This window comes from Triticum dicoccoides, chromosome 4B (assembly GCF_002162155.2).
Source record: "Triticum dicoccoides isolate Atlit2015 ecotype Zavitan chromosome 4B, WEW_v2.0, whole genome shotgun sequence".
Classification (NCBI taxonomy): Eukaryota; Viridiplantae; Streptophyta; class Magnoliopsida; order Poales; family Poaceae; genus Triticum; species Triticum dicoccoides.
This window is the reverse complement of record NC_041387.1, coordinates 423,140,514-423,212,602: the sequence shown is the minus strand read 5'-3', so window position 1 is coordinate 423,212,602 and position 72,089 is coordinate 423,140,514. Positions and strand designations below refer to the sequence as shown.

Below are 72,089 nucleotides of genomic sequence, written 5' to 3'. Positions count from 1 at the left end.
CCGGATTGAGAGATATGAAGTCTCCAATAAGTTCTATAGCTGTAAGATGGAGGAGAACAGTTCTGTCAGTGAACACATACTCAAAATGGCTGGGTATAATAATCACTTGATTCAACTGGGAGTTAATCTTCCTGATGATAGTGTCATTGACAGAATTCTTCAATCACTGCCACCAAGCTACAAGAGCTTCGTGATGAACTATAATATGCAAGGGATGGACAAGACTATTCCCGAGCTCTTCGCAATGCCAAAGGCTGTGGAGGTAGAAATCAAGAAGGAGCATCAAGTGTTGATGGTCAACAAGACCACCAGTTTCAAGAAAAAGGGCAAAGGGAAGAAGAAGGGGAACTTCAAGAAGAACAGCAAACAAGTTGTTGCTCAAGAGAAGAAACCCAAGTCTGGACCTAAGCCTGAGACTGAGTGCTTCTACTGCAAGCAGACTGGACATTGGAAGCGGAACTGCCCCAAGTATTTGGCGGATAAGAAGGATGGCAAAGTGAACAAAGGTATATGTGATATACATGTTATTGATGTGTACCTTACTAATGCTCGCAGTAGTACTTGGGTATTTGATACTGGTTCTGTTGCTAATATTTTCAACTCGAAACAGGGACTGCAGATTAAGCAAAGATTGGCTAAGGACGAGGTGACGATGCGTGTGGGAAATGGTTCCAAAGTAAATGTGATCGCGGTCGGCACGCTACCTCTACATCTACCATCGGGGTTAGTTTTAGACCTAAATAATTGTTATTTGGTGCCAGGTTGAGCATGAACATTATATCTGGATCTTGTTTGATGCGAGACGGTTATTCATTTAAATCAGAGAATAATGGTTGTTCTATTTATATGAGTAATATCTTTTATGATCATGCACCCTTGAAGAGTGGTCTATTTTTATTGAATCTCGATAGTAGTGATACACATATTCATAATGTTGAAACCAAAAGATGCAGAGTTGATAATGATAGTGCAACTTATTTGTGGCACTGCCGTTTAGGTCATATCGGTGTAAAGCGCATGAAGAAACTCCATACTGATGGACTTTTGGAATCACTTGATTATGAATCACTTGGTACTTGTGAACCGTGCCTCATGGGCAAGATGACTAAAATGCCGTTCTCCGGAACTATGGAGCGAGCAACTTATTTATTGGAAATCATACATACTGATGTATGTGGTCCAATGAATATTGAGGCTCGCGGCGGGTATCGTTATTTTCTCACCTTCACAGATGATTTGAGCAGATATGGGTATATCTACTTGATGAAACACAAGTCTGAAACATTTGAAAAGTTCAAAGAATTTCAGAGTGAAGGGGAAAATCGTCGTAACAAGAAAATAAAATTTCTACAATCTGATCGTGGAGGAGAATATTTGAGTTACGAGTTTGGTTTACATTTGAAACAATGCGGAACAGTTTCGCAACTCACGCCACCCGGAACACCACAACGAAATGGTGTGTCTGAACATCGTAATTGTACTTTACTAGATATGGTGCGATCTATGATGTCTCTTACTGATTTACCGCTATCATTTTGGAGTTATGCTTTAGAGACGAGTGCATTCACGTTAAATAGGGCACCATCAACATCCGTTGAGACGACGCCTTATGAACTGTGGTTTGGCAAGAAACCAAAGTTGTCGTTTCTTAAAGTTTGGGGCTGCGATGCTTATGTGAAGAAACTTCAACCAGATAAGCTCGAACCCAAATCGGAGAAATGCGTCTTCATAGGATACCCAAAAGAGACTATTGGGTACACCTTCTATCACAGATCTGAGGGCAAGATTTTCGTTGCTAAATTCGGATCCTTTCTAGAGAAGGAGTTTCTCTCGAAATAAGTGAGTGGGGGGAAAGTAGAACTTGATGAGGTAACTGTACCTGCTCCCTTATTGGAAAGTAGTTCATCACAAGAACCGATTCCTGTGACAACTACACCAATTAGTGAGGAAGCTAATGATATTGATCATGAAACTTCAGATCAATTTTCTACTGAACCTCGTAGGTCTACCAGAGTAAGATCCGCGCCAGAGTGGTATGGTAATCCTATTCTGTTAGTCATGTTACTTGACCATGACGAACCTACGAACTATGAGGAAGCGATAATGAGCCCAGATTCCGCAAAATGGCTTGAAGCTATGAAATCTGAGATGGGATCCATGTATGAGAACAAAGTATGGACTTTGGTTGACTTGCCCGATGATCGGCAAGCCATTGAGAATAAATGGATCTTCAAGAAGAAGACTGACGCTGATGGTAATGTAACTGTCTACAAAGCTCGACTTGTTGCGAAAGGTTTTCGACAAGTTCAAGGGGTTGACTACGATGAGACTTTCTCACCCGTAGTGTTGCTTAAGTCTGTCCGAATCATGTTAGCAATTGCCGCATTTTATGATTATGAAATTTGGCAAATGGATGTCAAAACTGCATTCCTGAATGGATTTCTGAAGAAGAGTTGTATATTATGCAACCAGAAGGTTTTGTCGATCCAAAAGGTGCTAACAAAGTGTGCAAGCGCCAGCAATCCATTTATGGACTGGTGCAAGCATCTCGGAGTTGGAATAAACGCTTTGATAGTGTGATCAAAGCATATGGTTTTATACAGACTTTTGGAGAAGCCTGTATTTACAAGAAAGTGAGTGGGAGCTCTGTAGCATTTCTGATATTATATGTAGATGACATATTGTTAATTGGAAATGATATAGAATTTCTGGATAGCATAAAGGGATACTTGAATAAAAGTTTTTCAATGAAAGACCTCGGTGAAGCTGCTTACATATTGGGAATCAAGATCTATAGAGATAGATCAAGACGCTTAATTGGACTTTCACAAACCACATACCTTGATAAAGTTTTGAAAAAGTTCAAAATGGATCAGGCAAAGAAAGGGTTCTTGCCTGTATTACAAGGTGTGAAGTTGAGTCAGACTCAATGCCCGACCACAGCAGAAGATAGAGAGAAAATGAAATATGTTCCCTATGCTTCAGCCATAGGCTCTATCATGTATGCAATGTTGTGTACCAGACCTGACGTATGCTTAGCGATAAGCTTAGCAGGTAGGTACCAAAGTAATCCAGGAGTGGATCACTGGACAGCGGTCAAGAACATCCCGAAATACCTGAAAAGGACTAAGGATATGTTTCTCGTTTATGGAGGTGACAAAGAGCTAGTCGTAAATGGTTACGTCGATGCAAGCTTTGACACTGATCCGGATGATTCTAAAGCGCAAACCGGATACGTGTTTTTATTAAACGGTGGAGCTGTAAGTTGGTGCAGTTCTAAACAAAGCGTCGTGGCGGGATCTACATGCGAAGCGGAATATATAGCTGCTTCGGAAGCAGCAAATGAAGGAGTCTGGATGAAGGAGTTCATTTCCGATCTAGGTGTCATACCTAGTGCATCGGGACCAATGAAGATCTTCTGTGACAATACTGGTGCAATTGCCTTGGCAAAGGAATCCAGATTTCACAAGAGGACCAAGCACATCAAGAGACGCTTCAATTCCATCCGGGACCAAGTCCAGGTGGGAGACATAGAGATTTGCAGGATACATACGGATCTAAATGTTGTAGACCTATTGACTAAGCCTCTTGCACGAGCAAAACATGATCAGCACCAAGACTCGATGGGTGTTAGAATCATTACTGTGTAATCTAGATTATTGACTCTAGTGCAAGTGGGAGACTGAAGGAAATATGCCCTAGAGGCAATAATAAAGTTATTATTTATTTCCTCATATCATGATAAATGTTTATTATTCATGCTAGAATTGTATTACCCGGAAACATGATACATGTGTGAATACATAGACAAACATAACGTCACTAGTGTGCCTCTACTTGACTAGCTCAATAATCAAAGATGGTTATGTTTCCTAACCATAGACATGTGTTGTCATTTTATTAACGGGGTCATATCATTAGGAGAATGATGTGATTGACTTGACCCATTCCGTCAGCCTAGCACTTGATCGTTTAGTATGTTGCTATTTCTTTCTTCATGACTTATACAAAGTTCCTATAACTATGAGATTATGCAACTCCCGTTTACCGGAGGAACACTTTGTGTGCTACCAAACGTCACAAGGTAACTGGGTGATTATAAAGGAGTTCTACAGGTGTCTCCGATGGTACATGTTGAGTTGGCGTATTTCGAGATTAGGATTTGTCACTCCGATTGTTGGAGAGGTATCTCTAGGCCCTCTCGGTAATGCACATCACTATAAGCCTTGCAAGCAATGTGGCCAATGAGTTGGTTATGGAATGATGCATTACGTAATGATTAAAGAGACTTGCCAGTAACGAGATTGAACTAGGTATTGGATACCGACGATCGAATCTCGGGCAAGTAACATACCGATGACAAAGGGAACAACGTATGTTGTTATGCGGTTTGACCGATAAAGATCTTCGTAGAATATGTAGGAGCCAATATGAGCATCCAGGTTCCGCTATTGGTTATTGACCGGAAACAGTTCTATGTCATGTCTACATAGTTCTCGAACCCGTAGGGTCCGCACGCTTAACGTTACGATGACAGTTTTATTATGAGTTTATAAGTTTTGATGTACCGAAGGTTGTTCGGAGTCCCGGATGTAATCACGGACATTACAAGGAGTCTCGAAATGGTCGAGACATAAAGATTGATATATTGGACGACTATATTCGGACACCGGAAGTGTTCCGGGTGATTTCGGAGAAAACCAGAGTGCCGGAGGGGTTACCGAAACCCCCCGGGGAAGTATTGGGCCTTAGTGGGCCTGAGGGGAGAGAGAGGGCAGCAGCCCAGGAGGTGGTGCGCCCCTCCCATGGGGAGTCCGAATTGGACTAGGGAAGGGGGGGCGCGGCCCCTCTTTCCCTCTCCCTCTCCCTCTCTTTCCTTCCCCCTTCCTCCTTCCTAGTTGGACTAGGAAAGGGGAGTCCTAAACCCACTAGGAGGAGGACTCCCCCTCCTTGGTGCGCCCCCTAGGGCCGGCCGGCCTCCCCCCTTGCTCCTTTATATACGGGGGCAGGGGGGCACCTCTAGACACACAAGTTGATCTTCGTGATCGTTCCTTAGCCGTGTGCGGTGCCCCCCTCCACCATATTCCACCTCGATCATATTGTTGCGGTGCTTAGGCGAAGCCCTGCGTCGGTAGAACATCATCATCGTCACCACGCCATCGTGCTGACGGAACTCATCCCCGACACCCTGCTGGATCGGAGTCCGGGGATCGTCATCGAGCTGAACCTGCGCTGAACTCGGAGGTGTCGTACGTTCGGTACTCGGATCGGTCGGATCATGAAGACATACGACTACATCAACCGCGTTGTCATAACGCTTCCGCTTACGGTCTACGAGGGTGCGTGGACAACACTCTCCCCTCTCGTTGCTATGCATCACCATGATCTTGCGTGTGCGTAGGAATTTTTTTGAAATTACTACGTTCCCCAACAGTGGCATCCGGGCCAGGTTTTATGCGTAGATGTCATATGCACTAGTAGAACACAAGTGAGTTGTGGGCGATACAAGTCATACTGCTTACCAGCATGTCATACTTTGGTTCAGCGATATTGTGAGATGAAGCGTCCCGGACCGACATTACGCGTACGCTTACGCGAGACTGGTTTCACCGTTACGAGCACTCGTGCTTAAAGGTGACTGGCGGGTGTCTGTCTCTCTCATTTTAGTTGAACCGAGTGTGGCTATGCCCGGTCCTTGCGAAGGTTAAAACAACACTAACTTGACGAACTATCATTGTGGTTTTGATGCGTAGGTAAGAACGGTTCTTGCTCAGCCCGTAGCAGCCACGTAAAATTTGCAACAACAAAGTAGAGGACGTCTAACTTGTTTTTGCAGGGCATGTTGTGATGTGATATTGTCAAGACGTGATGCTATATTTTATTGTATGAGATGATCATGTTTTGTAACCGAAGTTATCGGCAACTGGCAGGAGCCATATGGTTGTCGCTTTATTGTATGAAATGCAAACGCCCTGTAATTGCTTTACTTTATCACTAAGCGGTAGCGATAGACGTAGAAGCAATAGATGGCGTAACGACAGTGATGCTACGATGGAGATCAAGGTGTCGCGCCGGTGACGATGGTGATCACGACGGTGCTTCGGAGATGGAGATCACAAGCACAAGATGATGATGGCCATATCATATCACTTATATTGATTGCATGTGATGTTTATCCTTTATGTATCTTATCTTGCTTTGATTGACGGTAGCATTTTAAGATGACCTCTCACTAAATTATAAAGAAGTGTTCTCCCTGAGTATGCACCGTTGCGAAAGTCCTTCGTGCTGAGACACCACGTGATGATCGGGTGTGATAGGCTCTACGTTCAAATACAACGGGTGCAAAACAGTTGCACACGCAGAATACTCAGGTCAAGTTTGACGAGCCTAGCATATACAGATATGGCCTCGGAACACGGAGACCGAAAGGTCGAACGTGAATCATATAGTAGATATGATCAACATAGAGATGTTCACCATTGAAACTACTCCATCTCACGTGATGATCGGACATGGTTTAGTTGATTTGGATCACGTGATCACTTGGATGACTAGAGAGATGTCTGTCTAAGTGGGAGTTCTTAAGTAATATGATTAATTGAACTTAAATTTATCATGAACTTAGTACCTAATAGTATTTTGCTTGTCTATGTTTGTTGTAGATAGATGGCTCGTGTTGTTGTTTCGTTGAATTTTAATGTGTTCCTTGAGAAAGCTAAGTTGAAAGATGATGGTAGCAATTACACGGACTGGGTCCGTAACCTGAGGATTATCCTCATTGCTGCATAGAAGAATTACATCCTGGAAGCACCGCTAGGTGCCAGGCCTGCTGTAGATGCAACTAACGATGTTAAGAACGTCTGGCAGAGCAAAGCTGATGACTACTCGATAGTTCAGTGTGCCATGCTTTACGGCTTGGAACCGGGTCTTCAACGACGTTTTGAACGTCATGGAAACATATGAAATGTTCCAGGAGTTGAAGCTAATATTTCAAGAAAATGCCCGGATTGAGAGATATGAAGTCTCCAATAAGTTCTATAGTTGTAAGATGGAGGAGCATGTCAGTGAACACATACTCAAAATGTCTGGGTATAATAATCACTCGACTCAACTGGGAGTTAATCTTCCTGATAGTGTCATTGACAAAATTCTTCAATCACTGCCACCAAGCTACAAGAGCTTCGTGATGAACTATAATATGCAAGGGATGGACAAGACTATTCCCGAGCTCTTCGCAATGCTAAAGTCTGCGGAGGTAGAAATCAAGAAGGAGCATCAAGTGTTGATGGTCAACAAGACCACCAGTTTCAAGAAAAAGGGCAAAGGGAAGAAGAAGGGGAACTTCAAGAAGAACAGCAAACAAGTTGCTGCTCAAGAGAAGAAACCCAAGTCTGGACCTAAGCCTGAGACTGAGTGCTTCTACTGCAAGCAGACTGGACATTGGAAGCGGAACTGCCCCAAGTATTTGGCGGATAAGAAGGATGGCAAAGTGAACAAAGGTATATGTGATATACATGTTATTGATGTGTACCTTACTAATGCTCGCAGTAGTACTTGGATATTTGATACTGGTTCTGTTGCTAATATTTGCAACTCGAAACAGGGACTACGGATTAAGCGAAGATTGGCTAAGGACGAGGTGACGATGCGCGTGGGAAATGGTTCCAAAGTCGATGTGATCGTGGTCGGCACGCTACCTCTACATCTACCATCGGGATTAGTTTTAGACCTAAATAATTGTTATTTGGTGCCAGCGTTGAGCATGAACATTATATCTGGATCTTGTTTGATGCGAGACGGTTATTCATTTAAATCAGAGAATAATGGTTGTTCTATTTATATGAGTAATATCTTTTATGATCATGCACCCTTGAAGAGTGGTCTATTCTTATTGAATCTCGATAGTAGTGATACACATATTCATAATATTGAAGCCAAAAGATGCAGAGTTGATAATGATAGTGCAACTTATTTGTGGCATTGCCGTTTAGGTCATATCGGTGTAAAGCGCATGAATAAACTCCATACTGATGGACTTTTGGAATCACTTGATTATGAATCACTTGGTACTTGCGAACCGTGCCTCATGGGCAAGATGACTAAAACGCCGTTCTCCGGCACTATGGAGCGAGCAACTAATTTATTGGAAATCATACATACTGATGTATGTGGTCCAATGAATATTGAGGCTCGCGGCGGGTATCGTTATTTTCTCACCTTCACAGATGATTTGAGCAGATATGGGTATATCTACTTGGTGAAACACAAGTCTGAAACATTTGAAAAGTTCAAAGAATTTCAGAGTGAAGTGGAAAATCGTCGTAACAAGAAAATAAAATTTCTACGATCTGATCGTGGAGGAGAATATTTGAGTTAAGAGTTTGGTTTACATTTGAAACAATGCGGAATAGTTTCACAACTCACGCCACCCGGAACACCACAACGAAATGGTGTGTCCGAATGTCGTAATCGTACTTTACTAGATATGGTGTGATCTGTGATGTCTCTTACTGATTTACCGCTATCATTTTGGGGTTATGCTTTAGAGACGGCTTCATTCACGTTAAATAGGGCACCATCAAAATCCGTTGAGACGACGCCTTATGAACTGTGGTTTGGCAAGAAACCAAAGTTGTCGTTTCTTAAAGTTTGGGGCTGCGATGCTTATGTGAAGAAACTTCAACCAGATAAGCTCAAACCCAAATCGGAGAAATGTGTCTTCATAGGATACCCAAAAGAGACTATTGGCTACACCTTCTATCACTGATCTGAGGGCAAGATTTTCGTTGCTAAATTCGGATCCTTTCTAGAGAAGGAGTTTCTCTCGAAAGAAGTGAGTGGGAGGAAAGTAGAACTTGATGAGGTAACTGTACCTGCTCCCTTATTGGAAAGTAGTTCATCACAAGAACCGGTTCCTGTGACAACTACACTAATTAGTGAGGAAGCTAATGATATTGATCATGAAACTTCAGATCAAGTTTCTACTGAACCTCGTAGGTCTACCAGAGTAAGATCCGTGCCAGAGTGGTACGGTAGTCCTATTCTGGAAGTCATGTTACTTGACCATGACGAACCTACGAACTATGAGGAAGCGAAGATGAGCCCAGATTCCACAAAATGGCTTGAAGCCATGAAATCTGAGATGGGATCCATGTATGAGAACAAAGTATGGACTTTGGTTGACTTGCCCGATGATCGGCAAGCCATTGAGAATAAATGGATCTTCAAGAAGAAGGCTGACGCTGATGGTAATGTAACTGTCTACAAAGCTCGACTTGTTGCGAAAGGTTTTCGACAAGTTCAAGGGTTGACTACGATGAGCCTTTCTCACACGTAGCGATGCTTAAGTCTGTCTGAATCATGTTAGCAATTGCCGCATTTTATGATTATGAAATTTGGCAAATGGATGTCAAAACTGCATTCCTGAATGGATTTCTGGAAGAAGAGTTGTATATGATGCAACCAGAAGGTTTTGTCAATCCAAAAGGTGCTAACAAAGTGTGCAAGCTCCAGCGATCCATTTATGGACTGGTGCAAGCATCTCGGAGTTGGAATAAATGCTTTGATAGTGTGATCAAAGCATATGGTTTTATACAGACTTTTGGAGAAGCCTGTATTTACAAGAAAGTGAGTGGGAGCTCTGTAGCATTTCTGATATTATATGTAGATGACATATTGTTAATTGGAAATGATATAGAATTTCTGGATAGCATAAAGGGATACTTGAATAAAAGTTTTTCAATGAAAGACCTCGGTGAAGCTGCTTACATATTGGGCATCAAGATCTATAGAGATAGATCAAGACGCTTAATTGGACTTTCACAAACCACATACCTTGATAAAGTTTTGAAAAAGTTCAAAATGGATCAGGAAAAGAAAGGGTTCTTGCCTGTATTACAAGGTGTGAAGTTGAGTCAGACTCAATGCCCGACCACAGCAGAAGATAGAGAGAAAATGAAAGATGTTCCCTATGCTTCAGCCATAGGCTCTATCATGTATGCAATGTTGTGTACCAGACCTGATGTATGCTTAGCGATAAGCTTAGCAGGTAGGTACCAAAGTAATCCAGTAGTGGATCACTGGACAGCGGTCAAGAACATCCCGAAATACCTGAAAAGGACTAAGGATATGTTTCTCGTTTATGGAGGTGACAAAGAGCTAGTCGTAAATGGTTACGTCGATGCAAGCTTTGACACTGATCCGGACGATTCTAAATCGCAAACCGGATACGTGTTTTTATTAAACGGTGGAGCTGTAAGTTGGTGCAATTCTAAACAAAGCGTCGTGGCGGGATCTACATGCGAAGCGGAGTATATAGCTGCTTCGGAAGCAGCAAATGAAGGAGTCTGGATGAAGGAGTTCATTTCCGATCTAGGTGTCATACCTAGTGCATCGGGACCAATGAAGATCTTCTGTGACAATATTGGTGCAATTGCCTTGGCAAAGGAATCCAGATTTCAAAAGAGGACCAAGCACATCAAGAGACGCTTCAATTCCATCGGGGACCAAGTCCAGGTGGGAGACATAGAGATTTGCAAGATACATACGGATCTAAATGTTGCAGACCCGTTGATTAAGCCTCTTCCACGAGAAAAACAAGATCAGCACCAAGACTCTATGGGTGTTAGAATCATTACTGTGTAATCTAGATTATTCACTCTAGTGCAAGTGGGAGACTGAAGGAAATATGCCCTAGAGGCAATAATAAGGTTATTATTTATTTCCTCATATCATGATAAATGTTTATTATTCATGCTAGAATTGTATTACTCGGGAACATGATACATATGTGAATACATAGACAAACATAACGTCACTAGTGTGCCACTACTTGACTAGCTCATTAATCAAAGATGGTTATGTTTCCTAACCATAGACATGTGTTGTCATTTGATTAACGGGGTCATATCATTAGGAGAATGATGTGATTGACTTGACCCATTCTGTTAGCCTAGCACTTGATCGTTTAGTATGTTGCTATTGCTTTCTTCATGACTTATACAAAGTTCCTACAACTATGAGATTATGCAACTCCCGTTTACCGGAGGAATACTTTGTGTGCTACCAAACGTCACAACGTAACTGGGTGATTATAAAGGAGTTCTACATGTGTCTCCGAAGGTACATGTTGAGTTGGCGTATTTTGAGATTAGGATTTGTCACTCCGATTGACGGAGAGGTATCTCTGGGCCCTCTCGGTAATGCACATCACTATAAGCCTTGCAAGCAATGTGGCCAATGAGTTGGTTATGGAATGATGCATTACGTAACGAGTAAAGAGACTTGCCGGTAACGAGATTGAACTAGGTATTGGATACCGACGATCGAATCTTGGGCAAGTAACATACCGATGACAAACGGAACAACGTATGTTGTTATGCGGTTTGACCGATAAAGATCTTCATAGAATATGTAGGAGCCAATATGAGCATCCAGGTTCCGCTATTGGTTATTGATGGGAAACAGTTCTACGTCATGTCTACATAGTTCTCGAACCCGTAGGGTCCGCACGCTTAACGTTATGATCACAGTTTTATTATGAGTTTATAAGTTTTGATGTACTGTAGGTTGTTCGGAGTCCCGGATGTGATCACGGACATGACGAGGAGTCTCGAAATGGTCGAGACAAAAATATTGATATATTGGACAACTATATTCGGACACCGGAAGTGTTCCGGGTGATTTCAGAGAAAACCGGAGTGCCGGAGGGGTTACTGGAACCCCCCGGGGAAGTATTGGGCCTTAGTGGGCATGAGGGGAGAGAGAGGGCAGCAGCCCAGGAGGTGGCGCGCCCCCTCCCATGGGGAGTCCGAATTGGACTAGGGGAGGGGGCGCGGCCCCTCTTTCCCTCTCCCTCTCCCTCTCTTTCCTTCCCCCTTCCTCCTTCCTAGTTGGACTAGGAAAGGGGAGTCCTACTCCCACTAGGAGGAGGACTCCCCCCTCCTTGGCGCGCCCCCTAGGGCCGGCCGGCCTCCCCCCTTGCTCCTTTATATACGGGGGCAGGGGGCACCTCTAGACACACAAGTTGATCTTTGTGATCGTTCCTTAGCCGTGTGCAGTGCCCCCCTCCACCATATTCCACCTCGGTCATATCGTTGCGGTGCTTAGGCGAAGCCCTGCGTCGGTAGAACATCATCATCGTCACCACGCCGTCATGCTGACGGAACTCATGCCCGACACCCTGCTGGATCGGAGTCCGGGGATCGTCATCGAGCTGAACGTGTGCTGAACTCGGAGGTGCCGTACGTTTGGTACTCGGATCGGTCGGATCGTGAAGACGTACGACTACATCAACCGCGTTGTCATAACGCTTCCGCTTACGGTCTACGAGGGTACGTGGACAACACTCTCCCCTCTCGTTGCTATGCATCACCATGATCTTGCGTGTGCGTAGGATTTTTTTTTGAAATTACTACGTTCCCTAACACCAGGCCCTTCCTAGCAAGCCTTCCCCTTCTCCACGACCGAGAAACTCTTCACGGGCGCCATGGGAAACTCCAAGCAACCGAAGCAAGGAAGGAGAAGAAGCAGGCGGAGCAAGAAGAGATGTGCAACGGGGACTTTTGCCTCTCCCCATTTATAGCCCAAGGGAGGCCAACCGTCGGCCTCCACGACCACAGATAATGATGACTCTTTTTGCATGCAGCAGGGACTCGTCAAATAAGGCAGTTGCCGAGGCAACATGGGGAAGCGGAGACGCCCATGTCCAATCAATCGCCATGCAGCGTCCAAGGCCGCAGGTTGTTGGGGCCCGCGGCGCTCCGCACTTGCCCTTTGGCTTCGTTGTTAAGCCAAGTCCGAGCGAGCCTTGGGCCCGGGGGCTACTGTCTGTATTCTGGGAACGGGGGTCCCCAGACTTGCCTGCCTGTGGCCTACAGCGTGGCTCAGCAGTGGCCCAGTATGGCCCGTCTTCATCAACCCAAGCTCAAGATCCTCGCGAGGGGCTAAGCCTCGCGGGGCGAACGACACAAGGCCTCCTTAGGGGCGGTCTTATCAGGCAGGCTCGCGAGGAGGCGGAGAGATCAAGGCGAGGGGTACCTCGCGAGGAGCTCATGACGCAAGCCATGACGATCAAGACCAGGCAGGCGCCAGGCGGGCGCCAGCCCGCGCAGTGTCCTCGTTTCCTCTTTGGTGCAAAGGGGGCAAGCGCAGGCGCGGAGTACCGAGGCATCAGGCAAAGGTTTCCATATCGGTGCAACGAGACCAAGACCAGCAGAGTGGCAGGACGGAGGTCACCGTGGAGCCCAAGACGGCGTCATCGCCAGTGCCTTTGGCAGTCGAAGACCACCTTTAGTTAGGATAGCTTGTACTAGCTGTCCCCTTATGAAATGACTGTTGTTGGCTCCCTTCCCGCTCAATATTTGGAAAGAGGACCAGGGCCTCTATAAATAGAGATAGCCACCACAGTAGGAGGGGATCGAATCCTTCCGAAGCAGAACACCCACCACCACAAGAACACCTCTCCTCGCGAGGCTGTTCTCCCCTTGTACTGTTCATCATCAGCCCAAGAGGCAATCCACCACACCGCACACAGGAGTAGGGTATTACACCACAACGGTGGCCCGAACCTGTATAAACCTCGTGTCTCTTGTGTTGTTCATCGTGCTAGCTCAAAATCGCGATGAGGTTGTGGCCGTGTTTCGGTAGGGAGAAGATCTTTGCGCGCACCCCAGAGTTCGAACCTTAAGGGTTTTGCCGAAACCCGATATCCGACAGCCCCAGTCTTCACGGTGGCCATCCCGGGAGCCATGGCGGCCCACGTCCCCGTGGTGCTCCGGAGTGCATGAGCGGCTGCGGAAGAAGCGATCTCGCCGGGAGGAGGAGCGGTCCTCGCGGCCCCGACGTCCACGGTCATCGTCGTCATCACGGCGGTCGCGGTTTTGGTCATCTTCCCTTCTTCGCCCAGCAACCTCCAGGCGGTCGCGCATTCTTGATTCGCCGTCGATCACACCATGGCGCCGGGATAACGGGTGTGAGGAGCGGGGGCGACGTAGGATGACGCCGCTAGCATCGGGGGTGAAGTCTTCCACCGTTTCAAGGTGCACCAAGACGCGCCTCTTGAGGCCCCGTCGGCCAATCTCAGCGCTCGGGCCTCTGCTATAGCCCGCAACTTGTTTGTCAGTGATTATGAGCCGAAGAACCTTGGGGATGGCCGAGGGATTTGCAAACCACACCCACAAATTGAATGAGGATGAATCTTCTCTCTTCACGGTGGCCCCATCGAAGTAGTCCAGGAAAGTATTAGGTCCAAGCACCTGCTCTGCGACCTAATCGCACCAGGCGTTGAGAGGCAAGTTCTCAATGCAGAGATGCACGTGGTAGGACACCTCCACCGAGTCAGCATTTGCTTCTGGCCTCGAGTTGGCGGCATGGATGTCGAGTCCGTTGCGGATGAAGCAGCCTGGAGACGCAGTGACTTGGTCGCGGTGGTGCGGGTGCGTGAAGAGCATGAAGAAATCTTCCGGGAAGTGCGGGACCACCTTGATGTAGTTGCGGTCGATGAAGAACTCAGTGGCGATGGCGTCCCTGATCTCCGCGGCACTGACGCGCGGACGGCTGCCTCCAAACCACACAAAGGCGCCCAGGGAGGCAAGGGAAGCAGCAACATCCTCCATGGCCTACGTGGAGGTGATGACGACATGCCCCTCCTCCGGGCGCAGGCTCGGGTCTCCGACGCGTGGTGGCATAGCTGAAGCACCAGCCAGACGCGGTGACTTAGTTGTAGCTGAAACTGACCGTGGCGATGCCGCGACGGCTGTAGATGGCAAGGGACCGCTTGGTGGGGATGGCATAAGGGTGGCGAGGCAGAGCAGTCACGGGGGCGGTGTCTGCAGCGTCGACAAGCCTGACATCTGAGAGGGTTCCGGCAGGCAACTTTGCAGTGGCCTTTGTCCAGGCAGCGATGACAGATGCGGTGGCGATGTTTGACGAAATCTTTGCGCTTCGGAGGGGAATAAGAGGACGCTACCCTCCTCTGTCTTGAATGTTGGTAGCTGGGGAGCGCCCTCCACCAGTACGCCTTTACTATATGCCATCCATCTTCGGAGCTCGCTCCGGGGGAAGCAGAAGGCTCGGGGCTCGAGCGACGGGACGTCCGCGCCGCACGCCGGCAGGTCTTGAAGGCGCCTGCAGAAGCCGTCTTAAGACAGGGCCGGCGCGCGCCATGAATGCAGGGTGGTGGAGGTGAATCCAGCACTTCCACATTAATGGCAAAGCTGACCGAGCGAGGTAGCCCCGCACAGGCACCTGCCACGGGGGCTTCGAGCTGGGAGTCGACGACGAACGAAGAGCCCGAGCCGGCCGTCACCCTGGCCGGCAATTCCAGATCTGACGAGTCAGCCACCGGTCACGGCGATGTGGGGGTTGCTGAGACACCTAGGTGCTTATGCGGGTAGGGGAAACCAGGGGGACGAGTGGTGATGGCGGGGAGCTCGCCTGTGCTTGGATCTGAACGGAGGCTGCGGCGGCGGGGGTGGCTGAGGGCGCCGGAGCGACGCGTCGCAAGAGCGTGGGCGTGGTGCGCATGTTGACTAGGGGGTTACCAGTGTAATGGTGTTATATTTGACAACAAGGTTACTGATCCTTGTGCTCTTGTCAACCTAATGTTAAGTTGCTTCATTTTTTTATATATTTTTTGCGAGAAAAACTTTTGATCTATTCATCGTCTGTAAGGCAGTACAAAGAACACTAGTGGAAGTGAAAAATTACACCAAGTCTGTAATCACCTAGCTACGACTACAAGCACTGGAGTGAGCCGAAGGCGCGCCGCCGATATCAAGTTGCTTCATGATTGGCTTATTTTGCTGACAGATCTAGGAAAACAAGAGTTCATAAGGTGGATTGTAAAAAAAAAAATGAGGCAATCGCTGGTGAAAAGTCTTCAGGGCTACCCTTGGATGGAGGTCTTGGCTTAGGATCACTGTTGGACGACAGTGTCCCTCCTTCCTTAGGCGGAGCTCCCAGTTTGACTAAACCAAGCTGTTGTTGTGTGGATCATTCATACCCTTCTACGGTCGTCGTGCTAGTGCGTGACTTTTGCAAGAATTACCGGTAGCCGGTTAAAAACATAGTATTAGTAAATTGTGTCTTGATGTTCATAAATATCGACCTGGAGATCCGGCTTGTGGCTTCCCAGGATGATGATTCTCTGACAACTTCTTAAGTTTATTTTTTTGCAAAACCTTAAGTTTATCTAGGTTATCGGTGTTATATGCTGATATATCCTTCCTGTGGTTGGGATGGCCCGTTGGGGATAGCCTGACTGCGTTCATTCTGATCATGCATCGCCGGTTTATGTTTTTCGCAGTAGCTGGTAGCCTGTTAGGAAGACATTATGGTTTCGTTTAATGGAAATCAGAGAGGGAGCTCTCTTTATCCCAAAAGGAATCTCTAAAAAAGAAATCTCCAAGGGAAGATGGCAAGCATGCGCGACATAAAAAAAACAATTATATACCGTAAAAGAGAAAACAGTTGCCGGTCATCAGCAGTCACCAACTGATAGTCCATATATTGGTACCATAAAAACATATGATTACATTTCACCCAATAGTGCCAAATGCCTTCTCTGCTGATGAGGACCAACACAACAACAAACAGAAACGATTTTCCCTCACCACAAATACCTCTATGACCACTTGTTGGAGATTATGAAACAAAAAAGGAGCTATACCCAAACCAAACCAACCATGATGTCAACCTGTCAGTCGTCAAGCTGAAAAAACAACTGCAGTAGCCATAAGCAAAAGCAGCTAAACCCGACCAACACAAACAGAGATGTTAAACTAACATGTCACAACACCCAGAAAATAAAAAGAAATTAGTTGCCTCTTAACTCAGTTTTGTTGGGATGCCCTGCTCAGTATGCTCTGCTCCCTTCAGCTCAAGGGAACCATCACCTATAATCTCAGACGACGAGCCCCCCGCCACATTTAGTTTGATGCGCACCGAGCCAACCTTAACAACACCAGTTGGAGACTCATTAACAATGCCTTTTGCTTGCCCATCCATGTGGCTAGTTGATAAGCCTTCTGGTTTCTTGAGCAATGTAGCCTTCATATCCTTTGTAATCCCAGATGCACCGCCTTTCGTACGATCTGATGGGCCGTGACCACCAAACTCCTGAGAAAGACCTTTTCGTCCAGAACTATCGGGTTCAGTTGAGCTTATAACAGGTTGTGATTCACGGTCACTATAAACTTTTCCATTAGATTTTACCAGTTCGCTCAAGCCAGCATGTTCCCTTCCAGCATTTTCTGGTGACACAGAAACGGAACAGCCCTCATTCTGTTGATGAATACCATCTAAGCTATGCCGTTCTGTTTTTACATGCTCAGGTTGTTCAACAGGTGATACTGCATCCTTTTTCAGTACTTGTGTAACCACTCCATCTTTCGTTTGGCTTGTCTTGTCAGGTTGCTCACAAGCACCACTATCCTGTCCAGTTTTCCCTGGATGTGGATCTTTGCTGCTAATGCCTTCACCTACTTCAGAAGGTTCACCCTCCACGACAACACTCCTTTTAGCAACAAGTGCTGGAACATAAGTAAGTCTACCGAAACTTCTGCCCAAACTTCTGCGCTTCTGTTCTAGCATTGCTTTCTGCCTCCCTTCATAGAAAGGGAAGTCATCAAGAATCGATGTCGTCATTGGACTACTCTTAAATAGCTTTAGCATGTTTATTCCCGACTTATAAGGTATCTAAGGAGAAGAAATGAACGTCATCAGTATACAGTATATAATCTCTTGTGATCAATCCTGGCACTTTAACAAAAATTACCTCTTGTGTATCTCGGCTGTTGGTAACAGGCTTGTTCTCGTTGTTCTCTAATATGATGTGTCGAAAGGTGGAATTCGGCACATCCTTTACTAGATGCCACTTCAGTGGGAAGCTCCCAGACCACTTATCTTGCTGCCAGAAATCCATGTCTTTGTGAAAATCCACAGGGCCAACCATTTCAGCAACACCACAAAACTGCCCACTTGTATTAACCTACAGAAAGTGTTGGTATGTCAAACCCATACATAAAGAAAAAAAGGAAAATAAAACAATAACACATCAAAACTCACCGAAAAGAACAGAAATATTGGACACTTCCGTTGACTCCCTTTTGCTTCTGAGTAGGCAGCATCCAGCCTTCTGTTGCCATTGGGTGTGCTGGACCACACATTATATTTGATACTCTTATGCACGTCATCCTCACTGTAAGATTTAATGACAAAAAACTTGGCATCTGGATGATCACAAGGGAAGTCGGCCTTATTATATTGGTCAGGATGTATCACAATGTTTTTCACTGCACTGCTTGACACTGCTTTGGATTGGGCGCCTTCACCCACCATGGCAGCCACTGGCGCAACTTCTGCCCTGTCTGTAATTTGTCCATTGTCCCCAGAGCTCCCCATACCTGAAGCAGTCTGAAAATTCTGGATAAAAAAACAGTCTTCATCAGATTTTCATCCTTGGCGACAGTTTTGGACACATAATACTTTGTTTTAAGAAATATTTGGGCACATGATACTTTGATCAGTTAGCAATGGTTGATGATTGAAGCGAAATACACAGCATTTAACAGCAAGGAAACAGCGCAGCGAACTCTATGTAAGAATAGTATCATAAGACAGCAAATAATTTTCATATAAAAGGTAAATTTCTGAAAAGTGCAATAACTCTTATTACTAAACTACACAAAATCATATTTGAAGAAACAATTTCAAAGAACCACGCTTACTCCTGCAAACTGTTTAAGGAAACCACACTTCCATCAGTTTCCAGTAGACCTCACAAGTCACTACGCCGAGATACAACCCTTGCTAGCCTCATTTTGCTGGCATGGAGGCAGATGCCAGAGGCAAGAACTAGTGCCTGGCCTCGCGAATACGCGACCAAGTGGCGGATCTTATATCATGTTACCAGCCAGCACTGCTTTGGTCTGCACTCTGCTGGCTACGTGGCATATAAGTCCACCCAGAAAAACAGGGACTGCAATGGTTCTGTCTGTATAGTGGGCCCAACATGACAGGCCTATGGGAATAGACATAAAAATGGTTTTGGCTCCGTGGTATGTTTATTGCACCATTTTGAAAAGTAAGACTGGTCCTTCGAAAATGTTTCTTTTAATGTGGTTCTTTTGTAGTCTAGCAAGGGTTCATGCAGTTCTCAGAAATGCACTCTATTCACAAAGTAACTAAACGCAATAAAATATGATAGGGAATAAAAAAGTTTCCTTTCAGTAGTCAGTGCTGCAGTACTTAAAATTACATCCCAAGAGAATGGATTCCCATAAACTGTGCAATATGAACATTAACATACAGGAATACAATTATTCTCAGCACCAACGTGCTCAAAGAAGCACATATAAACTGTAGAAGACGAAAGACAAAAGTATGCAGAATTAAAAAATAATATGAATATTTTCCTTTTGGGGGCATAAGGTGCAACTCTTCAACTGTGTAAATATTCAAGTTTGGTCACAATACCTTGTCAGTATCAACCAGAACTGTCAAATGTGAGGTTGAAGGCTTGTCATGCCTGGCCACATTAGCACCTGGCAGATCAGAAGGTTTATTCGTGCTTTGATTCTGGTAAGCACGATGGGAGGAACCAATAGCTGGACTTGCAGAAGGGACAGTCCGAGAAGCCATTGTATTTCCAGACATTTGATGTGTATCTTTTATGCTAGTATTAGCAGGCCTACTAGCAACAGATGTGCCAGTACTGAATACAGGAGGCTCCAAAGAAACGGCTGAGCTCAAATCTGTGGTGGGCTGGAGATATACTGGGAAGTAACCAGATGGCGAGCCAGGAGGCTGATATGGATTAGTGAAATACTGTTGACTTCCTACAACTGAGCCATCAACTCCCATGAACATGCCAGGCATATAGGAAGTGTACTGATCTTGTGAAGAATAAGAAAATTCATAGCCAGGTGTGCAATACACATAAGGAAGATTGTCATTCTACATAAACAGAAATAAATAGTCGTCAAGAAATATATACAATAATACTGTAGTATACAGTATTAATTACAATAACAACCAAAGTGTTACATATGCACTTACCGTCAGTTGGAGATATTGACCATCTACCCCCCAATAATTAGTGTTTTCACTCCATCCAACAGGTGGCTCAAATCCTATCCAAAGTAGAAAACAGAAAAGTTATGCATGATGACCACCAAACTAAATAAACATAAAAGGAGTTTAACAGGAACTAGAGGAACACATACCTCCATAGTAAGCATATCCGTTTGTAGCTGGATAAGAAAGACCCTGGTCATATATGTATTCCACCGGCAAATCGTTACCTGTGTTATACACAACTCTAGAAGGGAGAGACGAAGAACCAATGGCTGAATTTGTACCAAAGCCAGACATCTGAAACCACAGAAACACTGCCACTAAATGGGGGCTACCAATATTTCCAAATACTCGTAAGGCACGGGAATTTCAGCGAAAAGATAGTTCTGCCATGCAAACAACTTATAGATGATGCCTTCTTTATTGATAGAAAACACAAATATATTGTAAATGTATCTAAATTAAACTGGATGAAACACATCATTTGCAATCTTACTGCAGTTGGAAACAGCCCATACTCTAAAATCATTTCTGTGCTCCAAAACGCATACTCAAAATTAATACAGTTAGTTGTTTTAAATTGTCAAAGACAACAAGACAGCTACACATGGCCATGACTGGTTAGTAAAGAGGTAGCACCTTCCCCTCGCACCTAGATCCAAATCCTAGCATTCACCCAGGTGCTACCTGCTCCTAAAGTAAATATATGACTCATGGCCAAAACAATCAAGTGCAACATCGCACATCAATTTGCTGGAAAATTTATGCCAAGGGATATGATTACCATGTATGTCTGTAATTCACACGTTCACCCTTTCCGGATCAGAATCACCAAAGTTTAATTTCACAATATGATAAATGCCTCTGGCAACTCTGAAAAAAGGTAAATAAGGGATGCAGTCTCAGTATTAACTAGAAGAAAAACAAACTGAAAGTAAAGCCACAGGAAAGAAAAGTTTCGTGGTAAGAGAGGACAGAGGTGCTTTATGCCAGTTCGACAGGTTAGCCAACTGATCTGAGGTAAAAATCAAGAACAATAAGGCTAATTAGCAAAATAAATCCTACAGAATACCACCCATGTCCCAAACACATGTAACATGGCAAATACTCCACGTTCTTGAATTGTGAGGTAGAGACATAAAGCAATCAAAACCAACAAGCAGTATCGATTCTTGCACAAGGCACTCTTTTAGCATCAAAGCACCAATAAAGACCTAACCAACAATATAGTTCAAGCATAAATTCCACACGGAGCCAACCACACAACTCCACGACTTGCAAGCTAATCTTAAGAAACAATAGCAAAGAATTGGAGACAGATATTCCTAGAAAAGCAGCAACTTTCAGCATAACAGCTTCACAGCGCTTACAGCCCGCATGACAATTTAAGCATAGGTTCTCAGTGGAACAAATTTGATACAATCAGGGCCAGTATACTAACCATAGACCATTTTTTTCAGAAACAAAAAAGAGTGGTTCTAGCATCCATGTCAAAACGTCCATCCTCAAAGAAGCACCGAATATTGATCAACCATTTAATCACCACTTATATTTCCCTAAGTTAACAGCAAGCATGGGTTATCTTGCTTCAAGCGGCAGATTGCTTTTCGTGCAAATGACTGCAGAGCAAATCAGAAAACTTTAGCAAATATTGCAGCCAAGGGTGCAGAGTGAAAACAGGTGACTTTAGTTGCAACACGTCAATGCAACACACACTTAGTATTACTCATGTAATCCAGCCAGTTGAGAAACCAAATACAAAACATGCACTTTTTACAAGAATTATGTGCAAACCTTCAAGTTTGAGTACGTTGACATAACACAATTTGGTTTGAAGTTCAAAGCTCAAAGGGTGGTGTGATATACCACAGACTCCATCATTAGAGGAATGGGAAAATAATATAATGTGCTGGGCTTGGTATGTTTTCAATATTAATTGTTGTTTAATCACATCCTTTTATTGCCAAAATCAAGGAAAAAAATCAGCAATCAGCATTCACAGCCAAGTAGGCAATTCTAATATAAATGGTTTCGGCAACTTGGCACTATTTAGCACACCATATCCACCCAAAATGCAAGAAGATTCCACGTCTCTTCTATAGCATACAAAGCAGCAAGCAAATCGATAGTCAACCTGGGAATTCGATCAAGAATGTTTCTGGTGACAAGTTTTATGCATCTAAGAGGCACTTGCTGGTACCTAAGAGGCAGCTCACAACGAGAAACACCAATTCTGTATCAATTACGAATTCGTTCGCAAAAACAAAACAAAAATTACGAATTCCAGTGACATAACACCTAATTCAGGTTGGACGCACCAAAATTGGGAGATGCGAACCGACAACCGCCATATCCACGCATATATACCAACCAAAAAACCCAGTACTCCACCGTATCCATACATGCAGTGCATTCGGATAATCCCCGAAGCGGGACGGTCTTCGCATAGCACTACGGCAACATACTGACAGGGAAGAAAGGAATACCTAGAAAACCCAGAGGAAAAATGGCGGAGCCAATCAATCAAGCCGCGGCGAGCAGGCTCCAGGCGGCGACGGCCGAGACTCCAAACATGGCGGGGCGGGGAGAGGCGAGGGACCCAGGCTCCCGCGCAGCGAACCTAGTAGACGGCTGGAGCAAGCATGCTGGCGCAGAGGTTGGGTAGGCGTGGGGAGGGGAGGAGAGGAGAGGCGAGGTCCGCGAGGAAGAGGAAAAAGGTGAAGGGGGGAAAGAAAGGAGAGCAAAATGTATTTTTCTGAGATGGTAACGAGATGAGGTGGCCGGCTTATGTTGTGACATGGCCAGATGGGTCCGCGTCGCGGTGCACGGGGATGCCGCGCTTTTTCTTCTCTATCTAGTTTGTGCGCTTCCTTTCTTGGTGGGAAAGAAAGAAGCAAAGGCCACTTTCAGTTCACAGGGCAGTTGTGATGTTTTACCAAGTCTATGCTTCTAAGAAAATCAAATCATTAACCCTAAAAAAATGAAATCCTCACTAGATTTAAATTTTTTGGTTGATGATAAGGGCTTGTGTGAAGTGGTGCATTAGTTTGTGTGGACTTCACAGGAATCTCGTGTTAAAACATTTGTATACAAAATTTGTGTATTCATTGCAAGTAGAGTACTCCCTCTTTGATTGGACGGACGCGAAGCGTGTCCTCCCATTTTCCCTTGCGAAGCGTCTACTCCCCCTCGACGGTGATCACTCCGATCGCCGACGCCCACGCGCTCGCCGCAGCTGACCTCTCAGGTCCCTGCGGTCATAGCGTCTAGCTCTACTAGCCCGGCGTCGGTGTCCTCGAGGCCGCAGCCAGTGGTTTCGGGGCTGGGGCTCTTGGAGTCGCCTGGATCCGCTAGCTCCTCCGAGGGTCGGCGCGAGGCGCCCCCTGGTCTGGCCGCTGGCCCAACAGCACCATGGAGGAAGTCGGGTCCCTCGCGCTAGGTGCTATATCGCAAGAGGAAGGCACTTTAGAAACAGGCGAAAGCGGGCAGATCGCGGGCGTGCTCGCCGTCGTCTTAGGAAAGGAGAGAGATTTCGTTGGACCTGTTCGGCCTCTGCTTCAAGTGCTTCTGGGAAGGGCATCACAAGGACGACTACACGTTCAAGTCGATGTTCATCCGCTGTGGTCTTGAGGGTCATATCTCCTCGGATTGCAAGCGGCCACGAAGCCCAAGTTCAGAAGAGGAGCTCCGGCGTGAGGCCGTGGCAAAGGTGGCGCGGCTAACCCAGCTTTTGCCGCCTGCCGGACTTGCGAATAGGCTATCGCCAGTAACTAGGCATGTCTCTCCGATGGGGAGGCCCTTGCCAGTTGTGGCTGACACCGCACCTGTGGGGTCCTGACAGGTGTCGCCAGCTGTTGTCGGTGGTGTTTGCATCCTCAGCCGGACTCAGGAGATAGATGAACTGGAGCAGCGGCTCAGGCTGACGGTGGTGGCCTTTGTTGGGGGCTCACGACCAGTGGTACCTTGAGTGGAGGCGGCTGAGGCCGTCTTGGAGGAGACACACATTCCCAAGCACCGATTCCCAGTGTACAAGTTCCACCCGAAGGATTTTTTGGTGGTTTTCGCCACGCCGGACCTCCGAAACAGGGCTCTGGCGGCTGGCTCTGTCGAGAATGGCTTCTTCAAGCTGCTCGTGAAGCCATGGCTGCGACAAGCCCAAGCTGTTTCTAGGGTGATGCGCACGCATGTGGACTTGATGATTGAAGGCGTCCCTTCTCATGTCTGGACGAGAGATACGGCGGCGGAACTGCTTCGATCGACTTGTCTGGTAGAGAGCCTAGCAACGGAGACTGCAAAAGGAAGGACCTCTCACTGTTCAAACTACGGGATTGGTGCGTCAACCCAGAGGTGCGAACTAACAGGAGGCTTTGAGTGCCGGTACCAGAGGTGATGGATGACCCGGCGGCGCACCAGCCATCTTCCCGTCAGGTACTCGAGTACAAGACTTTGATCCATATCGGGAGGGTTAGGGAAAGTGCTACTTCTTGAGCTTGCGTTGGTTTTTCCTTGAAGAGGAAAAGGTGATGCAGCAAAGTAGAGATAAGTATTTCCCTCAGTTTGAGAACCAAGGTATCAATCCAGTAAGAGGAACACACAAGTCTCCAATGATAGCACCTACACAAACAAACAAATGCTTGCACCCAACTTGATAAAGGGGTTGCCAATCCCTTCATGACTACTTGCAAGGATGAGATCTGATAGAGATAGGTATAAAAGATAAACAAAAGTGCAAAACTAAATAAAAGTAAATAAATTGCAGCAAGGTGTTTTTGGATTTTTGCTTTTATAGATCTGAAAATAATATGATAAAAATAGACCCAGGGGCCATAGTATTCACTAGAGGCTTCTCTTTTGAAAGAAAGCATACAGTGGGTAAACAATATATTGTTGAGCAATTGGTAGAAAAGCGCATAGTTATGACGATGTTTAAGGCAATGATCATGAATATAGGCATCATGACCGTGACAAGTAGACCGACTCCTACCTGCATGTACTACTATTATGCCACACATCGCTCGCTATCCAGCATAAATCTAGTGTATTAAGTTAACAAAAACGGAGTAATGCCTTAAGCAACATGACATGACGTAGAGGGATAGATCCAATCAATATGGTAAAAACCCCATCCTTTTATCCTTAATGGCAACAATACAAATACGTGTCTCGCCACCCCTTCTGTCACTGGGTGAGGACACCACAAGTTTGAACCCTGCTACTTCTTGAGCTTGCGTTGATTTTTCCCTTGAAGAGGAAATGGTGATGCAGCAAAGTAGAGTAAGTATTTCCCTCGGTTAAAAACCAAGGTATCAATCCAGTAGGAGCCACAAGCAAGTCTCCAATATATGCACCTACACAAACTAACAAGCACTTGCACTCAACGCGAAAAGGGGTTGTCAATCCCTTCACGGTCTCGAACAAGAGTGAGATCTAATAGAGATAGGTATAAAAGATAAATAAAAAGGCAAACTAAAATAAATCTAAATAAATTGCAGTAAGGTATTTTTGGGTCTTTTGGTTTATAGATCTGAAAATATATGATGGAAAATAGACCCGGGGCCATAGGTTTCATTAGAGGCTTCTCTCTTGAAAGAAAACATATGGTGGGTAAACAGATTACTGTCGAGCAATTGATAGAAAAGTGCAAAGTTATGACGATATCCAAGGCAATGATCATGAATATAGGTATCACGTCCGTGTCAAGTAGACCGAAACGATTCTGCATCTACTACTATTACTCCACACATCGACCGACTCCTGCCTGCATCTAGAGTATTAAGTTCATAAGAACAGAGCAACACTTTAAGTAAGATGACATGATGTAGAGGGATAAACTCAAGCAATATTATGAAAATGCCATCTTTTTACCCTTGATGGCAAAAATACAATACGTGCCTCGCTACCCCTACTATGTCACTGGGTGAGGACACCGCAAGATTGCCAAAACTAAGCACCTCTCCCATTGCAAGAAAAACCAATCTAGTTTGCCAAACCAAACTGATAATTCAAAGAGAAATACAAAGATATTTGATCATGCATAAAAGAGTTCGGAAAAGACTCAAATAATATTCTGATACGACTCTGTTGTATCTACTTTTCCTAACATTTTTCCTCTTGTTTTGGACTCTAATCTGTATGATTTGAATGAAACTAACCCAGACTAACGCTATTTTCAGCAGAACTACCATGGTGCTATTTTTTGTGTAGAAATAAAAGTTCTTGGATTAGAACAAAACTTTGCAAGGATTTTTCTTATACAATAAAGATAATTTCTGGAACCAAGAACCACCGGAGGGGGCACCTGGGTGGGCACAACCCGCCAGGGCGCGCCACCCCCTCCAGGCCCGCCCAGGTGGGTTGTCCCCACCTGGTGGCCCCGCAGACCCTGAAACCGACGGTATAAAATCACATTTTTCAGAAAAATTAGGAAGAAAGAATTATCACGTTTCACGAGACGGAGCCGCCGCCGCCTCCTGTTCTTCATCGAGAGGCCAGATCTGGAGTCTGTTTGGGGCTCCGGAGAGGGGGATCTTCAATCTTCGTCATCACTAACCCTTCTCCATCGCCAATTCCATGATGCTCCCCACCGGGAGTGAGTAATTCCTTGGTAGGCTCGCTAGTCGGTGAGGAGTTGGATAAGATTCATCATGTAATCGAGTTAGTTTTGTTAGGGCTTGATCCCTAGTATCCATTATGTTCCGAGATTGATGTTTCTATGACTTTGCCATGTTTAATGCTTGTCACTTTGGGCCCGAGTGCCATGATTTCGGATATGAACAGTTTATGTTATCACCATTATATCTATGTTCTAAATCCGATCTTGCAAGTTATAGTCACCTACTACGTGTTATGATCCGGCAACCCCGGAGTGACAATAGTCGGGACACTTCTCGGTGATGACCGTAGTTTGAGGAGTTCATGTATTCACCGTGCGTTAATGCTTTGTTCCGGTTCTCTATTAAAAGGAGGCCTTAATATCCCTTAGTTTCCAATTGGAACCCGCTGATGTCTACCACACAACCTTCTTCTTGTAGACGTTGTTGGGCCTGCAAGTGCACAGGTTTGTAGGACAGTAGCAAATTTCCCTCAAGTGGATGACCTAAGGTTTATCAATCCGTAGGAGGCATAGGATGAAGATGGTCTCTCTCAAACAACCCTGCAACCAAATAACAAAAAGTCTCTTGTGTCCCCAACACACCCAATACAATGGTAAATTGTATAGGTGCACTAGTTCAGCGAAGAGATGGCGATACAAGTGCAAAATAGATAGTAGATAAAGGTTTTGTAATCTGAAAATATAAAAACAGCAAGGTAACAAGTGGTAAAAGTGAGCGTAAACGGTATTGCAATGATAGGAAACAAGGCCTAGGGTTCATACTTTCACTAGTGCAAGTTCTCTCAACAATAATAACATAGATAGAACATATGACAAGCCCTCAACATGCAACAAAGAGTCACTCCAAAGACACTAATAGCGGAGAACAAACGTAGAGATTATGGTCGGGTACGAAACCACCACAAAGCTATTCTTTCGGATCGATCTATAAAAGAGTTCGTACTAGAATAACACCTTAAGATACAAATCAACCAAAACCCTAATGTCACCGAGATACTCCATTGTCACCTCAAGTATCCGTGGGCATGATTATACGATATGCATCACACAATCTTAGATTCATCCAACCAACATAAAAGTACTTCAAAGAGTGCCCCAAAGTTTCTACCGGAGAGTCAAGAACGTGTGCCAACCCCTATGCATAGGTTCCCAAGTGTCACGAAACCCGCACGTTGATCACTAAAACATACATCAAGTGGCACATGGTATCCCATTGTCACCATAGATAATCACGGCAAAACATACATCAAGTGTTCTCATAAAGACTCAATCCAATAAGAAAACTTCAAAGGGGAAACTCAATTCATCACAAGAGAGTAGAGGGGGAGAAACATCATAAGATCCAACTACAATAGCAAAGCTCGGGATACATCAAGATCGTGCCATAGAGGAACACGAGAGAGAACACGAGAGAGAGAGAGAGAGAGATCAAACACATAGCTACTGGTACATACCCTCAGCCCCGAGGGTGAACTACTCCCTCCTCGTCATGGATAGCGCCGGGATGATGAAGATGGCCACCGGTGATGGGATCCCCCTCCGGCAGGGTGCCGGAACAGGGTCCCGATTGATTTTTGGTGGCTACAGAGGCTTGCGGCGGCGGAACTCCTGATATATCTTCTGTTCTGGAAGTTTTAGGGTACGTAGGTATATATGGGTGCAAGGGGTACGTTGGTGGAGCTACGGGGGCCCCACGAGGGTGGAGGGCGCGCCAAGGGGGGGTGGGCGCGCCCCCTACCTCGTGCCTTCCTCGTTTCTTCCTTGATAGGGACTCCAAGCCCATCTGATTGGTTTCCTTCCAAAATTAACTTCTCCAGTTGATTTCGTTCCGTTTTGACCCCGTCTGATATTCCTTTTCCTCGAAACACTAAAATAGGCATAAAACAGCAAATCTGGGCTGGGCCTCCGGTTAATAGGTTAGTCCTAAAAATAATATAAAAGTGGATAATAAAGCCCAATATTGCCTAAAACAGTAGATAAAGTAGCATGGTGCAATCAAAAATTATAGATACGTTGGAAACGTATCAAGCATCCCCAAGCTTAATTCTTGCTCGTCCTCGAGTAGGTAAATGATAAAAAAGAATTTTTGATGCGGAGTGATACTTTGGCATAATTTCAATGTAAATCTTCTTAATTGTGATATGAATATTCAGATCTGAAAGATTCAAGACAAAAGTTCATATTGACACAAAAAAAATAATACTTCAAGAATACTAATCAAAGCAATCATGTCTTCTCAAAACAACATGGCCAAAGAAAGTTCATCCCTACAAAATCATATAGTTAGGCTATGCTTCATTTTCGTCACACAAAGATGTTCCCAACTTCTATACCCCCAATGACAAGCCAAGCAATTGTTTCATACTTAAATAATCTCAAACTTTTTCAACCTTCACGCAATACATGAGCGTGAGCCATGGATATAGCACTATGGGTGGAATAGAATATGATGATGGGGATTGTGTGGAGAAGACAAAAAAGGAGAAAGTCTCACATCAACTAGGCGTATCAACGGGCTATGGAGATGCCCATCAATAGATATCGATGTGAGTGAGTAGGGATTGCCATGCAACAGATGCACTAGAGCTATGAATGCTCAACAAAAGAAAACTAGTGGGTGTGCATCCAACTCGCTTGCTCACGAAGACCTAGGGCATTTGAGGAAGCCCATCGTAGGAATATACAAGCCAAGTTCTATAATGAAAAATTCCCACTAGTATGAAAAGGACTACTTATGAGACTCACTACATGAGGAACAAGGTGCTACTTTGAAGCACAATATATGAGACTCACTACATGAAGAACAAGGTGCTACTTTGAAGCACAAGTGTGGAAAAAGAGATAGTAGCACTGCCCTTTTTTATTTTATTTTTTATTTTTTTGGGCCTTTCTTTTTTTCTTTTGGCCTTTCTTTTTTTGGGCCTTTCTTTTTTTTGGCCTTTCTCTTTTTTTGGGCAATGCTCTAATAATGATGATCATCACACTTTCATTGAACTCGAAACTAGAACAAGATATGACTCTATATGAACGCCTCCGGTGGTGTACCGGGATGGTGCAATGAATCAAGAGTGACACGTATGAAAAATAATGCATGGTGGCTTTGCCACAAATACGATGTCAACTACATGATCATGCAATGGCAATATGACAAAAGTAATGTATGTCATGATGATGATGGTGGAAGTTGCATGGCAATATATCTCGGAATGGCTATGGAAATGCCATGATAGGTAGGTATGGTGGCTGTTTTGAGGAAGATATAAGGAGGTTTATGTGTGATAGAGCGTATCGTATCACGGGGTTTGGATGCACCGGCGAAGTTTGCACCAACTCTCAAGGTGAGAAAGGGTAATGCATGGTACCGAAGAGGCTAGCAAAGGCGGAAAGGTGAGAGTGCGTACAATCCATGGACTAAACATTAGTCAAAAGAACTCATATACTTATTGCAAAAATTTAAAAGTCATCAAAAATCAAGTACTACGCGCATGCTCCTAGGGGGATAGATTGGTTGGAAAAGACCATCACTCGTCCCCGACCGCCACTCATAAGGATGCACAAGCCAGGTACACTTCATGTTTCAAATTTGTTACACAACTTTAACCATACGTGCATGCTACAGGACTTGCAAACTTCAACACAAGTATTTCTCAAATTCATAATCACCCAACTAGCATGACTTTGATATTATCACCTCCATATCTCAAAACAATTATCAAGCATCAAACTTATCTTAGTATTCAATTCACTCATAAGAAAGTTTCACATATCTTGAATACCAAGTATATTAACATTAAGCAAATTACCATGCTATTAATGACTCTCAAAATAATCTAAGTGAAGCATGAGAGATCAACTATTTCTTAAAAATAAAACTACCACCATGCTCTAAAAGATATAAGTGAAGCACTAGAGCAACAACAAACTACTCCAAAAGATACAAGTGAAGATCAATGAGTAGCTAAATAATTATGTAACTATGCGAAGACTCTCTCTCATTAAAGAATTTAAGATCTTGATACTTTATTCAAACAGCAAGCAAAGCTAAAGAAAACTACAATGCAAGGATAGCACAACTCATGTGAAGAAGCAAAAACTTAGGCTCAACCGATACTAACTGATAGTTGTTGAAGAAGAAAGGTGGGATGCCTACCGGGGCATCCCCAAGCTTAGATGCTTGATACTTCTTGAAATATTATCTTGGGGTGCCTTGGGCATACCCAAGCTTGAGCTTTTGTGTCTCCTTAATTCCTCTCATATCATGGTTTCTCTTTTTATCAAAAGCTTCATTCACAACAAACTCAACAAGAACTCGTGAGATAGGTTAGTATAAACCAATGCAAAACCTTAACATTTTCTACTGTAACAAATCACTAAAATTATTATTCAACATTGCATACTAAATGCCTCTGCATATTTAATACTCCTATCCTCAAATAGAATCATTAATTAAGTAAACATATGCAAACAATGCAACCATAACAGCAATCTGCCAAAACAGTACAGTCTGTAAAGAATGCAAGAGTATCAATACTTCCCTGACTCTAAAAATTATTAACTAAAACTCCCACTGTAATAAATTTATCAGAGCTCAATATGCAAAAAGATTCAACATTATACCACTCTCTGACTTTTCTAGGGAATTTTTGCAACAGCGGTAAACTTTCTGTTTTCAAACAGCAACATGTATACTAGCAAAATAAGTATGGCAAAGGCTATCCTTGACTTCTTTATTGAAACTAAAGATGCAAAACATTAATCTAATTAACATCAGGCAAATACTAACAAAATAAAATGATGCTCCAAGCAAAATACATATCATGTGGTGAATAAAAATATAGCTCCAAGTAAAGTTACCGATGAACGAAGACGAAAGAGGGGATGCCATCCGGGGCATCCCCAAGCTTAGGCTCTTGGTTGTCCTTTGAATATTACCTTGGGGTGCCTTGTTCATCCCCAAGCTTAGGCTCTTTCCACTCCTTGTTCCATAGTCCATGGAATCTTTACCCAAAACTTGAAAACTTCAACCACACATAACTTAACAGAAAACTTGTAAGCTCCGTTAGTATAAGAAAATAAAACCACCACTTAGGTACTGTAATGAACTCATTCTAAATTCATATTTGTGTAATATCTACTGTAATCCAACTTATATATGGTTCATACCCTCCGATACTACTCATAGATTCATCAAAATAAGCAAACAACACATAGAAAACAGAATCTGTCAAAAACAGAACAGTCTGTAGTAATCTGTATAAAACGTATACTTCTGGAACCCGAAGAATTATGAAATAAATTTATGGACCTGAGAAATTTGTCTATTAATCATCTGCAAAAAGAATCAACCTAAAAGCACTCTCCAGTAAAAAATGGCAGCTATTCTCGTGAGCGCTAAAGTTTCTGTTTTTCACAGCAAGATCACATAAACTTCACCCAAGTCTTCCCAAAGGTTCTACTTGGCACTTTATTGAAACAAAAGATATAAAACATGATTAATAAAGTAGCATAATCATGTGGACACAAAAAAACAGTAAGGATAAATATTGGGTTGTCTCCCAACAAGCGCTTTTCTTTAATGCCTTTCTAGCTAGGCATGATGATTTCAATGATGCTCACATAAGAGATAAGAATTGAAACATAACGGGAGCATCATGAAGCATATGCCTAGCACATTTAAGTCTAAACCACTTCCTATGCATAGGGATTTTGTGAGCAAACAATTTATGGGAACAATAATCAACAAGCATAGGAAGGTAAAACAAGCATAGCTTCAAAATTTGAAGCACATAGAGAGGAAACTTGACATTATTGCAATTCTTACAAGCATATGTTCCCCCCTCATAATAATTTTCAGTAGCATCATGGATGAATTCAACAATATAACCAGCACCTAAAGCATTCTTTTCATGATCTACAAGCATAGAAAATTTACTACTCTCCACGTAAGCAAAATTCTTCTCATTCGGAATAGTGGGAGTATCATAAGAGACTTGAACACTAAAAATTGTTTCTACATTAAAAGAGTAATGTTCAGAAAAAGGGTAATCATAATCCTGACAAGATTTGTAAATATAATCATCACTACTTTTTATAGCATAAGTTTCATCACAATAATCATTATAAGTAGCAACTTCGTTCTCATCATAATCGATTGAAACCTCTCCCAAGATAGTGGAATCACTAAATAAAGTTGACACTCTTCCAAATCCACTTTCATATTCATCACAATAAAATTCAATATCCTCCAAAGTAGTGGGATCATTACTTCCTAAAGTTGACACTCTTCCAAACCCACTTTCATCAATATAATCATCATAGGTAGGAGGCATGCTATCATCATAACAACTTTGCATATCAAAACTTGGGATGCTAAAAATATCATCTTCATTAAACATAGCATCTCCAAGCTTGGGACAAACATTAATTCCAGCAAATATATTCTCAAATATTTCATCCCAATCAAACATAGCTTCCCCAAGCTTGGGCCCTTTCATAGCATAAGCATAATCACTCTCATCATTAAAAATATTGATAGCACCAATAGTATAGCAATTATCATCATCACAAGTAGTAGTAGGAGCAACATCATTTGGGAGGGATACCTTTTTACCTTTGTTGCTCCTTCTTTTCTTTTTCTTCTTCACATTATGTGTAGGTTCAACCTTCCTCTTTGAGATCCTTATTGATGAGATTGGTTGAATAGAAAGCTCCTCCTCGTTACCTGATTCATCATAAGAAATAATAGGAGGATATTGGGAAGTCTCTTCCCTTTCGTTAGCATTCTCTTCATCTTCTATTTGTTTTCTTTTCTTTATGTAATTGGCAATATAAGGATTATCAATGCAATTCACCGCACAATACATATAAATTTCCTCTAGATCAAAACCAAGAAGTTTGTAACGGGCAAATTCTGGAAGATAATTAGTTAAACGTTTCATTTGTTCGCAACTCATAAGCAAGCTAAGCTCATTATAATGTGCAAGGGAAATCAACTCATCACAATTTTTGGACACGATTAGATCATGAAACAATTTGCATCGGATGGCTAAATGACCACTTTCATTGCAAAGTCCACAAGTATGGCCAAGAAAATTTAAATTTTTAGCACAAACATCTAGCCTTTCTTGCAACAATTTAGTTTCTAAGTGCTTATGCCTCTTGCAATAAATATCTTTTCTATTTGGTGTGTTCATGCAAACATGCACTCCACAAAAGTTGACATGCTCATAAGAGATATTTTCATCATAACTAGTGCAATCATCATTAGCATCATGGATATTCAAAGAATTCGTACTAACAACATTGCAATCATGCTCATCATTCAAAGATTTAGTGCCAAACAATTTAGAGATTTATTCTTCTAGCACTTGAGCACAGTTGTCCTTTCCATCATACTCACGAAAGATATTAAAAAGGTGAAGCGTATGTGACAAACTCAATTCCATTTTTTGTAGTTTTCTTTTATAAACTAAACTAGTGCTAAAACAAGAAACAAAAAAGATACGATTGCAAGATCTAAAGATATACCTTCAAGCACTCACCTCGCCAGAAAAGAGCTTAGTGACGGAGTGTGAGTACCCTTTACCTAGCCTCCCCGGCAACGGCGCCAGAAAAGAGCTTGATGTCTACTACACAACCTTCTTCTTGTAGACATTGTTGGGCCTGCAAGTGCACAGGTTTGTAGGACAGTAGCAAATTTCCCTCAAGTGGATGACCTAAGGTTTATCAATCCATAGGAGGCGTAGGATGAAGATGGTCTCTCTCAAACAACCCTGCAACCAAATAACAAAAAGTCTCTTGTGTCCCCAACACACCCAATACAATGGTAAATTGTATAGGTGCACTAGTTCGGTGAAGAGATGGTGATACAAGTGCAAAATAGATAGTAGATAAAGGTTTTTGTAATATGAAAATATAAAAACAGCAAGGTAACAAGTGGTAAAAGTGAGCGTAAATGGTATTGCAATGATAGGAAACAAGGCCTAGGATTCATACTTTCACTAGTGCAAGTTCTCTCAACAATAATAACATAGATAGAACATATGACAAGCCCTCAACATGCAACAAAGAGTCACTCCAAAGACACTAATAGCGGAGAACAAACGTAGAGATTATGGTCGGGTACGAAACCACCACAAAGCTATTCTTTCGGATCGATCTGTAAAAGAGTTTGTACTAGAATAACACCTTAAGATACAAATCAACCAAAACCCTAATGTCACCTAGATACTCCATTGTCACCTCAAGTATCCGTGGGCATGATTATACGATATGCATCACACAATCTCAGATTCATCCAACCAACATAAAAGTACTTCAAAGAGTGCCCCAAAGTTTCTACCGGAGAGTCAAGAACGTGTGCCAACCCCTATGCATAGGTTCCCAAGTGTCACGAAACCCGCACGTTGATCACCAAAACATACATCAAGTGGCACATGATATCCCTTTGTCACCACAGATAATCACGGCAAGACATACATCAAGTGTTCTCATAAAGACTCAATCCGATAAGAAAACTTCAAAGGGGAAACTCAATTCATCACAAGAGAGTAGAGGGGGAGAAACATCATAAGATCCAACTACAATAGCAAAGCTCGGGATACATCAAGATTGTGCCATAGAGGAACACGAGAGAGAACACGAGAGAGAGAGAGAGAGAGAGAGAGAGAACAAACACATAGCTACTGGTACATACCATCAGCCCCGAGGGTGAACTACTCCCTCCTCGTCATGGATAGCGTCGGGATGATGAAGATGGCCACCGGTGATGGGATCCCCCTCCGGCAGGGTGCCGGAACAGGGTCCCGATTGGTTTTTGGTGGCTACAGAGGCTTGCGGTGGCGGAACTCCCGATCTATCTTCTGTTCTGGAAGTTTTAGGGTACGTAGGTATATATGGGTGCAAGGGGTACGTCGGTGGAGCTACGGGGGCCCCACGAGGGTGGAGGGTGCGCCCAGGGGGGTGGGCGCACCCCCCTACCTCGTGCCTTCCTCGTTTCTTCCTTGACGGGGACTCCAAGCCCATCTGATTGGTTTCCTTCCAAAATTAACTTCTCCAGTTGATTTCGTTCCGTTTTGACTCCGTCTGATATTCCTTTTCCTCAAAACACTGAAATAGGCATAAAACAACAAATCTGGGCTGGGCCTCCGGTTAATAGGTTAGTCCCAAAAATAATATAAAAGTGGATAATAAAGCCCAATATTGCCTAAAACAGTAGATAAAGTAGCATGGAGCAATCAAAAATTATAGATACGTTGGAGACGTATCACCCGCTACCACGGGAGGGTAGGATAGAAGATGTCATGCAAGTTCTTTCCATAAGCACGTATGACTATTTACAGAATACATGCCTACATTATATTTATGAACTGGATCTAGTGCTGTATCGCCCCAGGTTATAACTGTCATATGATGAATATCATCCATCAAATCGCCGATCCAATGCCTATGAATTCCTCTTATATTGTTTCTGCTAAGTTACTACCGTTACTGTCACTATTGCACTTGCTACAAAATCACAGCTATCATTGTTACTGTTACTATTGCTGTTGCTACTACTATCAAAACTATCATACTACCTTGCTACTGATCACTTTGCTGCAGATAATTAATCTCCAGGTGTGGTTGAATTGACAACTCAGCTGCTAATACTTACAAATATTCTTTGGCTCCCCTTGTATCGAATCTATAAATTTGGGTTGAATACTCTACCCTCGAAAACTGTTGCGATCCCCTATACTTGTGGGTTATCAAGACCTTTTTCTGGCGCCGTTGCTGGGGATCATAGCTATATTTGTTGAGTCATTTGGTATTATTACCAAATTATCACTATGAAGAATCTGAAGGATGCTAAGACTAAGATTTTCCCCTCTAAGACGAGGGGAGGTAAGGAACTGCCATCTAGCTCCGCACTTGATTAACCTTCTATTATAAGTAAACTTGCAACACCACCACATGCTATTAATCCTGATATGTCGCAAGTTATTGATGATGCTACTTCCGCTATGAATGATGCTTATGATGATGTTGGTACCTTGCTTGATGATAATGTGCCACTAGGTGAATTTCTTGATGAACAACTTGCTAGAACTAAAGCTTTTGAGAATGCTGAAACTGATGAAGAACTTGAAACTGAAAATCTTGAAACACCTACTAGACCTAGCCCTCCTAGATATGAATTGCCAAAGGTACTGGAAGGTTATGTTGTGGGTGAGGAGGCAACTAGAGATATTCTTGCTTGTAAGAATAGAGATGATCTAGAGAAATTATTATGCAAGTATAAAGAAAAATCTTTGAATGCTAGAATGAAATGTGATCCTAAGTTTGCTACTTCACCTATCTTTGTTGATGATAAGGATTATGAATTCTCTGTCCAGCCAGAGTTAATTACTTTGGTTGAATCTGATCCTTTCCATGGTTATGAAACTGAAACTGTTGTGGCACATCTTACTAAGTTGAATGACCTAGCCACCCTTTTGGCTCATGATGAGAAAATTTGCTATTAATATATTCTCAAATTATTTCCATTCTCATTAAAGGGTGATGCTAAAGCTTGGTACAATACTCTTGCTCCTGGTTGTGTGTGTAGCCTCAAGGACATGATTTATTTCTTCTCTGAAAAATATTTCCCTGCTCATAAGAAACAAGCTGCCTTACAGGAAATATTTAAGTTTGTGCAAATTGAAGAAGAGAGTCTCCCACGAGATTGGGGAGGCTTCTCCAATTGCTTAATGCTTTGCGTGATCATCCTCTTAAGAAACATGAAATACTTGATATCTTCTATAATGGACTAACCGATGCTTCTAGGGATTTCCTAGATAGTTGTGCTAGTTGTGTTTTCAGGGAATGAACTATTGGGCAAGCTGAAGAATTATTGAATAACATATTGAAAAATTATGATGATTGGACTCTTCCTGAACCACCGCTTAAACCCACTCCGAAGAAGAGGGGTATCTTATATCTCGGTCCTGAAGATATGCAAGCGGCAAAGAAATTTATGAGAGAAAAAGGTATTAAAGCTGAGGATGTCAAAAATTTACCTCCTATTAAAGAAATACATGGGCTTGACACACCACCACCACCTAAGGTGGTAGAGCTAATTTCTCCAATGAAATTCAATGATAATGATAATCCTAACAATATGCACCCTATCCAATGCCTTTATGAGTTTGAAAATTACATTAGAAAGCAAGATCACTTCAATGCAAATGTTATGAAACAGTTCAAATACAATTCTGATATGATTGCTCACTTGAGTGACTTGTTATTTAAAATCTCAAATGATGTTAGAGGTGTGGGGAAGCATGCTTCTATGGTTCAAACTCAGTTAGAACAAGTTGCTAAATCTCAAAGAGAGTTGCTAGATGAAATGAATAAAAATATTAATGATCATATTGTTAGAGTAATGACTAGAGGAGGTAGGATGACTCAGGAACCACTTTATCCTGAGGGACACCCAAAAAGAATTCAACAAGACTCTCAAACAGTTAACACTAATGCACCCAGTCCTTCTAAAAAGAAAAGGAAGAAGAAAAATGATAGGACTTTGCATGCCTCTAGTGAACATGAAGTAGAAAAACCTCCTGATAATGATGATGAAGTTTCTATCTCTGACGCTGAAACTCAATCTGGTAGTGAAAACTCACCTTCTGATAATTAAAAAGATAATGATGAGGTTCGTGAAGACACTCAAACAAATAATAAAGAACCAGACAATGATGTTGAGATAGAACCAATAGTTGATCTTGATAACCGACAACCCAAGAATAAAAGATATGATAAAAGGGACTTTGTTGCTAGAAAACATGGTAAGGAAAGAGAACCATGGGTTCAAAAACCTATGCCCTTTCCAACTTAGTCAACTAAAAAGAAAGACGATGAAGAATTTGAATGCTTTGTTGAAATGCCGAGGCCAGTCTTTTTGCGTACTCGCTTGACTAATATCTTAAAAATGCCTCCTTATGCAAAGTACATGAAAGACATCATTACCAAAAAGAGAAAAATACCGGAAGCTGAAATCTCCACCATGCTTGCTAATTATACTTCTAAAGATGGAGTACCTAAGAAACTTGGAGATCCGGGAATACCAACTATACCTTGCTCCATCAAAAGGAATTATGTGAAAACTACTTTATGTGATTTGGGAACTAGTGTTAGTGTTATGCCTTTCTCTTTATATAAAAGACTTGATTTGAATAAACTCACACCTACTGAAATATCTTTGCAAATGGCTGACAAATCAATTGCCATACCTATTGGTATTTGTGAGGATGTGCTCGTTGTTGTTGCTAATGTTACTATTTTGACTAACTTTGTTATACTTGAGATGCCCGAGGACGACAACATGTCAATTATCCTTGGTAGACCCTTCTTGAATACTGCGGGGGATGTTATTGATTGCAATAAAAGTAAGGTCACTTTTCATATCAACGGTAATGAGCATACGATGCACTTTCTGAAGAAACAATTCCAAATGAATGGTATTAATGTTATTGAAAAATCTCTGACAATCACTATTGGAAGTTTTCAACTACCTCTACCTACTATTAAAAAGAAATATGAAATGCTTATTATTGGGGACATTCATATCCCCGTTGAGGTAACTTAGTGATTTACTAAAGTTCTTCGGTTTCATGCTAATCGAAAGTGGTTGTTAATAAGACTTGATCAACCTTATTAATGGATCATTTTTTAGAGGTATTAAGTTGATGAATTTAGTGAGCACTACCTTCTGTCCTTATCCTTTGCTTTCTGTTTTTATTAGTTAATAAAAAAATGCCATGTTTTGTCTGTTTTCTGAATTTCCCGTGCAATAAAAAAAGGACCCCAAAATAAAAGTTCTCAGAATGCTCTGAAAATTTAATACGATTTTTTTCTAAATATTTAAGAATTTCTGGTGCAAATAATATCAAAGGGAGGTGCACTAGGTGGGCACAACCCACCTGGGCGCTCCAGGACCCCCAGGGGTGCCCTGGTGAGTTGTGGTCCCCACGTGGGCCCCCTCACTTATCTCTTCATCCCACATCACCACCTACCTCCAGAAAAAAAATCACCATTGCTCTCTCTCTCTCCCTCTCTCTCGTGTTCTTGCTCTCAACCCCGCGGATATCGATCTCCTTGCTCGAAGCTCCGTTTTTGAAACTGTTTCAGGGGATTGTTGCTTGGTATGTGACTCCTTTGTCGGTTCAATTAGTTTCTGCTTGAGTGGTTTATATTTTGAATAACTAGTTACTCTTGGTGCTGCTGTAGATGATCTTGCATGTTGAATTCTTAGAGTTCTAAGTAGTTTGAATGCTTGCTATGTCCTCTATGTATACCTATGAGTAGTTGCTATCAATCTTGTAAAGCTTTGTTGAGAAAATTTTGTCGACTAAAATTTCAGAATTTTGTTCATAGGAAAAAGATGAGTATCTTTAGGAAGTTTGCTACCAAGAAGAACTCCAAGGGAGTTATTGGGGAGTCATATGACAGTGATCTCCATACCTGGAGAATGGTGGAGGTACGACTGTGCGAACAGCCGCATAACCCGTTCATGGAAGGGGCCGAAATCCTTCAAGAGTTTGCACAATATGTTGTTAATGCTGGCCTCACCAAATCGCAGCTGAATGTGAACAGTATCATCTCCTCACAAATTCCTTTGTGCAAAGTTTTAATTTCCATCCTAGGAATAATCTCCTGTGCAGTGGAGTTTAATTTATATGCTGAAACCCGTCAGATACCACTTACTGAATTTTGTGACATATGCATGACCCCTTCTGATGGGAGTTTAGTAGATCCTAGGCCCGCGGAGTTTGATGGTTTTTACCACACTATGACAGTGGGGGATGAGAGAGGGGTGTCGAGTGTCACCGCCACTAGCTTGCACTTTCTTGTTGTGCACTATTTTGCTCTATTTATTGCAAAGTGTTTACTTGCTAGAGAAAAGGTAGGTGCACTCAGTGCTCCAGATTTTGCTGTTTTACATCATGCACTTTACGGCAACAATACTTATAGCTTGGGAGCTATTGTGGCACGTCACCTCCACATTAACAAATCCAAGGGAAAAATACATGGTGGTATTTATGCTACTCGCTTGGCTACTCACTTTAACGTTCAGATACTCCATGATTATCCTTTGCCCAAGGTTTACCTAGATCGCGCAGCCATAGAACACCACCAGTTTATTACAGAAAATTTCACTAACATTCCTATTCCTTATAACCTGGTTTTTAGTGAAAACACTCATGATATTATTCCATTGCCTGCACCTGCTTTGTTTGATCCTATTGCCAGGGGCGGATACAGGATTATGTGTGAGGACATTGTCGCCTACCGGAACAACCTAGCTGCAGCACAGGCGGAGCCTCAGCAGTGGGATCCTCAGGTGCCGGCTCCTTAGCATTTCAACATAGGACCCCATGGTTTCTTCGAGTGGCCCTAGACCAACTTAGGCCAAAAGCCTAAGCTTGGGGGAGTATGTATTGCTCACCGACATTACATTCATGTTCACACATTTCATTCCAGTTGTCGGTGTTCACACTTTTTCATTGTATTATCCATGTTAAATTTATTTTCTTGATTTCTTCTTGTGTGTTTGAAAAACTTTGAGAAAATCCAAAAATATATTTCCTGCTTCTTTTCAGTTTTTCTTCCTAGTTTAAATTAATGTAGCACTAAAAAGAAAACCCAAAAATATTTCCTTGTTCTTCTTTTGCTTGTTGGGAGCTTTCCCATGTAAATAGTTTTTCTCATTTTTGCTTTTCCCTTTTATTTGCTTGTTTCAGAAAACCAAAAACTCCAAAAATATTTCAGTGTGTTTCTCTGATTTCTTTTCTTTTCGTTGAGTCATACCGAGGAGAAGACCACGATGAAATTGTTGAGTGGCTCTGATATGCATTATTGTTGATCTAACAAAGAGCCCATATTACCTTGTCTTCGCCTTTTGATTAAAATGTTTGCAGATTCCAGCTTAGTCCATGGCACTCTTGCACTATTATTATTTTCGTATTGTTCGGTCGTGCAAGTGAAAGGCAATAATGACGAGATTCGATGAACTGGCCGTGGCAGAGAGAAACGGGTACGAACTCGACTCATTTTGTTTTTGTAAATATGTTTAACCTAGTATCCATGATTCAACCTATTATGATCAAACATGTTTGGAATGACAATTGGAGATTATAATTTCTCATGCCATGCATAAGTAGATAGAAGTGGATAATGATTTATCTTGGATGCCAACATTGCGTTAAAATGATTGTGATGTAGTATGATGATACGATATCCTCCTTTGAATGTTTGAGTGGCTTGACTTGGCACATGTTCATGCATGTAGTTGAATCAAAACCAACATAGCCTCTATGATATTTATGTTCATGGTGTTCATATCCCACTCATGCTAGTATCCAATGTTACTTATGCATAATGCATGTTCATGACCGTTGTTGCTCTCTAGCTGGCCGCTTCTCAACCTATTTGCTAGCCTTCGCCTGTACTAAGTGGGAATTTTTCTTGTACATCCAAAACCTGAAACCCAAGTTATTCCAGATGAGTCCACCATACCTACCTATATGTGGTATTACCCTGCCGTCCTAAGTAAGTTTGCTTGTGCCACCTCTTATAACTTCAAATAAATATCCTTTTTGTGTGCCTGGATTAATCATAGAGCGACAGGAGGTAGTCAGTATCTTCCATGCTAAGTGGGTTATTCTCAAGATGAGTGTTTATTCACTCGCCACTGCACGAGAAGGGGGCGGTAATAGGGTTTTCCAGTCCCAAACTGCAAAAAGAATAGAGCTTACAAATAATCAAACAAAAACTCCTATGGAGTAATAACCTTTACTTTATCGCTTGGGAACCGCCGCTAATGTGTTTAGCATGGAAGATATTGATAACTGATGGTCGCGAAGTAAACAAGAAGGGTGCATTTCTCAAAACTCTGACACCACTTCAAATCACTGCTTCCCTCTGCGAAGGGACTATCTCTTTACTTTTATGGTGTGTCATCACCTTCTAAAATAAGTGCCAGAACCTGAGAGCAATGTTGTCATGCTTATGCATTGTGTGTAGCTAATGTTGGGTGCATCATTGACTGGATCTTTTCTACCATGAATTACAATGTTTAGTCGCTGCTTGAACTTTGGAGGTGCACTGCATTTATGTTTTGCGGTCTCAGAAAGGGCTAGCGAGATACCACTATTGTCATATTATATCATGGTTGTTTTGATAGCGTGTTGCTATTTGAGATATTTTATTATTGCTCGCTAGCTGATTATGTCATTGATATGAGTTAATATAATTTTTAAGAGTTATTTTCGACATGGTTAGTTATAATATTGGCTGAAAACCTGGGTGCTATTTAAGCTTATTAATGCAAACAAGAGCAAAAGAGTTAGTAAAAATTTTCTTTTTCACTTTTAGTTTATTAATTACTTGAGGACAAGCAAAGGTTTAAGCTTGGGTGAGTTGATATGTCTCCATCGTATCTACTTTTCCTAACGCTTTTCCTCTTATTTTGGACTCTAATTTGCATGATTTGAATGAAACTAACCCGGATTGACGCTGTTTTCAGCAGAGCTACCATGGTGTTGTTTTTTGTGTAGAAATAAAAGTTCTCAGATTGGAACAAAACTTTGTGAGGATTTTTTTATACAATAAAGATAATTTCTGGAACCAAGAACCACAGGAGGGGGGCACCTGGGTGGGCACAACCCACCAGGGCACGCCACCCCCTCCAGGCGCGCCCAGGTGGGTTGTCCCCACCTGGTGGCCCCGCAGACCCTGAAACCGACGCTATAAAATCACATTTTTCTAGAAAAGATCAAGAAGAAAGAATTATCACATTTCACGAGACGGAGCCGCCGCCTCCTCCTGTTCTTCATAGGGAGGCTAGATCTGGAGTCTGTTTGGGGCTCCAGAGAGGGGGATCTTCGATCTTTGTCATCACTAACCCTTCTCCATCGCCAATTCCATGATGCTCCCCACTGGGAGTGAGTAATTCCTTCGTAGGCTCGCTGATCAGTGAGGAGTTGGATGAGATTCATCATGTAATCGAGTTAGTTTTGTTAGGGCTTGATCCCTAATATCCATTATGTTCTGAGATTGATGTTGCTATGACTTTGCCATGCTTAATGCTTGTCAGTTTGGGACCGGGTGCCATGATTTTAGATCTGAACCGTTTATGTTATCATCATTATATCTATGTTCTAGATCCGATCTTGCAAGTTGTAGTCACCTACTACATGTTATGATCCGGCAACCCCGGAGTGACAATAGCCGGGACACTTCCCGGTGATGACCGTAGTTTGAGGAGTTCATGTATTCATCATGTGTTAATGCCTTGTTCCGGTTCTCTATTAAAAGGGGGCCTTAATATCCCTTTGTTTCCAATTGGACCTGCTGCCACGGGAGGGTAGGACAAAAGATGTCATGCAAGTTCTTTCCATAAGCACATATGACTATTTACGGAATACATGCCTACATTATATTTATGAACTGGAGCTAGTGTCGTATCGCCGTAGGTTATAACTGTCATATGATGAATATCATCCAACAAATCTCCGATCCAATGCCTATGAATTTGTCTTATATTGTTTCTGCTAAGTTACTACCGTTATTGTCACTATTGCAGTTGCTACAAAATCACTGCTATCATTGTTACTGTTACTATTGTTGTTGCTACTACTATCAAAACTACCATACTACTTTGCTACTAATCACTTTGCTGCAGATAATTAATCTCCAGGTGTGGTTGAATTGACAACTCAGCTGCTAATACTTACAAATATTCTTTGGCTCCCCTTGTGTTGAACCTATAAATTTGGGTTGAATACTATACCCTCGAAAACTGTTGCGATCCTCTATACTTGTGGGCTATCATATTCATAGATAATCTGATCATAAATCCACAATTCATCGGATCTCGACAAACACACCGTAAAATAATATTACATGGGATAGAACTCCAAGAACATCAAGGAGAACATGGTATTGAAGATCATAGAGAGAGAATAAGTCATGTTGCTACTAGCTATGGACCCTTAGGTCCATGGTAAACTACTCACGGTTCATAGAAAGGGCAATAGGGTTGATGTAGATGCCCTCTGTGATTGAATCCCCCTTCGGCAGGGTGCCGGAAAAGGCCCCAAGATGGGATCTCATGGGAATAGAGGCTTTAGGTGGCGGAAAAGTATTTTGGTGGACCTCTGATAGTTTGGGAATATTTGGGAATTTATAGTGCAAGAATTAGGGTTGGAGGACACCTGAGGGCCCACAAGCCCTCAAGGCGCCCTCCCAGAGGCGCGCCTGGCAGGCTTGTGGCCTCCTCGGCCATCGTCTGACCCCCTCTCCAAGCACCGTGGATGACTTCTAGTCTAAGAAAAATAATCGTAAAGTTTTATTCGTTTGGAGTCCGTTTGATATTTATTTTCTGTAAAACTTGAAAACAATGAAAAACAAAATCTAGCACTGGGCTCTTTGTTAATAAGTTAATCCCAAAAATAATATAAAATAGCATATAAAACATTCAAAACAGATAATATAATAGCATGGATCAATCAAAAATTATACATACGTTGGAGACTTATCAAGCATCCCCAAGCTTAATTCCTGCTTGTCCGCGAGTAGGTAAATGATAAAAGCAGAATTTTTCCATGTAATCTTATTTATTGTGGCATGAATGTTCAGATCCATAAGATTCAAAACAAAAGTTTAATATTGACATGAAAACAATAATACTTCAAGCATACTAATAAAGCAATCATGTCTTCTCAAAATAACATGGCCAAAGAAAGTTATCCCTACAAGATCATACAGTCTGGCTATGCTCCATCTTCATCACAAAAAGTATTTCATCATGCACAACCCCAATGACAAGCCAATCAATTGTTTCATACTTTTAGTGTTCTCAAACTTTTCAACTTTCACGCAATACATGAGCGTGAGCCCTGAATATAGCACTATGGATGGAATAGAATATGGTGGTTGCGGAGAAGACAAAAAGAAGGAGAAAGTCTCACATCAACTAGGAATATTAACGGGCTATGGAGATGCCCATCAATCGATATCAATGTGAGTGAGTAGGGATTGCCATGCAATAGATGCACTGGAGCTATAAATGTATGAAAGCTCAAAAACAAAACTAAGTGGGTGTGCATACAACTCGTTTGCTCATGAAGACATAGGGCAATTTGAGGAAGGCCATCATTGGAATCTACGAGCCAAGTTCTATAATGAAAAATTCCCACTAGTATATGAAAGTGACAAAATAGGAGACTCTCTATCATGAAGAACATGGTGCTAATTTGAAGCACAAGTGTGGAAAAAGGATAGTAACATTGTCCCTTCTCTCTTTTATCTCATTTTTTGTTTTTTTTGTTTGGGATTCTTTGGCCTCTTTATTTTATAAAGTCTGGAGACTCATCCCAACTTGTGAGGGAATCATAGCTTCCATCATCCTTTCCTCGCATGGGACAATGCTCTAATAATGATGATCATCACACTGTTATTTACTTGTAACTAAAGAATTACAACTAGATACTAGATCAAAATATGACTCTATATGAATGCATCCGGTGGTGTACCGGGATGTGCAATTATCAAGAGTGACATGTATAAAAAATATGAACGGTGGCCAAGCCACGAATACTATGCCAACTACATTATCATGCAAAGCAATATGACAATGATGGTGCATGTCATAATAAACAGAATGGTGGAAGTTGCATGGCAATATATCTCGGAATGGCTATGGAAATGCCATAATAAGTAGGTATGGTGGCTGTTTTGAGGAAGGGTATATGGTGGGTTTAATGCACCAACGAAAGTTGCGCGGTACTAGAGAGGCTAGCAATGGTGGAAGGGTGAGAGTGTGTATAATCCATGGACTCAACATTAGTCATAAAGAACTCACATACTTATTGCAAAAATTTATTAGTCATCAAAACAAAGTACCACACGCATGCTCCTAGGGGGATAGATTGGTAGGAAAATACCATCGCTCGTCCCTGACCACCACTCAGAAGGAAGACAATCAAAAAATAAATCGTGCTCTGACTTCATCACGTAACGGTTCACCATACGTGCATGATACGGGAATCACAAACTTTAACACTAGTATTTCTACCAATCCACAATTACTCACTAGCATGACTATAATATCACCATCTTTATATCTCAAAACAATATGCAAGGAATCAAACTTCTCATAGTATTCAATGCTCTTTATATGAAAGTTTTTATTATATCCCTCTTGGATGCCCATCATATTAGGACTAAATTCATAACCTAAGCAAATTACCATGTTGTTCAAAGACTCTCAAAATAATATAAGTGAAGCATGAAAGTTCAAGAATTTCTATAAAATAAAGCCACCGCTGTGCTCTAAAAAGATATAAGTGAAGCACTAGGGCAAACTGCCTAGCTCAAAAGATATAAGTGAAGCACATAGAGTATTCTATTAAATTCATGATTAATGTGTGTCCCTCTCAAAAGGTGTGTGCAGCAAGGATTATTGTGGCAAACTAAAAATCAAAGACTCATATCATACAAGATGCTCCAAGCAAAACACATATCATGTGGTGAATAAAAATATAGCCTCAAGTAAATTTACCGATGGTTTGAAGACAAAAGAGGGGATGCCTTCCGGGGCATCCCCAAGCTTAGATGCTTGGTTGTCCTTGAATATTACCTTGGGGTGCCTTGGGAATCCCCAAGCTTAGGCTCTTGCCACTCCTTATTCCGTTGTCCATCAAATCTTTACCCAAAACTTGAAAATTTCACAACACAAAACTCAACAGAAAACTCGTGAGATCCGTTAGTATAATAAAATAAATCACCACTTTAGGTACTGTTGTGAACTCATTCTTAATTTATATTGGTGTAATATCTACTGTATTCCAACTTCTCCATGGTTCATACCCCCGATACTACCCATAGATTCATCAAGATAAGCAAACAACACATAGAAAACATAATCTGTCAAAAACAGAACAGTCTATAGCAATCTAAAATCTTTGTATACTTCTATAACTCCCAAAATTCTTAAAAATTAGGACAACCTAGGAAATTTGTATATAAGTCTTGTATAAAAGAATCAGGATTTTATCATTCTGGTGTGAATTTGAAAAATTCTTCTACTGGACACAAAAGTTTCTGTTTTTCAGCAAGATCAAAGCAACTACACCGTAGACCATCCGAAAGGTCTTACTTGGCTCAAACACTAACTAAAACACCAAAACACAATTACTACAGAAGTAATAGTGTGTATTTATTTAAGAACAGTAGCAAAAACAAAAAACACAAAAATAAAATTGGGTTGCCTCCCAACAAGCACTATTGTTTAACACCCCTAGCTAGGCATAAAACATAGATCTAGGTATTGTCATCTTTGGTATTTAATCCATAAGTAGCCCTCATAATAGATTCATATGGCAACTCAATTTTCTTTCTAGCAAAGTGTTCCATGCCCTTCCTTAACGGAAATTGAAATCTAATGTTTCCTTCTTTCATGTAAATAATCACACCAATCGTTCTAAGGAAAGGTCTACCAAGAATAATAGGACATGTAGGATTGCAATCCTTCCCATAGGTTTCTTAATAGCAGAATCCGCTAGATGCAAATTTAAAGAACAATCATCAAGTTCATGGAAACCTAGCACATCACATAAAGTTTTTGAAATCATGGAAACGCTAGCACCCAAATCACACAAAGCATTGCACTCATAATCTTTAATTTTAATCTTAATTGCAGGTTCCCACTCACCATAAAGCTTTCTAGGGATAGAAACTTCCAACTCATGTTTTTCTTAAAAAAGATTTCATCATATATAACATCAACGATATGTTTAGTAAAGGATTTATTTTGATTATAAGCATGTTTCAACATGGATTGCAACAAGAAAATACAATATATCAAAGAACAATTATCATAATTAAAGTCCCTGAAATCTAAAAGAGTGGGTTCATCGCTACTTACACTTTTGACCTCTCCAATCCCACTTTTATCAATTTTTTCACTAAGATCTTTAAACTCCAAATTATTGGGATGCCTTCTAGCTAAAGTTGACTTATCTCTAGTCCCATATTTATCAAGATTTATATTAGAAAATAAAGATTCAATATGAGTAACATCAATCACTTTAAGATCTTCATCATTATTTTCACAAGAGATAGAAGAACACGCTTTTACAAACCAATCTTGCTTAGCACGCATCCTAGCGGTTCTTTCTTTACATTCATCCATAGAAATTTTAATAGCTTTGTGAGATTCATTAATATCATGCTTGGGTGGCATAGATCTAATCTTCAAAGAATCAGTCTCAAGAGAAATTATATCAATGTTCCTAGCCAAATCATCAATCTTAAGCAATTTTTCTTCAACCATAGCATAAAATTCTTTTGAGAACTGATGAAATCTTTAATATTGTTCTCGAGATCAGTAGGTATTTTATTATAATTTCCATAAGAATATTTGTAGGAATTACCATAATTATTAGAGGAATTACTATGAGACGACCTAGGGTTGAAATTACCTCTATATGCGTTATTACCAAAATTGTTCCTACCAACAAAATTCACATCCATAGATTCATTATTATTCTCAATCAAAGTGGAGAAAGGAATATCATTAGGATCAATAGGAGCACTCTTACTAGCAATCAATTTCATAAATTCATCCATATTTCCACTCAAAGTACTAATTTTTTTTCGACCGCATGCACTTTTTGAATAGTGCAAGATCTTTCGGTATGCCATTGAGAGTAATTAGCCATAATATTATCTAGGAGTTTAGTAGCTTCTCCTAATGTAATTTCCATAAAAGTACCTCCTGCGGCGGAATCTAAATATTTCTAGATGCAAAATTCAATCTGGCATAAAAAAATTGTATGATCATCCATAAATTTAAACCATGAGTAGGGCAATTTCTTATCATCAATTTCATCCTGTCCCAAAATTGTGCAACATGTTCATGATCTAGTTGCTTAAAATTCATTATATCATTCCTAAGGGAGATGATCTTAGCAGGAGGAAAAAACTTGGAAATAAAAGCATCTTTACACTTATTCCATGAATCAATACTATTCTTAGGCAATGATGAAAACCAAGTTTTAGCACGATCTCGTAGTGAGAATGGAAATACCTTCAATTTAACAATATCATTATCCACATCTTTCTTATTTTGCATATCACACAACTCAACAAAAGTATTTAGATGGGATGCGACATCTTCATTAGGAAGGCCGGAAAAAATTGCTCTTTCATAACAAGATTCAACAAAGCGGCATTAATTTCATAAGATTCCGCACTAGTGGCGGGAGCAATCGGAGTACTAATAAAATCATTATTATTAGTATTGGAAAAGTCACACAATTTGGTATTTTCTTGAGACATCGTGACCAAGCAAACAATCACACGAGCAAACGGAAAGCAAATGAAAAAGACAATGAAAGAAGGGTGAATAAGGAGGCAAATATTTTTGTATTTTTCTGAAAATGTTTTAGAAGTGGGGGAGAGGAAAACGAGAGGCAAATGGCAAATAATGTAATGCAAGAGATGAGAGTTTATGATGGGTACTTGGTAGGCTTGATGTAGAACCTCCTCAGCAACAACGCCATAAATTCTTCCTGCTACTTCTTGAGCTTGCATTGATTTTTCCCTTGAAGAGGAAAGGGTCATGCAGCAAAGTAGAGATAAGTATTTATCTCAGTTAAGAACCAAGGTATCAATCTAGTAGGAGGCACAAGCAAGTCTCCAATATATGCACCTGCACAAACTAACAAGCACTTGCACTCAACGCGAAAAAGGGGTTGTCAATCCCTTCACGGTCTCGAACAAGAGTGAGATCTAATAGAGATAGGTATAAAAGATAAATAAAAAGGCAAACTAAAATAAATCTAAATAAATTGCAGCAAGGTATTTTTGGGTTTTTTGGTTTATAAATCTGAAAATATATGATGGAAAATAGACCCGGGGGCCATAGGTTTCACTAGAGGCTTCTCTCTTGAAAGGAAACATACAATGGGTAAACAAATTACTGTTGAGCAATTGATAGAAAAGTGCAAAATTATGATGATATCCAAGGCAATGATCATGAATATAGGCATCACGTCCGTGTCAAGTACACTGAAATGATTCTGCATCTACTACTATTACACCACACATCAGCCGACTCCTGCCTGCATCTAGAGTATTAAGTTCATAAGAACAGAGCAACACTTTAAGTAAGATGACATGATCTAGAGGGATAAACTCAAGCAATATGATGAAAATCCCATATTTTTACCCTTGATGTCAACAATACAATACATGCCTCGCTACCCCTACTATGTCACTTGGTGAGGACACCGCAAGATTGAACCCAAAAGTAAGCACCTCTCCCATTGCAAGAAAACCTATCTAGTTGGCCAAACCAAACTGATAATTCGAAGAGAAATACAAAGATATTTGATCATTCATAAAAGAGTTCACAAAAGACTCAAATAATATTCATAGATAATCTAATCATAAATCCACAATTCATTGGATCTCGGCAAACACACCGCAAAAGAATGTTATATCGGATAGAACTCCATGAACATCAAGGAGAACATGGTATGAAAGATCATAGAGAGATAAGAAGCCATCTAGCTACTAGCTATGGACCCTTAGGTCCGTGGTAAACTACTCACGCTTCATCGAAAGGGCAATAGGGTTGATGTAGATGCCCCCCGTGATCGAGTCCTCCTCCAGTTGGGTGCTGAAAAAGGCCCCAAGATGGGATCTCACGGGAACATAGGCTTGCGGCGGAGGAAACGTATTTTGGTGGATCCCTCTGATGGTTTGGGAATATTTGGGAATTTATAGTGCAAGAATTAGGGTTGGAGGACACCCGAGGGGCCCACAAGTCCTCAGGGCACCGCCCAAGGGTGCGCCTAGTAGGCTTGTGGCCTCCTCGGCCATCGTCTGACCCCCTCTTAAAGCTCCGTGGGTGTCTTCTGGTCCAAGAAAAATCATCGTAAAGTTTTATTCCGTTTGGACCCCATTTGATGTTCCTTTTCTGTAGAACTAAAAAACAAGGAAAAAACAGAAACTGACACTGGGCTCTGGGTTCATAAGTTAGCCCAAAAAATAATATAAAATAACATATTAATGCATATAAAACATCCAAAATAGATAATATAATAGCATGGAACAATAAAAAATTATAGATACGTTGGAGAAGTATCAAACTCAGAACAAAGTACCTATCCCATTGCAAGATAGATCAATCTAGTTGGCCAGACCAAATCAATAGATCGGAGAGAAATCAAAGCTATATTAATCATGCATAAGAGAGTTTAGAGGAGACTCAAATAATATTCATAGATAATCTGATAATGAATCCACAATTTATCAAAAATCAAAAAATGCACCACAAAAGAAGATTATATCAAATAGAACTCCAAGAACATCAAGGAGAACATTGTATTGAAGATCAAAGGGAGATAAGAAGCCATCTAGCTACTAGCTATGGACCCGTAGGTCTGTGGTAAACTACTCACACATCATCAGAAGGGCAACAAGGTTGGTGTAGAGGCCCTCAGTGATCGAATCTCCCTCCAGCGGAGTGCTAGAAAAGGCCCCAAGATGGGATCTCACGAGAACAGAAGCTTGCGGCGGTGAAAAAGTATTTTTGGCGTGCCCTCTGGTATACGGGGAATATTTGAGTATTTATGGAGCTGAGATTAGGGTTAAGGGGCTATGGGGCCCACTAGCTTGCAGGGCGCCCCCCTCATACATCTCCAACGTATCTATAATTTTTGATTGTTCCATGCTATTATATTATTTGTTTTGGATGTTTTATATGCATTAATATGCTATTTTATATTATTTTTGGGACTAACCTATTAATCTAGAGCCCAGTGTAAATTTCTATTCCCCCCCCTTTTTTGAGTTTTATAGAAAAGAAATATCAAACGTAGTCGAAATGAGCTAAAAATTTACAGTGATTTTTTATGGACCAGAAGAGACCCACGGAGCATCGGAGTTGGGCCAGAAGAGTCCCGAGGCAACCACAAGCCTAGGGGGTGCACCCCCTGGCTTGTGGGCTCCTCGGGAACCCCCTTGACTTGTTTCCCACGCCAAAAAAATCCTATAAATATAGAAACCTCCAAAAAGAAACCTAGATCGGAAGTTCCGCCGTCGAAAGCCTTTATAGCCACGAAAAACCAATCGGGAGCCCATTCCGGCACCCTGCTAGAGGGGGAAACCATCACTGGAGGCCATCTTCATCATCCTGGCGGTCTCCTTGACGAGGAGGGAGTAGTTCACCCTCGGGGTTGAGGGTATGTACCAGTAGCTATGTGTTTGATCTCTCTCTCTCTCTGTCTCTTTCTTGTTCTTGATTTGACACGATCTTGATGTACCGCGAGCTTTGTTACTATATTTGCATCATATGGTGTTTGTCACCCTCTACCTTCTTGTGATGAATTGAGTCTTGCTCTTTGAGGTTTCGTTATGTTGGATTGAGTATTGGATTTGAGAACACTTGATGTATGTCTTGCGATGGGATATCTATGGTGACAATGGTATGTTCTATTGATTCACTTGATGTATGTTTTGGCACTCAACTCGTGGATTCCTGATGTGACATTGGGGTAATCTATGCATAGGGGTTGATGCATGTTTTCATCCTATGTTCTCCGATAGAAACTTTGGAGTGATTCTTTGTTGACGTTGAGGGATTGCCATATGATTTAATTATGTTATCATTGTTGAGAGACTTTGCACTAGTGAAAGTATGAACCCTAGGCCTTGTTTTCAAGCATTGCAATGCCGTTTTTTCTCACTATAGTTACTAGTTACCTTGATGTTTTTATATTTTCAAATTAAAAAACCCTATATCTACCATCCATATTACACTTGTATCACCATCTCTTTGCCGAACTAGTGCACCTATACAATTTACCATTGTATTGGGTGTGTTGGGGACACAAGAGACTCTTTGTTATTTGGTTGCAGAGTTGTTTGAGAGAGACCATCTTCATCCTACGAATCCCACGGATTGATAAAGCTTAGGTCATCCACTTGAGGGAAAATTACTATTGTCCTACAAAACTCCACGCTTGGGGGCCCAACACGAGTCTACAAGAAGAATGTTGCATAGTAGACATCAAGCTCTTTTTTGGCGCTGTTGCCTGGGAGGTGAGTGCTTTAAAAGGTATATCTTTAGATCTTGTAATTGAATCTTTTAGTTTCTTGTTTTATCACTAGTTTAGTCTATAAAATAAAACTACAAAAAATGAAATTGAGGTTGCCTCATATGCTTCATCTTTTTAATGTCTTTCGTGAAAATGATGGAAAGGAAAATTGTGCTCATGTGTTAGAAGAAGAAGTTAATAAAATGTTTGGCACTAAATCTTTAAATGATGAGCATGATTGCAATGTTGTTAGTATGAATTCTTTGAATATCCATGATGCTAATGATATGCAATGCCAGAAGCTTGGGGATGCTATGTTTGAAGAAGATGATATTTTTAGTCCCCCAAGTTTTGATGAGAATATTACTATGATGAAAGCATGCCTCCGATTTATGATGATTATGTTGATGAAATTGAGTTTGGAAGAGTGTCAACTTTAGGTAATGATCCCACTATTTTAGAGGGTGTTGAATCTTATTGTAAGAATTATGAAAGTGGATTTGGAGAGGTCATGACTTTATTTAGTAATGATTCCACTATCTTGGAAGAGGTTTCAATTGATTATGATGAGAACAAAGTTGCTACTTATGATGATTATTATGATGATACTTATTTTATAAAAAGCAGTGATGATTATATTTATAAAGCTTGTCATAATTATGATTACCCATTTTCTTAACATTACTCTTTTAATGTGGAAACAATTTATAGTATTCGAATTTCTTATGATACTCCCACTATTCCGAATGAGAATAAATTTGCTTATGTGGAGAGTAATAAAATTTCTATGCTTGTGGATCATGAAAAGAATGCTTTATGTGGTATTTATATTGTTGAATTCATTCATGATGCTGCTGAAAATTACTATGAGAGAGGAAAATATGCTTTTACATATCTCAATAATATCAAGTTTCCTCTCTATGTGTTGAAAATCTTGAAGTTATGCTTATTTTGCCTTCCTATGCTAGTCGATTCTTGCTCCTAGAGATTGTTTGCTCACAAAATCCGTATGCATAGGAAGTGGGTTAGTATTAAATTTGCTAGTCATATGCTTCATGATGCTCTCATTATGTTTCAATCCTTATCTTTTATGTGAGCATCATTGAAATCATCATGCCTAGCTAAAAGGCATTAAAGAAAAGCGCTTGTTGGGAGACAACCCAATATTTATACCTACTATTTTTGTGCGTTCACATGATTAATCTATTGTAGTAATCATGTTTTCTATCTTTGTTTCAATAAAGTGCCATGTAAAGCCTTTGGGATAGTGTGGATGATAGTTGACTTGATTCTGTGCAAAAACAGAAACATTTCTGGAGCGTCATAAATTTCTGAATATTTTACAAATTATTGATTTAAAAATTTTCTAGATTGTCCTAAATTTTCTGAATTTTTGGAGTAACAGAAGTATATTAAGTTTCCAAATTACACAGACTGTTCTATTTTTCATAGATTCTATTTTCATTGTGTTGTTTGCTTATTTTGATGAATCTATGGGTAGTATTGGAGGGTATGAACCATGGAGAAGTTGGAATACAGTAGATATAACACCAAAATAAATTTAGAATGAGTTCACAACTGTACCAAAGTGGTGATTTGCTTTATTATACTAACGGAGCTTACGAGTTTTTTGTTGAGTTTTGTGTTGTGAAGTTTTCAAGTTTTGGGTAAAGATTTCATGGACTATGGAACAAGGAGTGGCAAGAGCCTAAGCTTGGGGATGCCCAAGGCACCCCAAGGTAATATTCAAGGACAACGAAGCATCTAAGCTTGGGGATGCCTAGGATGGCATCCCCTCTTTCATCTTCAATCCATCGGTAAATTTACTTGCGGCTATATTTTTATTCACCACATGATATGTGTTTTGCTTGGAGCGTCTTGTATGATATGAGTCTTTGCTTTTTTGTTTGCCACAATCATCCTTGCTGTACACACCTTTTGATAGGGACACACATTAATCATGAATTTATTAGAATGTCCTATGTGTTTCACTTATATCTTTTGAGCTGGGTAGTTGCTCTAGTGCTTCACTTATATCTTTTTTAGAGCACGACGGTGGTTTTATTTTGAAGAAATTGATGAACTCTCATTCTTCACTTATATTATTTTGATAGTCTTTAAAAAACATGGTAATTTTTTTAGGTTATGAATTTAGTCCTAATATGATGGGCATCCAAGAGGGATATAATAAAAACTTTCATATAAAGAGCGTTGAATACTATGAGATATAAAGATGGTGATATTAGAGTCATGCTAGTGAGTAGTTGTGAATTGGTAGAAATACTTGTGTTAAAGTTTGTGATTCCCGTATCATGCACGTATGGTGAACCGTTACGTGATGAAGTCAGAGCATGATTTATTTTTTGATTGTCTTCCTTCTGAGTGGTGGTCATGGACGAGCGATGGTATTTTCCTACCAATATATCCCCCTAGGAGCATGCGTGTAGTACTTTGTTTTGATGGTTATTAATTTTTTGAAATAAGTATGTGAGTTCTTTATAACTAATGTTGATTCCATGGATTATATGCACTCTCATCCTTCCACCATTGCTAGCCTCTTTAGTACCGCACAATTTTCCCCTGTGCATTACACCCACCATATATCCTTCCTCAAAACAACCACTGAGGGAGTCCTGGACTAGGGGGTGTCCGGATAGCCGAACTATCATCATTGGCCAGACTCCAAGACTATGAAGATACAAGATTGAAGACTTCGTCCCGTGTCCGGATGGGACTTTCCTTGGCGTGGAAGGCAAGCTTGGCAATACGGATATGTAGATCTCCTACCATTTTAACCGACTCTGTGTAACCCTAGCCCTCTCCAGTGTCTATATAAACCGGAGGGTTTTAGTCCATAGGACGAACAACAATCATACCATAGGCTAGCTTCTAGGGTTTAGCCTCCTTGATCGTGGTAGATCTACTCTTGTACTACCCATGTCATCAATATTAATCAAGCAGGAGTAGGCTTTTACCTCCACCGAGAGGGCCCGAACCTGGGTAAAAACATCGTGTCCCTTGTCTCCTGTTACCATCCGCCTAGACGCATAGTTCGGGACCCCCTACCCGAGATCTGCCGGTTTTGACACCGACATTGGTGCTTTCATTGAGAGTTCCTCTGTGTCGTCACCCATAGGCCCGATGGCTCCTTCGATCATCAACAACGACGTGGTCCGGGGCAAAACTTTTCTCCCCGGACAGATCTTCATATTCGGCGGCTTCGCACTGCGGGCCAGTTCACTTGGCCATCTGGAGCAGACCGAAAGCTACGCCCCTGGCCATCAGGTCAGATTTGGAAGTTTAAACTATACGACCGACATCCACGGAGACTTGATCTTCGACGGATTCGAGCCACAGCCGAGCACGCCGCACTGTCACGATGGGCATGATTTAGCTCTGCTGCCGGACAGTGCCCTGGAGGCCGCACAAGAGTCCGCTCCGACCCTTAACTCGGAGCCGACTGCGCCGATCGAGGATGGGTGGCTGGACACCGCCTCGGGGGCTGCTACCTCTACGGCGATGGAGCCGAATACCGACCCAGTCCCTTGTGAAGCTCGTGACTCCAAGGTGCCGGACTCTTCTTCGGACCCCGAATCTTCCGCGCCCCTGTCAATCGAACCCGATCGGGCACCGATCATGGAGTTCACCGTTGCGGACATCTTTCAGCACTCGCCTTTCAGCGACACCCTGAATTCGCTAAAGTGTCTCTCTTTATTAGGAGAGCCCTGGCCGGATTATGGCCAGGATGGTTGGGACGCGGACGACGAAATTCAAAGCCCACCCACCACCCACTTTGTAGCCACTGTCGATGACTTAACCGACATGCTAGATTTCGACTCCGAAGATATCGACGGTATGGACGACGACACCGGAGACGACCAAGAACCAGCGCCCACAGGGCACTAGAAAGCCACCTCAACTCACGATGTATATATGGTGGATACACCTAAAGGAAGCAATAACGAGGAACAACGGGACGCCGCGAAGGCTAATTCCCTCGAAAAACAGCCAAAACAGCGACGCAAGCGCCGCCCAAAGTCCCGCCTCGACAGCGACAACACCCATACAAACCCAGCCATAGAGCAGGGTGAACCAGTGGACGACGAACATGCCCCCAAGCAACCATCCGAAAAGGATGAACTGGATAAGCAACCCATCCCCGACGAAAACAACATTCCGGATGATCTCACGCCGAAGACATCGTTGGAACAGAAGAACCTCCACTAAAGGCTCGTCGCCACTGCATGAAGTCTGAAGAAGCAGAAGCGGAAGCTCAAAACAGCGGAAGACGTACTCAGAATGAGATGGAGCGAAGTACTCAAGACCGCAGACAAATACGGCGATAGTCGCCAAGCAAAGAGCTACCCGAAGCGCAAACTATTACCCGAATTTGACGAGGAAGCCGTAGAGCCCCCACAATCAAAAAACAAAGAGGCCGCCCAGTCGGATAGACGACCACATGACAAACAAAGAGCGGCAAGCGGCAACGCACACAAGCCGGCACGTGATCCACATAAGGATCCTCGCAAAAAGGATGGCCCGGTCAGATCCATCTATGGGCTAAGAAAGCAAGCTCCAGAAAGGAACACAACACATCGAGTATTCGAAAATCATGGCACACCCAAATACAGGGGCGCCGCACACCCCCTATGTTTCACCGATGAGGTGCTGGATCATGAATTTCCAGCGGGATTCAAGCCCGTAAACATAGAGGCATACGGCGGAACAACAGACCCAGGAGTCTGGATTGAGGATTGCATCCTGCACACACATATGGCTAGAGGAGATGACCTCCACGCCATAAAATACTTACCCCTCAAGCTCAAAGGACCAGCCCGGCATTGGCTCAAAAGCCTCCCAGAAAATACCATTGGAAGTTGGGAAGAGCTCGAGGATGCGTTTCGGGCAAATTTTCAGGGGACTTATGTCCGCCCTCCGGATGCAGACGATATAAGTCACATAACTCAACAGCCCGGAGAGTCAGCCCACAAATTCTAGAACAGGTTTCTCACCAAAAAGAACCAAATAGTTGACTGTCCGGACGCCGAAGCCTTAGCAGCCTTCAAACATAACGTCTGAGACGAATGGCTCGCCAGACACCTCGGCCAGGAAAAGCCAAGAACAATGGCCGCACTAACAAGTCTCATGACCCGCTTTTGCGCGGGAGAGGACAGCTGGCTGGCAAGATGTAGCACCAGCGACCCAAGTACATCCGAGGTCAGGGATGGAAATGGGAAACCACGACGTAGAAAGGACCAGCGCCGGACTAAGGAAAATGTCCCAAAAAGCACGGCAGTCAACGCCGGGTTCAAAAGCTCTCGGCAGAACAACAAAACACTGCTTCTCAAGGACAATAGCGACGAGCTATCTAACCTAAACAAAATCTTGGACAAGATATGCCAAATCCACAGTACCTCCGGGAAGCCTGCAAACCATACCCACAGAGATTGTTTGGTCTTCAAGCAGTCCGGCCGACTTAACACCGAACACAAGGGGCTCGACACACCAAGTGAGGACGATGACGAACCCCACAAGCAGAGCACCGGAAAACAAAAGAATTTCCCACAAGAGGTCAAAACAGTAAATTCACTTCAAGTGATAACGGGGAAAAATAGAGCGGCGCTCACTAAAGTACGCGCCGCACGGTCCACCCCAACGGAGTCCCAAAACTGGATGTCAAAACCAATAACTTTCGACCATCAGGATTACTCCGGAAGTATCCGGAATGCAGGATGGACTGCCTTGATATTGGATCCTATAATCGACGGACTACAATTTACAGAAGTCCTAATGGACGGTGGCAGTGATGTAAACCTGCTATACCGGGACACGATCCGCAGAATGGGGATAGACCCAGCCAAAATTCGCCATAGCAACACTTCCTTTAAAGGAGTGACGCCAGGCCCATATGCCAATCGGACGGGCTCTCTACTACTAGAAGTTGTGTTCGGTTCATCCGACAACTTCCATCGCGAAAAGTTAATCTTCCACATCGCCCCATTTAAAAGTAGATATCAAGCACTATTGGGATGTGAAGCTTTCGCCCGCTTTAACGCAATACCGCATTACGCGTCTCTTACACTTAAAATGCCCGGTCCACGCGACATCATCTCATTAAAGGGAAACTTCGAGTGTTCCTCGACTACGGAAGAACGTGAGACTGCCTTGACAGCCACACACTAATCCGACTTTGCCGGTCAAAGCCCCTAAATAGGTCATTCAGACCCCGGACACGGTTAGGCGAGTCCGGTATAAAGGGGCTTACTAGCCGCGTACCCCTTTACAAGGGGCTCCACACATGCACAAAAAGAGACAATAAAGCTCAATTTTATTCATTCTTTGAATCATACTATGTTTATTTCAAAATACATCTTTCGCACGAACTCTTTTCCAACTAAGTTCTTCTCTTTTACAGATGAACACCGTGCGACACCCGTCCAGGATACGGCACAACGGAGACACAGGCGTAGACATGCAGTAGGGACCCGTTGCAAGGATTCTTTTCAGATTAAGACCCTGCGTAAACATTTTTTACTGTCTCTTGTTGATACACATCCCTCGGTTTCTTACCATAACCGAGGAGGAGGCTGGCGTTTTGGCATCGGCCGCGTCAGAAGTTTTCGCGCGTACCTGGACACTAGGGGCTTAGGGCATCATTCTGTCCGTTTTCATAAAGACCGAATACCTTAGGGAGTGTTCGGCGTCTCGAGTTAGGCCTTATATGCATCAGCTCCGAATCATGTCTTTGGTCAAATTTTGGGTTTGCCCGGCTCCTGTGTTTTGCTGCCTTACGTTCCGTTCTATCAGCTAACGCGGTACCAGGAGAACTACTGCGTGTGCCCCGGTTCGGCCTGGTGAGCACCTCAGTAGAGAAAGCCGAAAACTGACTGTCATGATATAGCGAGAGACTGGTCAACCACTCGATCGACCACCGAAATGTTTAGAATTCCTTCGCTTTGACGAAGGACCGTTTCCCGGTCAGGCACATACGCGCCCCGAATTCGGAGAGCGCGGTGCCCCTAGGGGCTATATAGTAGCCCCACCATCGAACTCCTATGGCTAAGTGGAAGTGATAAAGCATTATAGTCCAGTTGCCTAGTTTGCTACGCTATCACCTCCTTCATAGGACCAAGACGTTGGATTAAGTGTGAAAATGCGCTTTTTTGCAAACACCCCCGAACTATGTGCGTGGGGGCTGAGGGCGAAGACTGCCATCTTTCAGGCTATATACACATATACATTAACGGCCGCACAGGAGGTATTTCAATACTTGAACGCACAAGTATAAAAAGCCCTTATATTATATCTTTGAAACATGGTTTCACAAATCATACATGTCATTTGAACATAGCATTTTTCGAGCACTACGACTCTATTAAACGAGCGCCCTACAGGACTTCCTCAAAATAGTGCTCGGCTGGTAATCGGCTTCTGTCTGAATCCTGGGATGCAACGTCGGTGGCCTCCATCTCTGCCCAGTATGTTTTGACACGGGCGAGAGCCATCCGTGCACCCTCTATGCATGCTGACCGCTTCATCGCCTTGATATGCGGCACCACATCAAGGAACTGCTGCACCAAGCCAAAATAACTCTTTGGCTCGGGCCTTTTAGGCCACAAATGAGCCACGACATCCTTCATGGCAAGTCCAAACAACCTATTCAGCTCAGCCCACTCGGCTAACCGATCGGTAAATGGAAGTGGACGCTCCGGACTATGGAATTGCGACCAAAAAAGCTCTTCCATTCCGTGATCCTTTTGGCCCCAGAAGTGTGCGACTGCGTCTGCAACACTCGCCGCCAAATTAAGATAAGCATCCTCCGCGCCCCACAACTGGCCCAACTGAGCATACTTCGGATCCGTGAATTTCCTACGCAGCAGAAAAGGTTTTCCAGCCGCAATATCCCCGGCCTGACGTAGCTCCTCCTTTATAGCCCTCATCGCGGAGCGAGCATCCTTGGCTTCGGCGGTGGCCTTCTTCAGGTCCTCTTGTTCCGCTCGGCGTTCTCTTTCAAGAAACTCATAGTGGTCGGTAGCATCCTTCAGCTTCACGGCCATTTCGGCCATTTCCTTCCTGCTTCGGCAGTGAGCAGCCTGTTCGGCTTTTAGCTCTTCGGCCGCCTACAAGGCAGCCGCATTACTTTTTCTGGCTTGCTCCTTGGCTCGGGCAAGCTCCGCTCGAAGGTCCTCCATAGCAGCGACGCCATCTGCATTAAGCATACATGTGGTAAGGCACGGGCGTCAAGCTCCCTTACCAGGTGTCCGTAGAGAAGCCACATACCTTGTGACTCGTCAAGTCGTTTATTGACCAGCGCGATGTCCGCATCCGCAACGTCAAGTTGTCGCTTCAGTTCGGCAACTCTATCAGTCCGGCTGGCCACCAAATGCTCTGCCACCTGAATGGGAAGGGCAACGTCTTATAACTGAGATTATGATCCCCGGCACGCTGTCGCTTTTGACAACGTACCGAGTCTCAGGGGCTACTATCTATACAGGGCGCATTCTATGTGCAAAACTGTCAAAAGGTATATCATTTTCACGTACCTCAAACCCCATCAGTAAACTTCTGACGGCCTCATGCAACCCGCTCTCAGCGGATGAAATCCTTTCAATCACCGTACTCATCAACGTACGGTGATCTTCTGAGGTAGACGCCCGCCCGAGCAGATCCTTCAGCTCCTCCGGCCATACACCAGTTGGTGCCGAACTCTCCGGCCCTGCCGGACTCGAGGAGACCCTCCACGACGACACCTCAGGGTCGTCCGCCCCGCCTGACGGTGTGGCAGATGGAGGCGTTTCGCTCTCCATTATCTCCGGACGAAGATCCCCCGAAGATGAGCTCTGCTGCGAAGGGCTGAGACCCGAAGTACAAGGTAAAAACTTCGGTTATCTTCAGAAATAAAAATAGGGATGTCCCTTATTACAAAACTCCCCTTTCTACTTACGGCTCGCTGGAGGGCTGATTCCCTTGGGGAAATATTGCGGCTGGGGCTTCCCCTGGCGCAGGACCCTCTGGTGAAGATTTCTTCCCCCGCTTTGAGGCCTTGGCCTCCGGATCTTCAGAAGCGGTCCTCTTCTCCCCCTGGAGGGAGGGATTCTCAATCCCCCTTTCTTGAGAGCCTCCTTAGCGGAGGCGGTAGTTTTCCTGTTTTCCCCTTCGCCCTCTTCCGAAGGCGCAGCCTCCAGCATCTTGACTAACACGGGATCCGGCGTGGTCTCAGGGAGGGGGGCCGGACATCGTATCAGTTTTGCTTTTGCTATCCACTCCTGTTAAAGGGGTAGCTTGTTAAAGGGCAAGTTTATGATAAATGTACGGACAACATGTCCGGACACAGGACTACTTACTTGAGTATCCGGGCGATTGCAGCTCAGGCCTGCGTCCTCGGTCAAGTCCGGACACATCTCTTGTGATCCGAAGAACAGTTTATACATCTCCACGGGCATCGCACCCATGAAGTGTTGGAGAGCTCGCTGTCCCTCCGGATTGAATTCCCATAGGCGGAGGGGGCGATGTTTGCAGGGCAGAAGGCGCCGAATCAGCATGACCTGCGCCACTACAACCAGATTGGTCTCCCTCTCTTGGAGATCTCAAATGCGGCCCTGCAATAATGGCACATCCTTGGACGGCCCCTAGTCAAGCCCTTTGTTGACCCATGACACCAGCCGTTGTGGAGGGACCAAGCGAAAGGCAGGCGGCGCCACCCATCTGGTGCCCCTGGGAGCCGTGATGTAGAACCACTCCTGTTGCCACAAACCGAGCTCTTTTTGAAAATAGGCCTCGGGCCACGGAGCGTCAGCTCTCTTGCTTATAACTGCCCCTCTGCACTCTGCCTGCCGCTCCTCGATCATCTTTGGCTCCATGTTGAAGGTCTTGAGCCACAATCCGAAGTGAGGAGTGGTGTGGAGGAAGGCTTCGCATATGACAATGAACAATGAGATGTGGAGGATGGACTCCGGATCCAAGTCATGGAATTCCAGCCCATAATAAAACATGAGCCCCCTCATGAAGGGGTCCATCGGGAAGCCTAAACCCCGATGGAAGTGAGACACGAACACCACGCTCTCACCAGGCTCGGGAGTGGGAATGACTTTCCCTTGGGTGGGCAGCCTATGCGAAATTTCGCCGGTTAGATACCTCGCGTCTCCCAACTTTAGCACTTCTTCTTCCATGACGGAAGAGGGCATCCACCGGCCCTGTAGGTCGGAGCCGGACATTGTCGATGGTCTGAAGCGCCTGAATCTGGAGCCTTGGGTGTTGGAACTCGGGGCGAGGGGCGGATTCGATTGAAGATTGAAGAAAAGGAACAGGCCTTGGTCTCGTTATAAAGGGGTTGAATACCACGAGTCGTCCCCGTAACCGTTCGGGACTCGCCTTCGATGGAGGGGGCGTGCCAACGGGCGTGGTTGGGTTACCCATGTCCATATTGATGAGAATCCCGGAATAAGGGGACACGATCTCTGCTTTGACAAGACGTGCCAAGGAAACTACTTCGCTAAACACGCTGAGGTGGGACAATAAAAATGATTCGAGTAAAGGCTTGGCCGTGGTGTGACATCACGCCGCGAAATACGTCAGCAGATTGAACTTGTGTAAATAGTATTCTCTCTACGGTGGTATGTGGAATTTATTTTGCAGAGCTGGACACTATCCTGGTGTTCAAAATCTTCTATGGATTATTCGGAGGAGGAACCCGCCTTGCAATGCCGAAGACAATATGCGCGCCGGACTCGTCGTCATTGAAGCCTGGTTCAGGGGCTACTGAGGGAGTCCTGGACTAGGGGGTGTCCGGATAGCCGAACTATCATCATTGGCCGTACTCCAAGACTATTAAGATACAAGATTGAAGACTTTGTCCTGTGTCCGGATGGGACTTTCCTTGGCATGGAAGGCAAGCTTGGCAATACGGATATGTAGATCTCCTACCATTGTAACCGACTCTGTGTAACCCTAGCCCTCTCCGGTGTCTATATAAACCGGAGGGTTTTAGTCCATAGGACGAACAACAATCATACCATAGGCTAGCTTCTAGGGTTTAGCCTCCTTGATCTCGTGGTAGATCTACTCTTGTACTACCCATATCATCAATATTAATCAAGCAGGAGTAGGGTTTTACCTCCACCGAGAGGGCCCGAACCTGGGTAAAAACATCATGTCCCTTGTCTCCTGTTACCATCCGCCTAGACGCATAGTTCGGGACCCCCTACCCGAGATCCGCCGGTTTTGACACTGACAACCACCATTCCTACCTATTATGGCATTTCCATAGCCATTCCGAGATATATTTCCATGCAACTTCCCCCGTTCCGTTTATTATGACATGCTTCATCATTATCATATTGCTTTGCATGATCATGTAGTTGGCATAGTATTTGTGGCAAGGCCACCGTTCATATTTTTTATACATGTCACTCTTGATCATTGCACATCCTGGTACACCGCCAGAGGCATTCGTATAGAGTCATATCTCTTGTTCTAGTATCCAATTGTAGTTCTGGAGTTGTAAGTAAATAAAAGTGTGATGATCATCATTATTAGAGCATTGTCCCATGTGAGGAAATGATGATGGAAGCTATGATTCCCTCACAATTTGGTACGAGTCTCCGGACTTCACAAAAAAAATAAAAGAGGCCAAAGAAGCCCAAATAAAAAAGGCCAAAGAAGCCCAAACAAAAAAAGAGAAAAGAAAAAATGAGAGAAAAGAGAGAAGGGGCAATGTTACTATCCTTTTTCCACACTTGTGCTTCAAAGTAGAACCATGATCTTCATGATAGAGAGTCTCCTATTTTGTCACTTTATATACTAGTGGGAATTTTTCATTATAGAACTTGGCTTGTATATTCCAATGATGGGCTTCCTCAAATTGCCCTAGGTCTTCATGAGAAAGCAAGTTGGATGCACACTCACTTAGTTTCTTTTTGTGCTTTCATGCATTTATAGCTCTAGTGCATCCATTGCATGGCAATCCCTACTCACTTGCATTGATATCAATTGATGGGCATCTCCATAGCCCATTAATTCGCCTAGTTGATGTGAGACTATCTCCTTCTTTTTGTATTCTCCACAACCACCATATTCTATTCCACCCATAGTGCTATATCCATGGCTCATGCTCATGTATTGCGTGAAAGTTGAAAAAGTTTGAGAACATCAAAAGTATGAAACAATTGCTTGGCTTGTCATCATGGTTGTGCATGATTTAATACTTTATGTGATGAAGATGGAGCATAGCCAGAGTGTATGATTTTGTAGGGATAACTTTCTTAGGCCATGTTATTTTGAGAAGACATGATTGCTTTATTAGTATGCTTGAAGTATTATTGTTTTTATGTCAATACTAAACTTTTGTTTTGAATCTTATGGATCTGAATATTCATGCCACAATAAAGAAGATTACATGGATAAATATGTTAGGTAGCATTCCACATCAAATATTCTGTTTTTATCATTTACCTACTCGAGGACGAGCAGGAATTAAGCCTGGGGATGCTTGATACGTCTCCAACGTATCTATAATTTTTGTTTGTTCCATGCTATTATATTATTTGTTTTGGATGTTTTATATGCATTAATATGCTATTTTATATTATTTTTGGGACTAACCTATTAATCTAGAGCCCAGTGCCAGTTTTCTGTTTTTTTCCTTGTTTTTGAGTTTTACAGAAAAGGAATATTAAACGGAGTCCAAACAAGATAAAAATTAACGATGATTTTTTATGGACCGGAAGAGCCCCACGGAGCATCGGAGTTGGGCCAGAAGAGTCCCGAGGCGATCACAAGCCTAGGGGGCATGCCCCTTGGCTTGTGGGCTCCTCGGGAACCCCCCTGACTTGTTTCCGACGCCTAAAATTCCTATAAATATAGAAACCTCCAAAAAGAAACCTAGATCGGAAGTTCCGCCGTCGAAAGCCTTTATAGCCACGAAAAACCAATCGGGAGCCCATTCCGGCACCCTGCTAGAGGGGGAAACCATCACTGGAGGCCATCTTCATCATCCTGGCGGTCTCCTTGACGAGGAGGGAGTAGTTCACCCTCGGGGTTGAGGGTATGTACCAGTAGCTATGTGTTTGATCTCTCTCTCTCTCTGTCTCTTTCTTGTTCTTGATTTGACACGATCTTGATGTACCGCGAGCTTTGTTACTATATTTGCATCATATGGTGTTTGTCACCCTCTACCTTCTTGTGATGAATTGAGTCTTGCTCTTTGAGGTTTCGTTATGTTGGATTGAGTATTGGATTTGAGAACACTTGATGTATGTCTTGCGATGGGATATCTATGGTGACAATGGTATGTTCTATTGATTCACTTGATGTATGTTTTGGCACTCAACTCGTGGATTCCTGATGTGACATTGGGGTAATCTATGCATAGGGGTTGATGCATGTTTTCGTCCTATGTTCTCCGATAGAAACTTTGGAGTGATTCTTTGTTGACGTTGAGGGATTGCCATATGATTTAATTATGTTATCATTGTTGAGAGACTTTGCACTAGTGAAAGTATGAACCTTAGGCCTTGTTTTCAAGCATTGCAATACCGCTTTTGCTCACCCCTTTACTAGTTACCTTTTTGTATTTATATATTAAAATTACGTAAACCTATACCTACCATCCATATTACACTTGTATCACCATCTCTTCGCCGAACTAGTGCACCTATACAATTTAGCATTGTATTGGGTGTGTTGGGGACACAAGAGACTCTTTGTTATTTGGTTGCATGGCTATTTGAGAGAGACCATCTTCATCCTACGCCTCCCACGGATTGATAAACCTTAGGTCATCCACTTGAGGGAAAATTGCTACTGTCCTCCAAAACTCTACGCTTGGAGGCCGAACACGAGTCTACAATAAGAAGGTTGCGTAGTAGACATCACCCCCTAGGGCGCACCTTGTGAGCTTGTGGCCCAACCGTAGCTCTTGTGGCCTCCTCCCGAACCTTCGTGGGTGTCTTCTTGTCTAAGAAAAATCATCAAAAATTTTCGTTCCGTTTGGTATTAATTTTCTGTAGAAGACAAAAATAAGGAAAAAACAGCAACTAGCGTTGGGCACTAGGTTAAAAGGTTAGTCCCAAAAAATAATATAAAATAGCATAATAATGCATATAAAACATCCAAGATGGATAATATAATAGCATGGAACAATCAAAAATTATAGATACGTTGGAGATGTATCGGAAAGCACTGGTCTGAAGAACTGGCTGCACCCACCTGGTTCAGATGACAGTGGGAAGAGTGGATTGCCGGAAGACTTGGGCGATTTCTCTGGTGGAGGTGATTGGCATGTCTTGCCATTGTACACGGGGTGTTCAAGATGCGCTTGGTGGTGCGCTGATATGTCTCCAACATGCTATGATTTTTTATTGTTTCATGCTATTATATTATCAATCTTAGATACTTTATATGCTTTAATATGCAATTTTATATCATTTTTGGGAACTAAGTTGTTAACCCAGTGCCTAGTGCGAGTTGCTGTTTTCTGCTTGTTTTTTATTTTCCAGAAAATTAGTACCAAACAGAGTCCAAACGCTATGAAACTTTTTAATGATTTTTTCTGGACAGAAGAGACCTTAGAAGCTTCGGGAGGAGACCAAAGGACAAACAAGAATATGGCAAGGCAATAGAGTGCGCCCTGGGGGTAGGCATTCCCTATTACCTTATGGGCCCCATATGGCTCCGTCTGACCAAATTCCACTTCTATAAGTTCTCAAATATTGGGAAACCCCTAGAGGGCCACCCGAAACAATTTTTCCACCATCGCAAGTCTCTGTTCTTCTGCGATCCCATCTGGAGGCCTTTCCGGTATTCTGTTGGAGGGAGAATCGATCATGGAGGGCTTCTACATCAACCTTGTTGCCCTACCGATGATGTGTGAGTAGTTCACCACAGACATATGGGTCCATAGTAGCTAGATGGCTTCTTCTCTCCCTTTAATCTTCAATACCATGTTCTCTAAGATCTTCTTGGAGTTCTATCCGATGTAATCTTTTTTTGTCATGTGTTTGTTAGGATCCGATGAATTGTGGGTTATGATTAGATTATTCATTAAAAGTAACTGAGCCTTTTCTGAACTTTAGTATGCATGATTATGATAACTTTGTATTTCTATCCGATCTATCTGTTTGGTTTGGCCGCCTAGATTGATTTATCTTCAGTGGGAGAGGTGCTTTGTAATGGGTTCAATCTTGTGGTGTCCTGACCTCATGATAGAAGGAGTAGTGAGGCACGTATTTGTATCATTGCCATTAAGGATAAAATGATGAGATTTAATCATATTGCTTGAGTTTACTTCATCCACATCATGTCATCTTGCTTAAAGCATTACTGTTTGTCATGAACTTAATACCATAGATGCTCATTGAACAGCGGTTGATTGGTGGAGTAATAGTAGTAGATGCAGGCAAGAGTCAGTCTACTTGTCATGGATGTGATACCTATATATGTGATCATTTCCATGAATAATGTCATAACTATGCGCTTTTCTATCAATTGCCCAACAGTAATTTGTCTACCCATCGTACGTTTTTGTTTCGAGAGAGAAGCCTCTAGTGAAAACTATGGCCCCCAGGTATATCTTAATCATATTACTAAAACCAAAAATACCTTGCCGCAAGTTATTTACTTTTATTTTTATCTATCTACCACTATCAAAATTAATCCTTGCAAGTAAAGAGTTTAAGGGGATTGACAAACCTCTTGCCCGCGTTGGGTGCTAGTATTTGCTTTTGTGTGTGTAGGTTTGTTGACGAGAATTTGTGTGGTTCTCCTATTAGTTCGACAACCTTGGTTCTCACTAAGGGAAATACTTATCCACTACTATATTGCTTCACCCTTCCTCTCGGGGGAAAATCCCAACTGTTTCGGCATTTCCCGTCTTAGTGTTTTGGTGATGATGACAACTTTTTAGTGATGATGACAACCCACCTTGGGGTCTAATCATGTGCCAAGTTCTTTAGGTACACTTTGTTTGGTACAAGACGATTAGGCATTCCCACCAGGCGGAAAAGAACAAAGACGGTGTTTTCTACGTGTTTATTTCTTTGGATGTAGGAAACCCGTACTATTAAGAGGGAATCCACGTCGGAATGTATTGGGTGAATCGATGCATGTACGCATTCCTTCTCCACCCACCGCATATCCTTTCGTTCATAGAGAGAGATTCTCAAACTCTTACCAAGGCAGTGGTTTTTACTCCCCAGTGGTTGTACTGCTGGGCCAAGCGGTTTGTACCGCTTGGGCGGTACATCCGGTGCAACTACCGCCCCAGGAGTGATATCATGGGGTTGTTGCTCTAAGGTTGATGCCAGCGGTTGTACAACTGCCTCCGGGTGGTTGTACCACTTATGATCTAGCCAACCCTGGAGAGTAGCTCCAGGCGGTTGTAGTGGCCCAGTACCGCCCTACCACCAGACTAGGCTCTGTCATGGGGGAGTTCTTGGGCAGTGGTGGCCCGATTGTTCCGTTCAACTAATTTTGAGCGTGGTCCGGAGTGGTTATACCTCTCGGGACTTATCCAACACCCGTGCTTGGTCCCGGCTATTGCATCAGTGCAACCACTGCCCAACTACCGCTATTGGGGTGACCCCCTTTTGTTGCGAAGCAGTTGTCAGGCGGTGGTGATGCGGTTGTTCCGGTTTTTCTTGACGACCGGTAGTCCGGTACTACCGGCGACGCCACCGGTTGTACTTCTTGGTAGGGTTTCTGCGGGGTACGTGTTTTTTGGTTATAACGATTCACATAGCAGTTGTACCACTACGGTGTAAAAACTGCTGTAACGGTTGGATTTGGGGGACACTATATAAGGGGGTGGTTCTTCCACCTACCTTCTTACCTCTTGCCTCTCTCTCTCCTCCATTGATTCCCTTAAATCTTTCTTGCCCGATCTCTCTTCCTAGCCATACTTGTTGATTTGCTAGGGATTGAATGAGGAGACCTAGATCTACACTTCCACCAAAAGAAATTTGATTCCCCCATACTTTCTTGTGTGGATTTTGTTACTCTTAGGTGTTTGGGCACCCTAGACGGAAGAGGTCACCTCGGAGCCACATTCCATTATGGTGAAGCTCTTTGGTGGTGTTGGGAGCCTCCAATTCGGTTGTGGAGAGAGCCTCAACCTTGTTTGTAAAGGTCCGGTTGCCGCCTTCAAGGGCACCACTAGTGGAATCATGACATCTTGCATTGTGTGCGGGCGTGAGGAGAATACGGTGGCCCTAATGGCTTCCAATGGAGACATACTTCCCCTCAAAAGGAAGGAACTTCGGTAACACATCCTTGTCTTCATCGGCTCCACTTGTGGTTACTTCTTATCTTTACTTTGTGCAAGCTTATATTGTGTTGTATCCTTTGCTTGCTTGTGTTTTGGTGGTTGTTAGCATCATATAGGTTGCTCACCTCGTTGCATATCTTGACAACCTATTTGTTGCTTAACCTAATTTGTTAAAAAAAGCTAAAAAATGGTAGTTGCCTATTCACCCCCTCTACTGAACCATATCAATCCTTTCACCAATGCAGCTGTAGAAAGAATTTTTGGCGCCGTTGCCGGGGAGACATGATGCGGCTTGAACTACGTTGGTATTTCCCCAAACAGGAAGGGATGATGTAGCACAACTACGCCAGGTACTTCCCTCAGTTATGAAACCAAGGTATTAATCCAGTAGGAGAACCAAGCAACACTATGTAAATGGTACCTGCACACAAAGAACAAGTACTTGCAACCCGACATGTAAGAGGGGTTGTCAATCCCTCCTTGGGTAAAAGATAGATTGGTTTGTATGATTTTGGATAAATAGATCTCGCAATAACACAAAATAAAAGAAGTAATAAAAAAGTGCAGCAGGGTATTTTTGGGTTTTTAAAAAATTAGATCTGGAAACAAAAGCAAATAAAAATAGATCTCAAAGCAAATATGATAAAGAATAGACCCAGGGCCGTAGATTTCACTAGTGGCTTCTCTCAAGAAATAGCACACGGTGGGTAAATTTTTTACTGTTGGGCAATTGATAGAACCTCAAATAATTATGACGATATCTAGGCAATGATCAATATATAGGCACCACGTCCAAGATTAGTAGACCGACTCCTGCCTGCATCTACTACTATTACTCCACACATCGACCACTATCCAGCATGCATCTAGTGTATTAAGTTCATGGAGAAACGGAGTAATGCAATAAGAATGATGACATGATGTAGACAATATCTATTCATGTAGGAATATATCCCATCTTGTTATCCTTAACAACAACGATCAATACGTGTCTTGCCGCCCCTTC

At 42.8% G+C, this 72,089-nt stretch overlaps 1 protein-coding gene across 3 annotated transcripts; it reads right to left on the bottom strand.

The window, feature by feature from the left end:
• Positions 1 to 16,483: 16,483 nt before the first annotated feature.
• Positions 16,484 to 22,829, bottom strand: LOC119290653 (YTH domain-containing protein ECT4-like). Of its 3 annotated transcripts, XM_037569280.1 has the most exons (9): positions 22,566 to 22,829; positions 21,521 to 21,698; positions 20,864 to 20,952; positions 20,229 to 20,376; positions 20,062 to 20,135; positions 19,480 to 19,959; positions 18,070 to 18,426; positions 17,780 to 17,992; positions 16,484 to 17,700 (listed from the first exon to the last, which is right to left on the bottom strand). In XM_037569280.1, exons 3-9 carry the CDS (start codon positions 20,864 to 20,866, stop codon positions 16,831 to 16,833), a joined length of 2,145 nt encoding a protein of 714 aa, XP_037425177.1. In that variant the 5' UTR covers positions 20,867 to 20,952; positions 21,521 to 21,698; positions 22,566 to 22,829; the 3' UTR covers positions 16,484 to 16,830. The 3 variants fall into 3 exon arrangements, with proteins under 3 accessions (XP_037425177.1, XP_037425176.1, XP_037425175.1); XM_037569279.1 differs by lacking the exon at positions 21,521 to 21,698; XM_037569278.1 differs by lacking the exons at positions 20,864 to 20,952; positions 21,521 to 21,698; positions 22,566 to 22,829 and adding an exon at positions 20,719 to 20,772.
• Between the last annotated feature and the right edge of the window lie 49,260 nt (positions 22,830 to 72,089).

What these genes read in the sequence shown, in the direction of transcription:
- LOC119290653 (XM_037569278.1), bottom strand. Translation starts at nt 20,751, where the DNA reads ATGCTAGGATTTGGATCTAGGTGCGAGGGGAAG. An exon ending in TTCTGGTTGATACTGACAAG is followed by an intron (nt 18,427 to 19,479) that starts GTATTGTGACCA and finishes TTTTTTATCCAG; the next exon opens with AATTTTCAGACTGCTTCAGG. An exon ending in CAATATTTCTGTTCTTTTCG is followed by an intron (nt 17,993 to 18,069) that starts GTGAGTTTTGAT and finishes CACTTTCTGTAG; the next exon opens with GTTAATACAAGTGGGCAGTT.